Source organism: Callithrix jacchus, chromosome 7 (assembly GCF_049354715.1).
Source record: "Callithrix jacchus isolate 240 chromosome 7, calJac240_pri, whole genome shotgun sequence".
NCBI classification, from domain to species: Eukaryota; Metazoa; Chordata; class Mammalia; order Primates; family Cebidae; genus Callithrix; species Callithrix jacchus.
In genome coordinates this window covers 79,682,588-79,754,676 of record NC_133508.1, presented here as the reverse complement: position 1 = coordinate 79,754,676, position 72,089 = coordinate 79,682,588, and the positions used below count along the sequence as shown (strand labels likewise).

The 72,089-nt window shown below is 43.8% G+C and overlaps 2 protein-coding genes and 1 long non-coding RNA gene across 4 annotated transcripts in view; 1 reads left to right on the top strand and 2 right to left on the bottom strand.

Annotated features, from left to right (window-relative positions):
• The window catches only part of LOC100385355 (olfactory receptor 2A12-like), a 3,529-nt gene extending 3,103 nt beyond the window's left edge, over positions 1–426 (bottom strand). The window contains exon 1 of the mRNA XM_002750726.5: positions 1–426. This exon is cut by the window's left edge and continues 3,103 nt beyond it. The gene's annotated coding sequence lies outside the window, so the exon portion shown is untranslated.
• A 16,912-nt stretch (positions 427–17,338) lies between these two features.
• LOC118142916 (uncharacterized) lies at positions 17,339–58,796 on the bottom strand. Of its 2 annotated transcripts, XR_004726798.3 has the most exons (5): positions 58,690–58,796; positions 57,016–57,196; positions 41,155–41,327; positions 34,358–34,482; positions 17,339–18,005 (listed from the first exon to the last, which is right to left on the bottom strand). It is a non-coding gene; the product is annotated as an uncharacterized LOC118142916 (long non-coding RNA). The 2 variants fall into 2 exon arrangements; XR_013519968.1 differs by lacking the exons at positions 17,339–18,005; positions 34,358–34,482 and adding an exon at positions 39,394–39,516.
• On the top strand, positions 18,181–20,028 carry LOC100404899 (olfactory receptor 2A12-like). Its single transcript, XM_002750703.4, has one exon. It carries the CDS (start codon positions 18,706–18,708, stop codon positions 19,642–19,644), a length of 939 nt encoding a protein of 312 aa, XP_002750749.1. The 5' UTR covers positions 18,181–18,705; the 3' UTR covers positions 19,645–20,028.
• Positions 58,797–72,089: the final 13,293 nt, after the last annotated feature.

Below are 72,089 nucleotides of genomic sequence, written 5' to 3'. Positions count from 1 at the left end.
CACCAGAGACAGGGACCCTGGTTCCAGGCCTGCTATTCCCACTTTCCCTGAGGCCTGTCTGGGGCTTTGTGTCTTGTACTTAGATAGAAATGGGATTTTATGTTGAATCCTTACAACGGCCACCTTGTGACCACATTTTCAACTCAGCTGTTCCTGAGTGTCCACGGTTGTCACTCACCCAGCTGCTTGACCATGTGCAAGTCTCTTCACCTCCATCGGCCTCAGTTTCCCCATCTGTTACATAGAGAGGGAACATCTAGGCACAGGGTTATGGCAAGGAAACTATGAGAGATACTGTATGTCAAGACATTTTGCAAAATATAAATCACTAGGCAAATAAAAGGGCTTAGTGTAAGTGAATGAGCCTGTAAGTGAAATCAGAAGAACTCGGGGCTAGTCCTGCCTCTGCCTCTGATTTTCCTCGTGATCTTGGCTAACTCCACATCCCTCTCTGAGCTTGAGAGCCCCATTTTAAAAAGGAAGCTGTTGGATTCCAGAGCGTCCACCCAGCTCTGATGATCTTTGATACTGGGAACCCCAGGCTAGAGACCCATGGTCACATCAGTGCCTGAGCAGCAAGGGTGGGCTGAGCTGAGCAGGACTGTGTTGGCAGGAGATTCACTGTAGGAGCTAGAGATGTGTCCAGAGCATTGGAGAGCACCTAGAGCATAGTCTCAGCCATCAGCACTCTGGAGTCTAGTGGCCTCTTCTCCTATTTCCAAGTCGCACAGCCTCTCATTTAGCCTCCTCATCTACTCCCAAGTCACTTAGCCTCCCATGTTCTTCGTGTGTAAAATGGGGTAATACCTCCTCCACAGTGAAGACTGCATGAAATATACCAGGTTTGTAGAACATGCTTAACAAATGGAAGCAATTTAGATCCTAGGAAGCTGGGTGGAAGGAGGAGTGGAGAGAGGAGAGAGTAGGTACAGTAGTTTTCTCAAGCGTCTGAGCTTCCAGAGGACAGGGCTGAAAACATGGTCATTAGGGCTGAAAGCCACGAATGACAGTGGGGGTGAGGAAGCTGGAGAAACTGACTGAGGCTGAATGGGTGAAAGAAGACAGTGTCAGATGTGTGTTCTGTGCTTTAAGGAACACCAGTAATTGGATGAAAGAGAAAAACGTCCCAGATAAGGAATCTTTGTGAAGGTACGAGGAGACCTAGGGCAGCTCAGGGTCCTGGATACTAAGAGGGAAAACTTTTCAAGAGATAAGGACTGGTCAGCAATAAGGATGGCAAACACTGACACCAGGATGGTGAGCGCTGAGAATGAGGAGGGACCCACATCCTCCTCTCCCCAATCCACACCCCAGACCTGGACTCATGCAGAGGCCTCCTACGGGCCACCCTTCATCACCTCCACCAGCAGATACTGTGTCAGCTACCATGCCCTTCTCACATCTCCTTAGACTGGAACTCAAGTCCCTTTCCAGTCTGGTGCTAACAAGTTTTCAAGTCTGTGTGACTCTCCATGTATCTCTGTGAGGATCCAAAGGGATCCTCATCTGGGCAGCTGGGATCCCCCATCTCGGAGCCACAGATCCTCCATGCTAGCTGGCTTCCTCGTGCCTGCCATGTGTGCCACCACGTTTTGCTCTAGCTGTTCCACTGCTGGGAAAGCCTTTTTTAATCCTTTCTGCTTCCACAGCTCTCACCCTTCCAGGTCCAGCTTGGGTTTGCCTCATCCTTACCTGACCAGTCCAGCCTCGTTTATTTTATGTGCATATTCTCTTCCCCGCCTGGCTGAGGGCAGAGGCCACATGTCTTTTATATCTCTCCATGGTATTAGTTTTTAGCATCTGGCAGATCCAGGCGTCCTCTTTGTATCAGAATGGGGTTGGAGAGATTTCTAGCCCCTGAAAAGCCTGGGGATTCCCTGTCTATGTGATAAATGCAGCACAGAGCCCCTCAGCTGGATGCAATAAACAGCCAGAAAGTTTTGTGCTCCCAGGACATTTCCAGCTTGGAGCTGGTGAGCTGGGTTTCTTTCTGAAGTTTCCTCTGGGTACTGAAACTGTTTCCCACTGAGACTTAGAGGAGGGAGGGATCCTGTGGTTGAGTGGCCACATCCCCGTGTGACACGGTGATAGCACTATCATAATAAGATGTGCTTTGTTTCCTCCCAAACATTTTTCTGTGCCTTTTACACCCTCAGGCATCTTTCCCAAGGCCACACACCCAACAGAGACAAAACTAAGGCTTGGCTACAGATAGAGTAGTCCCCCCATCCATGGGGGATATGTTCCCAGACCCCCGGCAGACGTCTGAAACTGCAGATAGCAAAAAACTCTATATATACCAGGCTTTTTCCTACACACACATACCTATGATGAAGTTTACTTTCTAAATTAGGCATAGTAAGAGATTAACAGCACCGAATAATAATAGAATAATCATAACAATACACTGTAGTAAAAGTTCCATGAATGTGGTCTCCCTCTACATATCCTGCTGTACTGTACTCAGCTGCTTGTGATGATGTGAGATGATAAAGTGCCTGTGTGATGGGAGGAAATGAGGTGAGTGACGTAGACGTCACAGCATAGCTTTAGGTGCTACTGACCTTGAGTATAAGCACAGCGATAGCACCACAGTCGATCTGTAACCAAGATGGCTACTGAGTGACTAACAGCCAGGTAGTGTAGACAGTGCAGATACATTGGACAAAGGATGATTTGTGTCCTGGGTGGGACAGAGCAGGACAGCATGAGATTTCCTGCTGAAATGAAATCTCAGAATGGTGTGCGATTGAAAACTTATGAATTATTTACTTCTGAAATTTTCCATTTAATATTTTTGGCCCTGGTTGGCTGCAGGTTAGTGAAACCCCTTGTAAGTAGGACTATTGTTATATAAATGCTACTCATACTTACTCGTGTCCCTGTAACTACCATTTATTCTGGTTATTCACCCTTTGTAAGATGGACAGATTGCAAAAATTTTCCTTCATTCTGTAGGTTGCCTGTTGATGTGATGATAGATTCTTTTGCTACGCAGAAGCTCTTTAGTTTAGTTAGATCCCTTTGTCAATTTTGGCTTTTGTTGCCATTGCTTTTGGGGTTTTAGTCCTGCAGTCTTTGTCCATGCCTACATCCTGAATGGTATTACCTGGGTTTTCTTCTAAGGTTTTCATGATTTTAGGTCTTATGTTTAAGTCTTTAATCCATCTTGAGTTAATTTTTGTTTAAGGCGTAAGGAATGGGTCCAGTTTCAGTTTTCTGCATATGGCTAGCCAGTTTTCCCGACACCATTTATTAAATCGGGAATCCTTTTCCCATTGTTTGTTTTTGTCAGGTTTGTCAAAGATTGGATGGTTGTGTATGTGTGGTGTTATTTCTGAGGCCTCTGCTCTGTTCTATTGTCTGTGCATCTGTTTTGGTACCAGTACCATGCTTTTTTGGGTTATTCTAGTCTTGTGGTATAGTTTGAAATCAGGTAGCATGAGGCCCCCAGCTTTTTTTCTGCCTTTAGAGTTGTGTTGGCTATATGGATTCTTTTTTGGTTCCATATGAAATTTATAGTAGTTTTTCTAATTCAGTGAAGGAAGTCAGTGGTAGCTCGATGGGGATAGCATTGAATCTATAAATTACTTTGGACAGTGTGGCCATTTTCACAATACTGATTCTTCCTATCCAATTGTTTGTGTCCTCTCTTATTTCCTTGAGCAGTGATTTGTAGTTTTTTTGAAGAGGTCCTTCAATCCCTTGTAAGTTTTATTCCTAGGTATTTTATTCTCTTTGCAACAATTGTGAATGGGAGTTCATTCATGATTTTGCTCTGTTTGTCTATTATTGGTGTAGAGAAATGCTTGTGATTTTTGTACATTGATTTTGTATGCTGAGACTTTGCTGGAGTTGCTTATCAGATTAAAAAGATTTTGGGCTGGGCTGAGATTACGGGTTTTCTAAAATGATTATGTCATCTGCAAACAGACAAGTTAATTTCCTCTCCTCCTATTTGTTCTTTTTGCTTGGGCTTGTCTTGGCCATAAAGGCTCTTTTTTGGTTCCATATGAAATTTAAAGTAGTTTTTTTTTTTTTAATTCTGTGAAGAAAGTCAGTGGTAGTTTGATGGGGATAGCGTTGATTCTATAAATTACTTTGGGCAGTATGGCCATTTTCACAATATTGATTCTTCCTATCCATGAGCATCGAAGATTTTTCCATCTATTTGTGTCCTCTCTTATTTTCTTGAGCAGTGGTTTGTAGTTCTCCTTGAAGAGGTCCTTCACATCCCTTGTAAATTGTATTCCTAGGTATTTTATTCTCTTTGTAGCAATTGTGAATGGCAGTTCATTCTTGATTTGGCTCTCTTTAAATCTATTATTGGTATATAAGAATGCTTGTGATTTTTGGACATTGATTTTGTATCCTGAGACTTGGCTGAAGTTGCTTATCAGCTTAAGGAGTTTTGGGGCTGAGATGATGGGGTCTTCTAAATGCACAATCATGTCATCTGCAAACAAAGATAATTTGACTTCCTCTCTTCCTATTTGAATACCCTTTATTTCTTTCTCTTGCCTGATTGCCCTGGCCAGAACTTCCAATACTATTTTGAATAGGAGTGGGGAGAGAGGGCAACCTTGTCTGGAGGTTTGCTTCGAGCTTTTGCCCATTCAGTATGATATTGGCTGTGGGTTTGCCATAAATAGTTCTTATATTTTGAGATAGGATTCATCAATACCTAGTTTACTGAGTGGTTTTTTTTGGCATGAAAGGGTTTTGAATTTTATTGAAGGCCTTTTCTGCATTTATGGAGATAATCATGTGGTTTTTGTCATTGGTTCTGTTTATATGATGGATCACGTTTATTGATTTGTGTATATTGGGCCAGCCTTGCATCCCAAGGGTGAAGCCGACTTGATCACGGTGGATAAGTTTTTTGATGTGCTGCTGGATTCGGTTTGCTAGTATTTTATTGAGGATTTTTGCATTCATGTTCATCAGGGATATTGGCCTGAAATTTTCTTTTTTTGTGTTGCATCTGCCAGGTTTTTGTATCAGGATGATGCTGGTCTCATAAAATGAGTTAGGGAGGAGTCCCTCTTTTTCTATTGTTTGGAATAGTTTTAGAAGAAATGGTACCAGCTCCTTTTTGCACCTCTGGTAGAATTCAGCTGTCAATCTGTCTGGTCCTGGGCTGAGCTTTTTTTTGGTTGGCAGGCTGTTACTTCTTCAATTTCAGAACTTGATTGCTCTATTCTAGTTTATTTTTGTAAGGTGTTTATAGTATTCTCTGATGGTAGTTCGTATTTCCACAGGATCAGGGGTGATCTATATCATTTTTTATTGTGTCTATCTGATTCTTCTCTCTTTAGTCTTTATTATTCTGGCTAGTGGTCTATTTGTTTTGCTAATCTTTAAAAAAAAAAAAAGCCAGTTTCTGAATTCATTGATTTTTTTTAAGGGTTTTTTGTGTCTCTATCTCCTTCAATTCTGCTCTGATCTTAGTTATTTCTTGTCTTCTGCTAGCTTTTGAATTTGTTTGCTCTTGCTTCTCTAGTTCTTCTAATTGTGATGTTAGAGTGTCAATTTTAGATCTTTCCTGCTTTCCCTGTGGGCATTTAGGGTTGTAAATTTCCCTGTAAACACTGCTTTAGCTGTGTCCGAGATTCTGGTATGTGTGCCTTTGTTTTCCTTGGTTTCAAATAACTTATTTATTTCTGCCTTAATTTTGTTATTTACCCAGACAGGTTGTTCACTTTCCTTGTGGATGTGCAGTTTTGAGTAAGTTTCTTTTTTTTTTGAGACGGAGTTTCGCTCTTGTTACCCAGACTGGAGTGCAATGGCACGATCTTGGCTCACTGCAACCTCTGCCTTCTGGGTTCAAGCAATTCTCCTGCCTCAGCCTCCTGAGTAGCTGGGACTACAGGCGCACACCACCATGTCCCGCTAATTTTTGTATTTTTAGTAGAGCGGGGTTTCACCTCTTGACCAGGATGGTCTTGATCTCTTGACCTCGTGATCCACCCGCCTCGGCCTCCCAAAGTGCTGGGATTATAGGCTTGAGCCACCGCGCCCAGCCTTTGAGTGAGTTTCTTAATCCTTAGTTCTCATTTGATTGCACTGAGGTCTGAGAGACTGTTTGCTATGATTTCCATTCTTCTGCATTTGCTGAGGAGTGTTTTACTTCCAAATATGTGATCAATTTTAGAATAAGTGCAATGTAGTGCTGAGAAGAACATATTTTCTGTCTATTTGGGGTGGAAAGTTCTGTAGATATCTATTAGGTCTGCTTGGTCCAGAGCTGAGTTAAAGTCCTGAATATCCTTGTTAATTTTCTGTCTCATTGATCTAATATTGACAGTGGGGTGTTAAATTCTCCCACTATTACTGTGTGGGAGTCTAAGTCTCTTACTAGTCTCTAAGAAGTTGCTTTATGAATCTGGGTGCTCCTGTATTGGGTGCATATATATTTAGGATAGTTAGCTCTTCTCGTTGCATTGATTCCTTTACCATTATGTAATGCCCTTCTTTGTCTTAAGTTTGTTTTATCAGAGACTAGAATTTTTTTTTTTTTTTTGCTTTCCATTTTCTTGGTAAATCTTCCTCCATCCTTTCATTCATTTTGAGCCTATGTGTGTCTCTGCATGTGATATGAGTCTCCTGAATATACCACATCGATGTGTCTTGACTCTTTATCCAATTTGCCATTCTGTGTCTTTTAATTGGGGCATTTAGTCTGTTTACATTTAAGGTTAATATTGTTATATGTGAATTTGATTCTGTCATTATAATGCTAGCTGATTATTTTGCTCATTAGTTGATGCAGTTTCTTCATAGTGTCGATGGTCTTTACATTTCGGTATGTTTCTACAGTAGCTGGTACTTGTTTTCCTTTCCATATTTAGTGCGTCCTTCAGGAACTCTTGTAAGGCAGGCCTTGTGGTGACAAAATCTCTTAGCATTTGCTTGTCAGTAAAGTATTTTATTTCTCCTTCGTTTATGAAGCTCAGTTTGTCTGGATATGAAATTCTGGGTTGAAAATTCTTTTCTTTAAGAATGTTGAACATAGGTCCCCACTCTCTTCTGGCTCGTAGGGTTTCTGCAGATAGATTCACTGTTAGTCTAATGGCTTCCCTTTGTGGGTAAGCCAGCCTTTCTCTCTGGCTGCCCTTAACCTTTTTTCCTTCATTTCAACCATGGAGAAACTGACAATTATGTGTCCGGGGGCTGCTCTTCTCGAGGAATATCTTTGTGCTGTTCTCTGTATTTCCTGAATTTGAATGTTGTCCTGTCTTGCTAGGTTGGGGAAGTTCTCCTGGATAATATCCTGAAGAGTGTTTTCCAACTTGGTTCCATTCTCCGTGTCACTTTCAGGTACACTAATCAAATGGAGTTTGGTTTTTTCACAGAGTCCCATATTTTTTGAAGGCTTTCTTTGTTCCTTTTCATTCCTTTTTCTCTAATTTTGTCTTCATGCTTTATTTCATTTAGTTGATCTTCAATCTCTGATATCCTTTCTTCCACTTGACTGATTTGGCTATTGGTACTTGTATAAGCTTCATGAAGTTCTCATGCTGTGTTTTTCAGCTCCATCAGTTCATTTATGTTCTACTCTAAACTGGTTATTCTAGCTAGCAGCTCCTGTAACATTTTATTAAGGTTCTTAACTTTCTTGCATTGGGTTAGAACATGCTCCTTTAGCTCGGAGGAGTTTATTACCCACCTTCTGAAGCCTACTTCTGTTAAGTCATCAAACTCATTCTTCGTCCAGTTTGTTCCCTTGGTTGTGAGGAGTTGTGATCCTTTGGAGGAGAAGAGGCATTCTGGGGTTTGGAATTTTCAGGCTTTTTGTACAGGTTTTCTCTCATCTTTGTAGATTTATCTACCTTTGGTCTTTGATGTTCGTGACCTTCAGTTGAGGTTTTTGCGTGGTCATCCTTTTTGTTGATGTTGATGCTATTGCTTTCTGTTTGTTAGTTTTCCTTCTAACAATCAGGCTCCTCTTCTGCAGGTCTGCTGGAGTTTGCTGGATGTCCACTCCAGACCCTGTTTGCCTGGGTATCACCAGCGGAGGCTGCAGAACAGCAAAGATTGCTACCTGCTCCTCTTGTAGAAGGATTTTGACCACACATTCAATCTTTAAAATAGATATATGTCTATTCAAGCTATCTATTTCTTTTTACATAAGCTTTATTTATTAATGTCTTTCAATGAATTTGTACATTTTATCTGTTTCTAATTTATTGAAATAGTGTTGTTTACAACATTTCCTTCTTCTTTTAATAGCTATAGAATTTATAGTGATGCTACCCTTCTTATTTCTGATATTGGAAATTTGTGTCTTCTATCTTTTTTCATGGCCTATTGGGCTATAGTATTGTCAACATTATTTAGCTTCTAAAAAAACTCCAAAAATATTAGCCTTTGGTTTCATTAGTTTTCTGTATTGTTTTTCTGTGTTACACTTATCTCTACTCTTTCCTTTTTTCTTCTTACCTTGAGTTTAATTGGTTCTTCTTTACCTATTTCTTAAGGTGGAAGAAGAGGTGATTGCTATGAGATCTTTTTTCCTTTTTTAAATATAGACATTTTAGTGCTATAAATTTTTAAGTACTGCTTTAGCTACATCTCACAAATTTTGATATATTGTGTTTTTATTTTCGTTGGCTCCAAATACTAATCTTTTGCTTTCCTTTGCCTCACAGGTTTTTTGGGAGTGTGCTTTAGTTTCCAATATTTGGAGATTTTCTAGACATATTTCTGTCATTGTTTTTCAGCTTTCAATGTCTGAAAAATTCTTTCTTTCACCTTGATATTTGAAAGACATTTTCTCCAGGTAAAATCTTCTCATTGAACAGGTTTGTTTTCTTCCTTTCAGAACCTTAAAGACATTGTTCCATGGTCTTTGGGCTTCCCTTGTCGTTGATGAGAAATTGGCTGTTATTCTGATCTTTGATTCTCTGTATGTAATATCTTTTTCTGGCTTCTTTTAAGACTAGCACTGGTTTCAAGTAATTTTCTTATAATAGGTCTTGTTATAATTTTCTTCATATTTATTTTTCATTGAACTTTTCTTGGATCTATGAGCTTATAGTTTTAATCATATTTGGACAATTTTTAGCCATTATTTTTTCAAATATTTTTGTTTTTCCTATATTTTATTTTGAGAACTTTTACTAAACACATTAGGCCGTTTGAAATTGTCCCACATCTCACTTTTCAAAAGGCCTTTTTCTGTGTGTTTCTTTGTGTGTGTGTGTGTGTGTGTGTGTGTTTCGGCTGGTATTATATTATTATGCTTATTAATCTTTTCTTCAGCAATGTCTAATCTACTGATAATCTTACCCAGTGCCTTCTTCATCTAACACGTTATAGTTTTCATTTCTGTATAGTTTTATAACAATATGTAAACCTTAGATTTGTGTTTTTCATTGTCTTGTTAATGTGCTTGATCTTTCCTGTAGCTTCTTAAGCATATGGAATATAGATATAACTTTTTAACGTCCTTATCTACTTATTTTTATTGATCTGTGTATTTCTGAGTCAATTTAACCAAATGACCTTTCTCCTCATTATGGGTTGCATCATTCTGTTTTATATCATTCCTGGTAATTGTTTATTGGATGTCAGGCATTTGAATCTTTGTTGATCCAACTGTGTTGTTTTGTTAATCCAATACAAAAAAAGAAAATTTCAGGCCAACATCCCTAATGAACATCAACATAAAAATCCTCAGTAGAATACTGACAAACAGAATCCAGCAGCACATCAGATGTGCTTCTGGATCCACCATGATCAAGTCAGCTTCACCCCTGGGATGCAAGGCTGGCTCAACATGGGCAAATCAATAAACGTCATCCACCACATAAACAAAACCAATGACAAAAACCACGTGATTATCTCCATAGATGCAGAAAAGGCCTTCAATAAAATTCAAAACCCTTTCAGGACCCAAACACTCGATGCTCAAAAATACTCTTGAGCATTTTTCTGGAATGCAGTTAAATTACTTGTAAATATTTTTATCTTTTGAGTTTTGCTTTTAAGTTTTGTTACAGCTACTAGAGCAGCATTTAGTCTGGCTAGTGGAAAGAGAAAACATCTGTGGCCCTACATGAGCTCTGAGGTTTGTTCCTTCTAGTCCTTTTACTTGTCTTTTCTCCCTGTGCTCATTTGTTGCCAACCTTCCCCAGCCTCTGGCCATTTCCTCACACACATGTACTGATCAATACTTAGCTGAAGACTTGAGTGAGACCCCGTACGATCTCTGGAGCTCTTTCTCCGTACAGCTCTCATTTCCCCAGTGCCCTGCTCTGTGAACTCTTCAGCTGGCCTCCCTGAACTCCCAACTCTAACTCCTCAAACCCTGGAGACCACTGGCCTCCTCTGTGTCCTCAGTACCCATGGCACAGCCTGGTCGCTCTTTTTAAACAGTAACTTGGAGAAATGGTGGCCCTCAACTCACTGGTTTCTCATGTCTTCTAGATCACTGTCTCTTGCTGCCTGATGTCCAATGTCTCAAAGAACATTATTTCACATTGTTTTAAAGATTTTTAGTTATGACCAATGTGTGTTGGGGGTTAATTGCGATGCCTGTTACTTCATCCTGGTCGAGAACAAAGTCTGAAACTGTACCTCTATATTTTATTACTCTAACTCAATCCAACAATTTTTTAATACCAGGAAAGTTTGCTACATTGTAGTGCTATCCAATTTGGTACCATACTTAAAAGAAAAAAAAGTGGATCAAAACTACATGTCCAACAATAGATAACAATTCCTTGAAAATAATGGTTATAAAGGATATGTAAGTAGATGTTAAATTGCTTACTACATAATATTAAGTCTTAAAAAAGGCAGGTTAATCCATTAGAATTGGCCTGCAAAAAAAAAAAAAAAAAAAAAAAACAGAAAACAGAAAACCCAACTAATAGTGTTCATATATACAGGAATTTTTTTTTTCACATAACAAGAAGACTTGAGATAAATGACTAGTTGTGTTTGTTCACAGTTGAGTAATGTTAGTGAGAGACCAGTGTGAGTCATAGCCTTTTTCTCATGACGTCAAGAGGGCTTGCCCAACTGCAGACGTTACAATCTGTATTCACAGTGGGAGAAAGACGGCCTGAGGGATGGAATTGGATCACAGTCACTCTACCTCTTTAGTCAGGAAAACAAATTTTATTCACAAAAACTCCTTAGAGGAGTTCTCTTTAAGTCTCGCTGGATGGAATCAGGTTCAATATCTGTCTGCCCTTTCTGAAGGGGATCTGGGCAAGGGAGAAGCAGGGTTGCCATTTGGGCTTAGATGGTTCATGATAGATTGACTGTCCGAAACAAATGTCAGCAAGAACATGGTTCTATAGGCAAAGAAGGGACCAACCAACTAGAATCTGTCATGGTAAAGTTGAATCCAAAGTGTGATATCAACCAGGCAAGAGAAAAACAAACACTATCATTTTGGAGTAGAAAAAAATTAGAAACATCGAGAAGTCAAAATGAAAATGTTGTTTAGTGTATGGAACTAAAATGTGATTTTTTTTCTTTTTTCTACTTTTCAATGTTTGTTAATTTTCTTGATGAATATGGATTATTTTTGTAATTCAGTAGCAGAGAGGAATCTAGCAGGGATTATCCTGGGTATAAATGAACCCACAGTGGAACAACCCCTGGACTGAGAATCGGGATTCTCTATTTCCTTCTCAGCCTCCATCACCTTGCAGCTCAGGTATGGACCTCAGGAATGACTTAGGATTCCTGGAGAGGCTGGCGTTCAATTTGGGGGAGTCATTCCGCAGGTGACCCAATCATCAGAAGAGCTGAGGGCAGGCCCTCTCTTCAGGCTAGAGGCTCAGGTGGTTCCAGCTTGTTATCCTCCCCACCTCACAAGCAGAGAGCAGTCAAGGTACTTTACAATAGGTCAGACCTAGATGAGATCTCAGCTACCTCGAACAGCTCTTTGACTTGGGGTAAGCCATTTCACTTCTCTGATCTTCAATGTCCTCGCCTATTAAGTGGAAATAATGTGCTTCTCTCACAGAGCACAGTTGTTGGAGAACTGAGTGAAGTGGTGCATGTGAAGTGCCTGGCCCACTAAAAGTGTCCAATAAATAGTCCCATTTCTCTTTTCCTTCCAGATTCCCAGGAGAGTATGTATTTAGCAAAAGCCCTGGAAGAACCTCCTGCCCTCGGATTTCTGCTCTCAGGTTTGGAGTTTGTGTAGTCAACCACCTTGGCAGTAAATGTGGTTTACTGTGACTCTGTCCTTCCCACCCAGGAGCCCCGGTGCTCCTGTCTCTGGGCTGGCTTGTAGTGGATCATGACACTGGATTAGGTATTGATTAAGGGCACGGCCTGTGTGGTCAGACAAGACAGTGTGCGTAATCACACAGCTCCAGACAGACTACCTGAGGCTCCAAGTTTCCAGCTCTGTATCTGTAAAATGGGGAAAGCAATGCTAAAAGGATGTAGTACATATTCAATGTCTGTCCTGTAATGACAACTTTAAAAACAAAACAAAAACAAAAATGAATTGCAGGCATGATTATGACAAGGAACACGGGTCCATTTTATAGAGGAAACAGAGGCTCTTGGAAGCTACGTGACTTGCCCAGGCCACCGTGACCAAATCTGACTATAAATCCCCTGGTCTTATGCCACACCAATCACTTCCCAAGAGGTTGATTTTCAGAGTCCTTAGTTGTTGAGCAGAGGGCGTGGGGACCCCTGTGGCTGTCAGTGGGAGGTGTCTGCTGGGGCTGCTGCCTGACACTAGAGTTGTTAGGTGGAGGCAAGGATCCAGCCTGGGAATTATGGGTGGGATCAGGACAAGAAGGGCTTATTAAGAGGAGAGAAGGTGACCCAGGAACCCCACATCCCTCATAAGGGAAGGCAGAAGTATGTAGGGGTCACTGCATCCTAACACAGACCGAAGATTCTGGAGGAGACAGGAGAGTGTGGTTGCAGGTGAGAGGGTAGAGCAGAGTATGCTGCCCCCACATGCAGCCCACTAGGAAGAAGGAGATCATGGTATGATGGGCTGGGGGACAGAGGTGGACACACAGGTTCAGATAGGACCAGCATATGGGCATGGGGTGCTTTAGAAAACTTACCACTGAAGTCAGAAAGGACCAGTACTTGCTTTTAGCTCAGTACATAAAGAATTTTCTGAAAGGCAGAGTCATGGCCACCTAAATGGCCTTTAAAGAGGGAACCTCCTGTCGTTGGAAGGATGTGAATAGCAACTGGAGCATCCTTACCAGGGAGGCTGCATAGAAGTCAGGTGCTTGAGCATGGGCTGGATTTTTCAAGACTGCCTCCAGCCCCAAGGTTTGGTGAATTCCTGATGTTATACAGAGCAGATCTGTGGCTGTTGCTAAGGTGTCAGGGAGGGGCTTACAACCCAGGGCAGATGCAAGCAAGATTCACAGCCTGCTGGCTCAGGACCCCTGCCCGGATCTGGCCACTCTGGATGCAGAGCCCTTCCAGATGCCAAGGCTCTGGGAGGACTGTGGCTGCCCTCCTGACCTGCCCTCCTGAGGTGAAGACCAGGGTTGGGGAACCGTGGGCTGGGGCAGCATCTTACTTTGAAGGCAACATTTGCTTGTGATGTTCAGGGAGGCTGCAGGTTTCAGGCAGCTTTGCAAGGTATGCTTCTGCAGGAGGGGTGTGAGAATGTGGCAGTGGGCCCAGCCCAGTCGACAGGGTACCCTGGGGCCAACACTCGTATCCTGGGGCCAGGCTCCAGGCTCCTCTCCGACCCTCAGATTTTATCTGTTTCCAATTCTTTCCTGTCTACTGAGGCTCTTGCCTGCCTCTGTGTCTCCTGTCTACCCAACTATGTATGTTGATTTTTTCCAGCTCTGCCTCCATGTCTCTATTCTGCCCAGCCTGGGTCTCTGGCTTGTACCCTGGTCCATTCTTGCTGCCCTTAGGTGGGAGCTGCCGCCTTAGCCCTCTTCCCCATTGCTCTATCTTATGTCTCCCAGGATGGTATTGGGCTCCTATAATTCACCCCTATCACCTGGTACAGCAGACCCCAGTCCCACTTGCCCTTATGCCCCTGAACCAGCCCTCTATCCTTTTCCCAAACAGCTCCGATGATTCCCGGGGCTTCCTGGACATGGCAGGAGGAGGACATGTGGGAAGAACCAGCTCTAGTACCACCTGCCTGGCCTCTGACCCCCCCATCGGGATGCCCATTGCCCCCACATGCAGCCCACTAGGAAGAAGGAAATCATGGTATGAAGGGCTGGGGGACAGGTGAACACACAGGTTCGGGTAGGACCAGCATATGGCCATTTCCCTGCGTGCAGCAGCAGCACCAACAATAAGCCTGGTTTTGTCTCCTCCCTGCATCTGCTTGGCTTGATCAACTGCCTGCCCCAACTTCACATGTCCTGCTTTTGGATTACGTTTTCTGTTCCTTCTGACTCCTGTCATTCAGCTCCTACCTGGGAGGAGGCAGGGAATAAGCAAGCAAGTGAGTGAGTAAATGATGTGGGGGAAGAGGACCTGTTTTTTAGCAGGTCAGCCCAACCATTCTTGCTGTAGATGCTCAGGGAGGTGGTGCTGCCTGTGGTCATGAGTACAAGCTCTGCATAGCTGTGGCCCTCAGCAAGTGTGTCACCTCTTTCCCTATCTGTAAAATGGATATAGTAATGCCACTCACTGTACAGGGTGGCATGCATGGGCGTCCTGTGTAGCTCACAGGAAGGCTGCTACAGCTTTCCCTGCTCCTGTGACAGGGATCTGCTCTGATTGGATAGTGCCTGTACTCATTGGTGAATCTTTCACCTACCACCCAGTTATGGGGATAAAATAAAATAATGAATATAAAGCACATGTTACAGTGCCGGGCACATAATAAACTGCTATCGCTATAATTATTATTATTAGCTGGGACAGGAACACAGTAGAAAAATTCACAGCATTCAGCACCAGTTCTCCCAACCCCCAATACCCCACCCACCAGCCAATTGACTGGTGCCCTGGTTTCTCCTGAGGGGCTTATAACCTCCAGACACAGGTGATGCTTTCCTGACCTCCAGGGAAAGGAGAGAATGGTGTAGGGAGAAAGAGAAGGTAATCATTCCTTTCTGTTTTGTTCTGGCTTCCCAGGTCTCCCAGTACACAGATCATTCAGCAAATATTTATTGAGTCTTATGATACACCAGGCTCTGTATTAAGTAAGAAAGCTACAGAGGGCAGTGATAAAGGCATGCGCGAAGTGCAGCTGTGCTGCCTGGTGGGGATGTGTCTGACCTGACGACTTTCCTTTCTCCTTTTCTTTCCTTTCTTTTGACAGTCTCACTCTGTTGCCCAGGCTGGAGTGCAGTGGCACAATCATACCTCATTGCAGCCTACACCTCCAGGGCTCAAATGATCCTGTTGCTTTGTCCTCCCAAGTGGTTGGAACTACAGGCATGCGCCAACTTGCCCAGCTATTTTGTTTTTATTTTTTATGGAGATGAAGTTTCATTATGTTGCCCAGGCTGGTCTCAAACTCCTGGGCTCAAGTGATCCTCCCACGTTGGCCTCCCAAAGTGTTAGGATTATAGGTGTGAACCACCATGCCCAGCTATGACCTGCAAGATTTCTAAGTTAGCTTGGGCTTGCCTTGCACTAAGACTGAGCCTGAGAAGCTGGCTAGGAGTTCTGGATCCTAATCTCAACTCTAACACAAACTCCTGTTGCTACCTGGAAGACCTATCCTTCCTACGGTAAATCTGTCTCTGTATCTCCTCTCTGGAGGTGACCTCCAGGGCTGCTGGGACACTTTCTATGTCAGCTCTAGAGCAGGCGATGATCTCTTTTAAAGTGTCCAGCCCCTCAACCTCCCTTGGAGCCTGGAGACCAAAACTAAGTCTGGCTTTAAGGAGTGAAGCTGGGGAATTGGCCTAAATTTCTTAGACATTTCCCTGCAGACAAGGGAGCCATGAAGAAGTGGCCCAATCAGATTTTTGTTTTAGGAAGAGCACTCTGAAGGCCAGAGCAGAGAATGGGTTGGGCGAGGATCCAGCGGGTGGACTGAGATGAGACCAGGTGAGAGACAGATGCTGAGTGTCTGAGCTGATCATTGCAGTGGGATTGGAGAGAGACAAGATGTGGGGGAGAGGCATTTTGAAGGTGGCAGCGATGAAACCATGGAACAGATAGGATGTAGGGTGATGAGAAAAATCCCTCAGCTCCTGCTGAGGGATTTTTCCTAGTTTCTGACCAGTCTGACTGGATTGATCTGACAAGTGACATTGATTACTGTGTGTGCATGCATGTGTGTGAATGTGTGTGCATGCATGCTTACATAGACATGTGAGTATATATATACATATATACATGTAATCAAACCAAAGCCAACACAAGATTCTTTTCCCTTATGATTTGCCTTTTCATCCTGAGAATCAAGGACAGAAAGTTTCAGTAAGTTGATGACTCAGATTAATTGAGCTTTGGCTAGCTCTGGTTTTGCTGCACATGGGAAACCCTATGGCTGCTGAAGAATGAAAGAGATTCAGTTTTTTCCATATGTTCCCTCTCTGAACCTCAGTTTCTCCACCTGTGAGGTGGCAATAATACTCCCTCCTCTGTACTTCTCACAGAGTCATCAGGAGGCTCAAGGCAAGAATTAACATCAAAGCATTTTGCAATGCACAGCACAAAAGCCAGATTCTATATTTTTGGCCCAAATGGAGGCACAGAGACTGGGCTCATCATGGTAGATGATGTTGCTCCTGAGTCTCCCTCACATGGGCTTTCTGGTTACAACGTCTGAGAGTCAGGCAGTTTTTTGCCAAGTACTTTGTTGAGGCTGTTGTGTACCTTCAGGAGAGTCAGGGAGGAGTGATGGGGGCTCTGGGGTTCAGGAAACAAGGTCCTGGTTGTAGAATGGCATCTGCAGGCATACTTCACTGGTTTATAGACAGCTTGTCCCAGCTGACCACAGCCCGCCTTCATGGTTTGAGCAGGTTAAACACTCTTTAACACCAAAGCCTCAAGAAAAATCTTATTCATTGACTTCATGTAAAAAATGAATTGTGAGAAATGGCAGCACGTTTTCCCACACAAGGCCCAAGGTGGTGGAATAGTCCAACATCTTTGGGCTGCTTCTCCACAGGAAAAATGTGGCTTTCAAAGTAGGTATTTTGAATACTATTTTATAGCTGAGGAAACGGGGAAAGGCCTAGAAGAGTGAACTAACAGCCCAGGTCACAAAGGAAGTCAAGTCAGAGCCAGGATCCAAGCAGGACCAGCTATCTCTAAACCCCATGTCCGTTCCACCCTGTCACGTGGGGTTTCTCTCCCTTCCGGACCATCTGGCTCAAGCACCATTATCTTTTGTTCAGATGAAGAAACTGAGGCCAAACTAGGGAAACAACATGACCTGCAAAAGCTCTTTAGTGAAAGGTAGATTTTAATAAAAATACTTTTCTGCCAGCTACATGGCACCTATCAGATTAACATAGTGACGGTCCTGGAAAGGTGCCCAGCACAGAGGAGAGTCAAACTGTGTGCAGTCCTTTTGGCCAAAATCCATAAACCGTCTAATGGATTGAGTGTAGATACAGGTTCTTGTGAAGACTCATCTATGGTGCTCCAAAGGAGAGCAAGCAAACTGGGGAACACATAGGTTGAGGTCAGACAAATTGGTGCCAGGAAGAGTAACACTGAGAGCATCAAGATAGCTCCATTTCCTAAGTGCTGATAATGCATATGACATCTCTTCAAAGAGGTTGCCCTTTCCCTGTTCCCATGGAGAAACTGAAGCTCAGGGAGACAGAGCTAGGGATCAGCAAGAAGCCAAAAATGTTAACAGAATGTTGGTTTTTGTGGGGAGAAGGAACAGAGGGTAGACATATGGGGCAGTGAAAATTGATGCTGGGCATCAAGGATGATGGAGTGACTTCTCAGGGTGTCTGCTTGCACGGCTTGGACCTGAATACCAGTCTTGTGTATGGAGAGTCATGCAGAAATTCAGCTAAGATGTATTGAACACATAGCACATTAGGCCTTCTCGTGTGATAATTTCCATGCCAAAATATCATTCAATCTTCACAGCAAACCTGTAACAGAGAGACAATTATTCTCATTTTGCACTTGTGAAAGCAGTCTCAAAGAGGCAAGGGGAAGGGTAAATGACTTATTCAAGGTCATTCACTCAGCAAATTATACAGGCTGGATTTAGAAGTCAGTGTTCTATCTAATACACTGGGGCCTGAAATGGGATGGGTGGGTAGTCAGAGAGCTGTCCTGGCCTGTAGACAGACTGAAGGTAAAGTGGTTTAAAAAAAAAAGAAGGTATCTTCAAAGGATAATATGGGAATTCTCATTGTCACAGGCCTCTGAAATTTTTCAACTTGCATAGAGTCAACATACCAATATTTATCTGGAAATTCCTAGTGGCATGAAGGAAACCCAAGTGCCTCACTAAGGAGAGGAGGATGCTAAGGGGAATTAGAGACCAGTTGGCCCAATGTTTTCATTTCACAGGTGAAGAATCTGAGGCTGAGACAGGTACTTGTTGGAGGTTTGGAGGTACAGCCAGTGCTAGATGTGACTCCTCTTCATAAAATCTCCTGGGAGTGGTGACGGTGACAAGAGCAAGTAAAATGGGCTGTGTTGTTGGGGATTATCACAGTGCTTCATCTGAACTGGGCATTGACCACTACCCAACCCCACCAGGGACCCCAGCTCGAGTGCAAACCTGAGCTAGTTCCCTGTCTGGATCGGTGCCTTTCTTTTTTCATTGAGAGGTGGAGCATAATGCAAGAGCCCAACCAGTCCTTTGTTACTGAATTCATCCTTCTGGGATTCTCCATTGGCCCCAGGACCACTCCTCTGCTCTTCTCGGCCTTTCTGATGATCTACCTGTTGATTATTCTGGGCAATGGCTTGATTGCCATCCTTATCTGCCTGGATTCGCACCTTCACACTCCCATGTATTTCTTTATTGGCATCTTGTCCATGTTGGACCTTGGCTACACTACCACAACTGTGCCCCAGATGTTGGCACATCTGGCCAGTGAGAAGAAGACAATCCCTTTCACTAGCTGTGTGGCCCAAATGTACATTTTCTTGGTGCTAGGCATCACGGAGTCCTGGCTCTTTGCCATCATGTCTGTAGACAGGTATGTGGCCATCTGCCACCCACTCAGGTACAAGGTCATCATGAGCTCATGGTTCTGTGGGGTGATGGTCATTTTTTGTGGACTCTGGGGTGTCACCTCTGCCCTTGTCTACACCATGTTTGCCATGCATCTGCCCTACTGTGGCCCCAACAGAATCAACCACTTCTTCTGTGAAGTCCCTGCAGTCTTAAAGCTAGCTTGTGCGGACACCTCAGTCAATGACCGAGTAGATTTCATTCTTGGTTTCAGTGTCATCCTGATCCCACTGTCCCTCATTCTTATAATTTATGTCAACATTTTCATTGCCATCTTAAAGATCCATTCAGCACAGGGACGGCTAAAGGCGTTCTCCACCTGTGCCTCCCATATCGCTGTGGTCACCATGTTCTCTGTGCCAGCCATGGTCATGTACATGAAGCCTGGCTCTAAGGCCTCCCCGGAAGAGGACAAGAAGCTGGCTCTGTTCTACAATGTCATCTCTGCCTTCCTCAACCCCATCATCTACAGCCTCCGAAACAAGGACGTGAAGAGGGCTTTCCTCAAGGTGACATGCTGGGGCAGGGCCCCAGAATGAGTCCCTGGAATGATAGCTGGGGGTCAGAGAAATAAGATTCATGGTGCACAGTCACTGTCCCAAACACTCACCACATGACCATCAGCACCAGTGGAAACTCTTGCTCAGCTCCTAATCTCAACTCCACACAGGTCCATGGGAGACAGCTCACTCTCTGGCAGACCAGACTCTGTAATGTCTTCCAGGTACACCAGGCACAGTGCTAAGGCACTTTACATGTACTAGTTTGATTCATCATCACAACAATCCTTTGGAATAAGTACTATTATTATCACTGGTTTCTAGAAGAGGATGTAGGCACACAAAACTTAGATAACATGCCTTTCGGGTACATAGTACGTGTATATTTAAATAATAAAATAGAAGATAACTTGCCCAATGTCACTCTGCTAGTCTGATTCCAGTGCCTGTGCTCTTAACCATTATCCTGTCCTTGATGTAAAGTAATGGGTCCATGGTAAGTGCTCAATGAAAATGCATTCTATTCCTGCCCCATTACCCACTGTAATGCCATTTCAAGTGATGCAGACTGACTGGAAGAGAAGCACATTTGAGAAAGATAATTTAAGAACTCTTCATGTGTTCTTTATTTAATTTCTCCTGCTTTCTATTTAATTTTGTTAATTTCAGTTAACAAACTGCCAAAGAGAGGATTATGGCTGTGGTGGAGTGGACAGCCTGGGTAGAAGTCCTCAAGGAATAAGACCTTAAGAGTAGTTCTGAGAGAGAAAGTGAAAGAGAAACCACTGGCCTGAAAATTCATCCTTGCAATAAACTCACTCTCATATGATTGGCATAATGTCACAGAGTCATTAATTCAGTATTTATTAACCCCTGCCTTTAGGAGGGAGATCCCATAAGCACCAAGGCAGGAGCAAAAAGCCTCAGCCTATTTCCATACAAATAATGAAGAAGAAACTAACTAGAAATATAATGTATAACTAACTAGAAATATAACTATAGTAGTTATATTTCTAACTTTGGATCATAGATGTTAGAATATATATATAAAACTTTGGATCATAGATGATCCAAAGAATTAAGATCATCTATGAATGACTAAGATCACATATTATTTATATTATATTATTTATATGTGATCTTAGTCATTCATAGATGATCTTAATTCTTTTACTAATGCCTCTCAGGTCGGAAATGTGAACCTGGGGTGACACTGTGAAATGAATGACACTAAGGCAAGATGCTTTAAGCCCTCTGTCATGCCCGCATAAGGGCTGCTGGAGGGTGCCGCTGGCTGTGTGGCAGCGCCAGAGCTGGGAAAGCGCCCACTGTTTAGCCAGCTAGGGAAGGAGATGTGCCAAATAGCTGAGACGTCTCCTTCCCTGGAGGAGTTAGGAGAAAACTCCGCTTCTCCAAGCTCTTGTGGTAAGGCTTGACGGCTGCCAGGTGGGCCCACAGACATCTGGGGGCTTAACTGTCTCTATGTGATGCTGTGCTTCAGTGGTCACGTTCCATGTCTACTCTTACGTTCTGCTTCTGCACCTGGTCCCTTTTTTCTTAGAAAAGATCATCAGTAATAGTAATATAAATCTTAATGTTTTAATTTTTTCTTGATAAGTATGGCAAAGGTGCTGATGCTTTATGCTCCTTACCTCATTTCTGGTGCCAGAAATTCCTGAGCCCCTACCTGAATGACATGTGATGTACTTGACCCTATCACTGCCATGTCCTATCTACCCTGCCCCCCCAGTCTCCTATCAGTAAGACCACGCCCTACCTACCCTGCCCCCAGATTTGCAACTCAATAAAAGTGAGAGCATCCCAGCATTCAGGGCCACTGCTGGACTCCGCGATTTGGATAGCAGTGAACCCCTGGGCCCAAGCTCTCTTTTCTTGATCTTCGCGTCTTGCGTCTTTTATTTCTACAAGTTCTCATCTCTGCACCAGCTAGGAGGGGCTCACAGAACCCTGTAGGGCTGGACCCTATACCTACCCATACCCTGTGCTGAGAATTGAAAGAAGGTAAGACATTGTTTTCCATCTTTAAGGAATTCCACAAACAAGAGTGTGTACCACTGTAGGTATGAGAAATCATAGAGGCACCTTCAAGGAAGACTTATGATTAGAATTTTATCAAGAGGAGAAAGCAGGGTAGATAATTATAATCGGAGGAGTAATTTAAAAATAGTACTAAAAATAAATAATGTTTATTATTATAGTATTACATACACCTAAAATCTCATTTAATCTTCATGAAAGACTTCAAGATTAGTGTTATTTTTCCAGTTTTACAGATGATAAATTGGAGGTTTGTTAAGTTAACAACTCTCTAGTTTTTGCTGTTGGTTAGTGGCAGGGCTGAACTTGAATTTTCTTTGACCACAGAGCCTGTACTCCCTCCTTGATACAGTCTGCCTCATAGACCACACCTTTGTGAAAGTATCTGGAGGGCTTGGAGTATGAGAATGAAATGGTTTGTCTTGAGCTGCAGTCAGTAACCTTTCTTGTAAAGGACCAGATAGTAAACATCTTTGGCTTTGGGGGATACATATAGTCTCTATCACAACTTCTCAACTCTTGTTGGAGAGCAAAAGCAGACAAATACATAATGAATAATATTTTCAACCATATCAAAATTCAAAACCATTCCTAGCTAGAAACCCATATAAAAACATGAACATTGAGCAGGTCTTGCTGAGGAGGCAGAATAGTAACCCTTTCTAGGTACCAAGCACAGCCCCCAAGGGAGCACCATGTTTGCAAAAATAAGACAGTAGAAATTTTAAATTTTCATTACAGTTGACCAATATGTTATTTTAGTCTTACTTGGTTCCCATCACTGCCATTTTACTTTGTTTTGATTCTGCTGTGAGGTTGGGTACCTACTGAGAAGTCACCCCTAAAATTATAAATTCTCTGAATCCTCATGTCATTGAGTTTTAGAAATGAAGGATGTTTGTCGTAAATGGGACTTATAAGTCATCCAGCCTAACTTTACATCCAAAATAATGATAGTATTTCTGAATCATATGGACCTGTAGCTTATTCTTGGACCCTTCTAAAGGTGGAACGCTCACTATCTCACTCTCCTCTGAACAGCAAAATGTTCCATTATTAGACAGTGTGAATCACCAGGGGTATTTTTTTTTTTTTTTTTGTAAATTGAGTTTAAGGCTTGCCTCCCTGCAACTTTTACAAATCATTTGTAATTTTTCTCTCTGGAAACAAAAAATACACATCTCCCTTTTGGCATGACAAAGTTTGAAATATGTGATGGGATCTCTAAAGTTCTTCATAAGTCTCCATGCTCAAATTTCTCAGTCTCTTTTCTCTTCTTTGAATAACATAGTTTCATGAGTCCCTTACTGATAAGCTCTCTTCTCTGGATAGACAAACTCTAGTTTGTCATTTTTCCTTTCAAATTGTAGGTACAAGAATCAAAAACAGTACTCTGAGCACCATTGGAATCCTTGCCTAACTTTAATTAAATCACACTTTCATTAGTTGTAAGATGCAGTTAGGAGTGGATATTGCCTTTTTTGGATTATGGGATGACTATGGAAAATGCATGTAAATGGCATGGGCCAGTCCCTGCTTAGAAATCTAGTAAAAGCTGTATAAATCCAAGGAAAGGCCTCAAAATGAGGTCCTCACAATGGTAAGCTACATATGAAGTAAGGTTCAGCACCAAGGATAGCTCCGCCACAAGAAATGCCAGTGCTTATTTATACAACGTGTATTTATCCAGTGTGCACTGTCCTAGCATCTGGTAACACAATGAATCAAAAAGACAGAATCCCTCTATTCTTGTGAGGGAAACTGATAATTTAGAACCTATATAGTACATTGGAAATGCTAAGTGCTATCTTTATGAAATATTAAATGGGAGGTATAGGAAGTATGAGATCTTTCCACATACAGAATGGTCTGGAAAGACATCTTTCCTAAGACGACATTTTAGCAAACACTTGAGGGAGGTGAGAGTATGAAACTTAAAGATATTTTGGAAAAGGGAATTTCCAGCAGTGGTAACAGTAAGTGCAAACGCTCTGAAATAAGAGCAAACCTTGTGTGAGGAGCAACCAAAGACTGCATGGAGAACAGGTAGTGAGGCAGGAGTATCGGGTCTGGAGGCAGGGAACCTAAAGCCGATTCTTGCTGGCTTCCTAGAACTAAATCAAAAGGAGGGTGTTGCAAAAGGAGTAGCTGCTGATCCTTCTGTTACTTCCCCACCTCTCCGTGCAGAAGTAACAGAAGGATCAGCAGCTACTCCTTTTGCAGCGCCCTCCCACTTTCCACTTCCTGGCAGAGGAAAACTGTAAAGTACCTCTGATCGGTCCCCTCCCACAACCGATCAGACTGGTTGCAGGTCTAGTCTTCATTTGTATAGGGGTGTAACTCTGTAACTTCACTTCAACCTCTGATTGGTCACTCCCACAACCAATCAGATCAGTTGGGGGGGCAGTACTTCATTTACATAGGGCATAACCAAGTAACCAGTGAGAAACCTCTAGAGGTATTTAAACCCTAGAAAGTTCTGTAACCAGGACTCTTGAGCCATATGCTGTAGCCCACTCCTGCTCTGTGAAGTGTATTAAATACTTTCGGTTCAACAAATCTGTGCTTTTTTTGCTTCATTCTTTGTTGCTTTGTTTGTGAGTTTTGTCCAATACTTTGTTCAAAACGCCAAGAACTTGGACGACTCATAGTCAAGACCCTCTATGGGTAACAATAGGGTGAGAAGTGAGAGGTAGGAGGTGAGGGCAGGGAGATGACTTATCAGGACTTTGGCTTTTCTTGATGATACAAAAAGCCACTGGAGAGTTTTGATAAGAGAATTTACATTTTCTGGCCTATATTTAACAGGATCACTCTAGTAACTGTGCTAAGAATAGACTGTGAGGAAAAAGAGTTGACGCTGTGGGACTGTTAGGAGGATATTGCAATATTTCTGACAAGATGACAATTTGGACTGGTGGCAGTAATGGAGATGGAGAGGTAATTTTTTCCTGGGACATATCTTTGAGAAGAAACAAATAATATTTGCTGATGTATTGCATGGGAATGGTGGGTATAGAAGCGAGAGAAAAGTTCGAAAGACTCTGAGGTGTCTTTTTTCATTTTAGCCACTTCCAGTGATAAAACTGCCATTAATTGAGCTGAGGAAGACTGTAAGAGGAGCGGTTTTATAGGGGAAGACCAAAAATTTGATTTTAGAAAATGTTGTTTAACTCTCCTGTTAGATATTCCAGTGGAGATAGAATATCAAGTAGATAGTTGAATAGATGAGTTCAAAGAAAATATCTAGGATGGAGATATAGTTCATATTTATCAGCACATAGTTAGCATTCAATGCCTAGGTTGTATCCAAATTAGAGGGAGAATTCAAATTCTGATCCTGCCAATTCCTATGCTATTGCATACTGCCTGTAACATGAGCATGAAATAATTTTCCTCATCCATCTGAGCTGGAGCCCTGTCCCTGACTTTATGAGTTGTTATTTTAATCCAAATTGATAGCTATCAGGCTTTCACTTTATGTATAATATTTCAGATATTGAAATTCTGATCGAAGATTTGGGGGTTTTCTATGAAAAAAAACCCGACACTCCACAATGCTGTGCAATATGTACTTTCTGTCCTCTAAAATTGTGACTACATGTCACTTCTCTCAAACAATGTCACCTATAGTGGGCCTATATCGTGTTTTGTCCTGCTAAACCCTACATGAAATTTGATGGTGTGAGAGACACACTTCAGCTTAATGTGGTGGTAAGAACATGGGACTTGGAGCTTGAGTCCTAGGTCTATCACATACTATAATATTTATCTGACCTTGGATAGCTGAATTTGAAATTTTCTTTTAGAAAAATGAAAATAGTGGTACTGACCTCTATGGGTTGTGGTAATAATCTAAAGGGATCACATTTATTAAAACATTTTATACAGCACCATTTTATACATGACCATTCCTTCTCTGGGATCTGGAAAATGTGACATATGCAGATGACAGAACTCTGTTATAGCCATTTAAGGACCAGGAGAAGGATAAAGAAAAAAGGACTGGTCAGTGACATGTCCTGTTGTCTGGGCTGCCAACCGAGGATCAAGGACTGAGTCCAGATCGGACTGAAGATTCATTCTCACCCACCATTCAGCTCTATCCTGTGAACAACATGGCTAGGGAAGATTCCTTACTAAATTTTACAAAAAGCTTCCAGACATGCAGTGATATGGTTTGGCTGTGTCCCCACCCAGATCTTACCTTGAATTCCCACATGTCATGGGAGAGACCCAGTGGGAGGTAACTGAATAGTGAATAAGTCTCATGAGATCTGATGGTTTTAAAAAGAGGAGTTCCCCACTTTTGCACTGTTGGTGGGAGTGTAAATTCGTTCAACCATTGCGGAAGACAGTGTAGCAATTCCTCAAGGATCTAGAACTAGAAATATCATTTGACCCAGCAATCCCATTACTGGGTATATATCCAAGGTTTATAAATCATTCTATTATAAAGACACATACACACATGTGTTTATTGCAGCACTTTTTACAGAAGCAAAGACTTGGAACCAACCCAAAGGCCCATCAATGATAGACTGGATAAAGAAAATGTGGCACAGATGCACCATGGAATACTATGCAGCCATGAAAAAGGATGAGTTTGTGTCCTTTTCAGGGACATGGATGAAGCTGGAAACCATCATTCTCAGCAAACAGACACAAGAACAGAAAATCAAATACCACATGTTCTCACTCATAAGTGGGAGTTGAACAATGAGAACACATGGACACAGGGAGGGTACATCACATACTGGGGCCTGTCAGGGGGTGAGGGGATGGGGAAGGGATAGCAGGGGGTGGAGGGATTGAGGAGAGATAACATTAGGAGAAATACCTGATGTAGATAACGGGGGAATGGATGCAGCAAACTACTGTGGCATGTGTACACCTATGTAACAAACCTGCATGTTCTGTACATGTACCCCAAAACTTAAAGTATAATTTAAAAAAAAAGAGGAGTTCCCCAGCACAAGCTCTCTCTTTGACTGCTACCATCCCTGTAAGACGTGACTTGCTCTTCCTTGCCTTTCACTATGATTGTGGGGCTTCCCCAGCCACATGTGAGTCCAATTAAACCTCTTTCTTTTGTAAATTGCCCAGTCTTGGGTATGTCTTTATTAGCAGCATGAAAACAGACTAATACATATAGGTATCTCATTTCCAGGAAAATACGTTTCACCATTTTGAGCAATACCAAGGGGACAGAAATTTTATCTATGTTTAAATTCTTGAGTCTCTGAGGCCACCTTTCCACATCAATTTGTTCTTTACACTTGTAATCACTGCAGTTAGGACTGGGAAGGTGTGGTTAAGGGGATAAAGGTTCTAGGAAAAGGTTTCTTTCTCTTCCCAAAAAAAATTTATTTAGTTTCCCTTTTTTTCCTGAAAATTTATAGTGTGTGAGAAAGGTACATCATCAGAAAGAGAGAAAACAAAGAGAAGAAACTGGACTTTTTTATTTGCTTTTTTTATTATTTACTGTCATTTGCAGCACTTATAGTCTTGATACCTGAAAGAATGACTTTAGGAACTACAGACAGGTCTAGAACATTTTGGCTTGCTATAAAACATTTTGTATTTTCCTAGCCTCCTCACTTTGACTGATGTATGCTGTGTGTGTGTGTGTGTGTGTGTGTGTGTGTGTGTTCATCAAAGTAAGACTTCTCTGTACAACCGTCACAACAGAGCCCCTGGAATTTTATTGGGGCTAGTCAATTAGACAAACCAGAAAGTATTAATAGAATTCCTGCTAAGATGCCTAGAGCTATGCTAGGCCAATTTGGATAGAGCATTCTCTGAGCATGGAAGTAGGCAGTCTTTGCAGTAAATGTGCCCCAATGAGATCAACCACTATATATACATACATGTGTGTGTGTGTGTATATATATATACATACACATATATAATATATATGTAATATAATATATACATATATGTGTATATATTATATTACATATTACATATACATATCTATGTATATATATAAAATTGTACTTTAGATTCTGGGGTACATGTGCAGATCACACAGAATTGTTGCATAGGTACATACATGGTAATGTGGTTTGCTGTCTCCATCCACCTGTCACCTATATCTGGCATTTCTCCCCATGTTATCCTTCCCCAACCTCCCTGTCCCAATGTCCCTCCCCTAGTCCTCCCCAACAGACTCCAGTGTGTGATGCTCCCTCCCTCTGTCCATGTGTTCTCATTGTTCAACACCCGCCTATGAGTGAGAACATGTGGTGTTAGATTTTTCTGTTCTTGTGTCAGTTTGCTGACAATGATGGTTTCTAGCTTCATGAATGTCCCCACAAAGGACATGAACTGGTCCTTTTTCATGACTGCATAGTATTCCACTGGGTATATGTGCCACATTTTCTTTATCCAGTATATCATTAATGGGTATTTGGGTTGGTTCCAAGTCTTTGCTGTTGTGAACGGTGCAGCAATAAAAATACATGTGCATGTGTCTTTATAGTAGAATAATTTTTTTTTTGAGATGGAGTTTCGCCATTGTTATCCAGGCTGGAGTGCAATGGCGTGATCTGGGCTCACCACAACCTCCACCTCCTGGGTTCAGGCAATTCTCCTGCCTCAGCCTCCTGAGTAGCTGGGATTACAGGCATGCACCACCATGCCCAGCTAATTTTTTGTATTTTTAGTAGAGACGGGGTTTCACCATGTTGACCAGGATAATTTCGATCTCTTGCCCTCGTGATCCACCCGCCTCAGCCTCCCAAAGTGCTGGGATTACAAGCATGAGCCACTGCGCCTGGCTATAGTCGAATAATTTATAATCCTTTGGGTATATATCCAGTAATGTAGTGGCTGGGTCAAATGGTATTTCTGATTCTAAATCTTTGAGAGATTACCACATTGCCTTCCACAATGGCTGAACTAATTTACACTCCCACCAACAGTGTAAAAGTGTTCCAATTTCTCCACATCCTCTCCAACATCTGTGCTTTCCTGACTTTTTGACGATCACCATTCTAACTGGTGTGAGATGGTAGGTATCTCATTGTGGTTTTGATTTGCATTTCTCTGATGACCAGTGATGATGAATTTCTTTTCATATGTTTTCTGGCCACATAAATGTCTTCTTTTGAGAAGCCTCTGTTCGTATCCTTTCACTCACTTTTTGATGGAGTTGTTTGTGTTTTTCTTGTGAAGTTGTTTAAGTTATTTGTAGATTCTGGATATTAGCCCTTTGTCAGATGGATAGATTGTAACACTTTTCTCCTATTCTGTAGGTTCCCTGTTCATGCTGATGATAGTTTCTTTTGCTGTTCAGCTCTTTAGTTTAATTAGATCCCATTTGTCAATTTTGGTTTTTGTTGCCATTGCTTTTGGTGTTTTAGTCATGAAGTCTTTGCCCCTGCCTATGTCCTGAACGATTTTGCCTAGGTTTTCTTCTAGGGTTTTTATGGTTTTAGGTTTTAGGTTTAAGTCTTTAATCCATCTTGAGTTAATTTTTGTATAAGGTGTAAGGAAGGGATCCAGTTTTGGTTTTCTGCATATGGCTAGCCAGTTTTCCCAACACCATTTGTTAAATAGGGACTCCATTCTCCCTTGCTTGTTTTTGTCAGGTTTGTCAAAGATCAGATGGTTGTAGATGTGTGACATTATTTCTGAGACCTCGGTTCTGTTCCATTAGTCTATATATGTGTTTTGGTCTCAGTACCATGCTGTTTTGGTTACTGTAGCCTTGTAGTGTGTTTGAAGTCAGGTAGCATGATGCCTCCAGCTTTGCTCTTTTTGCTTAGGATTTTCTTGGCTATACGAGCTCTTTTTGGTTCCGTATGAAGTGTAAAGTAGTTTTTTTCCAATTCTGTGAAGAGAGTCAATGGTAGCTTGATGGGGATAGCATTGAATCTATAAATTACTTTGGGCAGTATGGTCATTTTCATTATATTGATTCTTTCTATCCATGAGCATGCAATGTTTTTCCATGTGTTTGTGTCCTCTCTTATTTCTTATCAGTGAATCCAGGAGCTGGTTTATTGAAAAGATAAACAAAATAGATATACTGCTAGCCAGACTAATAAAGAATTCAAGAGAGAAGAATCAAATAAACACAATAAAAAATGATAAAGGGGAGATATCATTGATTCCCACTGATCCCACAGATTTACAAACTACCATTAGAGAATACTATAAACACCTCTATACAAATAAACTAGAAAATCTAGAATAAATGGATAAATTCCTGGACACATACACCTTCCCGAGTCTAAACCAGGGGGAAGTCAAATTCCTGAATAGACCAATAACAACTTCTGAAATTGAGGCAATAATTAATAGCCTACCAACGAAAAGAAGTTCAGGACCAGACAGATTCACGCCGAGTTCTATCAGTAGGTACCATTCCTACTGAAACCATTCCAAAAGATAGAAAAGTAGAGACTCCTCCCTAACTTATTTCATGAGGCCAGCATCATCCTGATATCAAAACCTGGCAGAGAGATAACAAAAAAAGAAAATTTCAGATCAATATCCCTGATGAACATCAATGCAAAAACTCAATAATATAGTGGCAAACCAAATCCAGCAACCCATCAAAAAGCTTATCCACAATGATCAAGTTGGCTTTATCCTTGGGATGCAAGGCTGGTTCAACATATGCAAATCAATAACCTAATCCATCACATAAACAGAACCAATGACAAAAACCACATGATTTTTATTAACGCCTTCAGTAAAATTCAACATCCCTTCATGCTAAAAACAACAACAATAAAAAAGCAAACAAATAAAAAACCTCTCAATAAACTAGGAATGATGGCACATATCTCATAATAGTAAGAGCCATTTATGACAAATTCACAGTCAATATCATGCTGAATGGACAAAAGCTGAAAGCATTCCTTTTGAAAACAGGCACAAGACAAGGATGCCCTCTCTCCCCACTTCTATTCAACACAGTATTGGAAGTTCTGGTCAGGGCAATTAGGCAAGAGAAAAAAATAAATGATATTCAAATAGGAAGAGAGGAAGTCAAATTGTCTTTGTTGGCAGATGACGTGACTGTATATTTGAGGACTCCATTGTCTCAGACCCAATACTCCTTAAGCTGATAAGCAACTTCAGCCAAGTCTCAGGATACAAAATCAATGTGCAAAAATCACAGGCATTCCTATACACCAATAACAGACAAACAGAAAGTCAAATCATAAGTGAACTCTCATTTACAATTCCTACACAGAGAATAAAATACCTAGAAATACAACTTACAAGGGATGTGAAGGACCTCTTCAAGGAGAACTACAAACCACTGATTAAGGAAATAAGAGAGGACACAAACAAATGGAAAAACATTCCATGCTCATAGATAGGAAGAATCAATATTGTGAAAATGGCCATACTGCCCAAAGTAATTTATAGATTCAATGCTATCCCCATCAAGCTACCATTGACTTTCTTCAGAGAATTAGAAAAAACTTTAAACTTCACATGTAATGAAAAAATAACTTGTATAGCCAAGACAATCCTAAGCAAAAAGAACAAAGCTGGAAGCATCAAGCTACCTGACTTCAAACATACTACAAGGCTACAGTAACCAAAACAGGATGATATTGATACCAAAACACATACGTAGACCAATGGAACAGAACAGAGGCCTCAGAAATAATGCCACATATCTACAACCATCTGATCTTTGACAAACCTGACAAAAACAAGCAAGGGAGAAAGGAGTCCCTATTTAACAAGTATGAGACTGAAAGTTTTTCCTCTAAATTAGAAGTAAGAATGTCTATTTTCATCACTCTTTTCAACATGGTACTAGAAGTCTCAGCCAGATAAATTAGTCAAGGAAAAGAAACAAAAGGCATCCAAACTGGAAAGGAAGAAGTAAAATTATCTCTGTTAACAACTTGGTCTTATATGTAGAAATCCCTAAAAATGCCACCAAAAAAAAGTGTTGAAACTAATAAACCAATTTAGCAAAGTTACAAGACATAAAATCAGCATGCAAATATCAGTTGCTTTTCTATGCACTAACAATGAACAATCCAGGAAGGAAATTAAGAACAAAATTTTATTTACAACAGCATCAAAAGAATGAAATAGCAATAACCTTGGAGGCAAAAGTCTTGTTCACTGCAAACTACAAAATATTGCTGAAAGAAATAAAGGAAGACACCCTTAAGTGGAATATCCTTTCCAATCCATGTTCATAGATTGGAAGACGTAATATTGTTAAGAAGTCGATATTACCAAAAGGGATCTAAAGATCTGATATAATGTTTACCAAAATCCCAATGATTTCTTTTTAGAAATTAAAACATTTCCTGGGCAATGATTCTATGAAAAAAAAATTCACCTCAAACTAAGATAAAATCTCAAGCGACAAAACAATCTGGAAGAACATAGTCAGAGGTCTCACACTTCCTGATTTCAAAACTTATTATAAAGTTACAGTAATCAAAACAATGAGGTACTGGCATAAAGATAAATATGTAGACCAATGGAATAGACTAGAGAGCCCAAAAATAAACCTCCGCATATGTGCTCAAACGATGTTTGACAAGGGTGTCAATACCATTCAACAGGGAAAGAAAAGTCTTTTCCGCAAATGGTGGTGTGAAAATTGGATATCCACATGTAAAAGAATGAGGTTGGACCTTACACCACATACAAAAATTAACCCAAAATGGATCACAGACCTAAATATAAGACCTAAAACTATAAAACCTGTAGAAGAAAACATAAGGGGAAGCTTCATGACATTGGATTTGGCAATGATTTCTTGAATGCAACACCAAAAGGACAGGCAACAAAATAAAATACAGATCACTTAGACTACATCAAAATTTAAAATTTCTGTGCCTCAAAGGATATAAGAAACTGAATGAAAGGGTAACCAATAGAGTGGGAGAATATATTTGCAAATCATATATCTAAAAAGGGGTTGATATCCAGAATGTATAAAGAATGTCTACAACAGCAAAAATTCCAATTTAAAAATGAAGAAAGGAGGGCTGGGCACAGTGGCTCATGCCTGTAATCCCAGCACTTTGGGAGGTCGAGGTAGGCAGATCACCTGATGTCAGGAGGAGTAAGAAACCAGCCTGGCCAACATGGTGAAACCTCATATCTACTAAAAATACAAAAATTAGCTGGGCATGGTGGCAGGCCCCTGTAATCTCAACTCCTTGGGAGTCTGAGGCAGGAGAATGGCTTGAACCCAGGAGATGGAGGTTGCAGGGAGCTGAAGTCATGCCACTGCACTCCAGCCTAGGTGATAAGAGCAAAACTCCAACTCAAAAAAATAGGCGGGGGGGAGGTAAAGGATATGACTAGACATTTTCCTAAGGAAGATACACAAATGGCTAATAAACACATGAAAAGATTCTTGACATCCCTAACCACTAGAGGAATTCAAATAGCCAATAAACGTAAAAAGTTGAGCATCATTAATCATTGAGAGAATGAAAATTAAAACCACAATGAGATACCATTACACACCCATCAGAATGGTTCATAGTGTGTGAAATTGACAATACCAAAAGTTGGTAAGGACATAGAGTAACTGAAACTCTCACGTCCATCTGGTAAGAGTAAAACTTGACAAAATCACTTTAGAAAACTGTTCATCAATAAATAGTAAAGCTGAACATATGTATACCTTACAATTCAGTAATTAAGTCCTAAATATATACGCAACAGCAATTAATTAATGCATATGTACACCAGAAGATATATTAAAACGCTTACAGCAGTATTTTTAATAGCCAAAATCCAAAACTAAGTTAAATATACATCAATAGTAAAATTGATACACAAATTATAATATAGTCACATAATAAAATACTACACAGATTATCTTCAAAGAAGCAATAATAATATTGCCAATTGACCTTCTCAGAAGAAATATTGTAAGCCAGAAAATAAAGAAATGATTATTGTGAAAGTACTAAGATAAAATAATTGCCATCTTAAAATTCTATACCCAGTGAAACTCTCCATCAAGAATAAAGTTGGCCAGGCACAGTGGCTCATATCTGTAATCCCAGCACTTTGGGATGCTGAAGCAGGTGGATCACCTGAGGTTGGGAGTTCGAGACCAGCCTGACCAACATGGAGAAACCCTGTCTCTACTAAAAATACAAAATTAGCCAGGCGTGGTGGCACATGCTTGTAATCCCAGCCACCTGGCAGACTGAGGCAAGAGAATTACTTGAACCTGGGAGGTGGAGGTTGCAGTGAGCTGAGATCATGCTATTGCACTCTAGCCTGGGCAACAAAAGCAAAACTCTGCCTCAAAAAAAAAAAAAAAAGAATAACGTTAAAGATATTTTCAAACAAAAACTGAAAGATTTTGTTTCTAGTAGACCCACACTAAAGGAAATTTCTGCCTGAAGGATTTTCTTCAGGCAGAAAAAAATGGTCCCAGATGAATGGCCAGAGAGAGAAGAAAGAATAAAGGAAAATTTAAATGGTAAACATGTAGGTAAATGAAAATGATTATTGGCTGTGTAAAAACAGAAATAATAATGGCATCTGGAGTGCAAAATGTATATAGAAATAAAACAATGCCAATATAAGTCAGGAAGAAAATAAATAAAGGTAAAATGTTGACATTAAAACCACTAATTAATGTCTGCACACTGAGACCTAATTGGCCAGGTGTAGTGGCTCATGCCTGTAATCCCAGCACTTTGGGAGGCTGAGGCAGGTGGATTACCTGAGGTCAGGAGTTCGAGACCAGTCTGACAAAAATGGTGAAACCTAAAATGCATCATCAAACAACACTTCTCAAAAACTTCCCCTTTTGCATTGTTGTCTTCCTTCTCCCTTCTGATCTGAAACCTAAGAGAATGAAGAGAGAATGTAGTTATTTCATGTCATTATAATCAGGATTAGGATTAAAATATACCAAGAGTTTAGTTTTGGTTGTTTGTTTGTTTGAGATGGAGTCTTGCTTTGTCACCCAGGCTGGAGTGCAGTGGCGCGATCTAGGCTCACTGAAACCTCCTCCTCCTGGGTTCAAGCAATTGTCTTGCCTCAGCCTCTGGAGTAGGTGGGATTACAGGCATGAGTCACCATGCCTGGCTAATTTTTGTATTTTTAGTAGAGATGGGGTTTCATCATGTTGGCCAGGCTGGTCTCCAACTCTTGGCCTCATGATCCACCCACCTTGACCTCCCAAAGTACTGGGATTACAGGAGTGAGCCACCACACCCTGCCTAGTTTTGTTTTTAAGGATTATTTACCCTAGTGTCTGCACATGTGAGACCCGAAAACTTAGGTTTTTCTTTTTTTCAAAAATGAAATAGTGAGGTTTTTTTCCTGTTAATAATGTAAAAAATGCAGAAGACAGTATCTATATAGCTTCATTCTGTATATGCTGTTTAATCATCTGCTTTTGCTCACAAAACATAATGGATATCTCTCTATATAAAATTTAGGTCTATATTATTATTTTTATTTGCTGCCTGGTGTTCTAGTACATGGATTAAATGAAGTAGCTCTGAGCATCTCCTTTGGTATCAGACAGTCATGGTCAAATCCTGACTCCACATGTACTAGCAGCAGGACCTTGAGCAAATTATTTCACCTCTGTCAGCCCTACTTAGTTCCATTAACTGGGAAAGGGAGATTATAACATCTACCATAAATGCTGCAAAAATTAGATAATGTATAAAAAGAATTTTCAGAATGGCTGACATGATAACAGATGAATAAGTGACAGATACTATCTTTGAAAAGACATCTTATTTTCAATAGTCGCCTATCAATGGGCACATAGATTGCTTGTAATTTTTCCTTTAAAAACAATGATGGAACACATCTCCTTTTATACAGAAAAATCTTCTTGTTTGTGTGATTTTCTTTTTTAATCTATAAGTGAAGTTCTGAGTCAAAGGATATGGACAACATAGTGTTTCTAATTTCTAGCAAAGATTTGTAACACTAAAACTGAGGGAACTTTAACATATAGGCAGTGCAGAGAATCGAGCTGAAGCAGAGCGGTCATGAAATGAAGAAAACGGGAAAAAGTGTAGGCTGTCTTGTGGGACCTTCATTGTACAGGAAGGTAGAGGGAAGACACTACAGGGCAGAAGTTAAGAATACACCCAAGCTCTAAAGTGAGATAGCCTGCATTCATACCCTTGTCTATCCATATTAGCTGTGTAACCTTGGACTGGACAAATAAACTTAAAAAAAATTTATAATATGATTTGGCTCGTGTCCCCTCCCCAAATCTCACCTTGAATTAAAATAATCCCCACTCGTCAAGGGTGGGGCCAGGTGGAGGTAATTGGATCATAGGGGCAGTCCCCCCATGCTGTTCTCATGATAATGAGTGAGTTTCATGATATCTGATGATTTTATAAGCATCTGGCATTTCCCCTGCTTGCACTCATTCTCCCTCCTGCCACACTGTGAAGGTTCCACCATGGTTGTTAGTTTCCTGAGGCCTTCCCGGCCATGTGGAACTGTGAGTCAATTAAACCTCTTTTCTTTATGAATTACCGATTCTTGGGCAGTTCCTTATAGCAGCATGACAATGAACTAACATATCTTATACATAAGAAATATATATGTTTTTCGATTGTGAAGAACACGTTGAAACAAACTGAAGAGGGTTTTACATAGTGCCTGACTCAAGTGAGTGCTCAGTAAATGGTTGCTATTATCAAATATAATAGCAGCTGATTTTAAAAATGAAATGGGAAATAGCAGAGCACAGGAAAAGGAAGAACATTTCCAAACTAATGCTTTGAGAAAACCATAATTTTTGCATTAAAACTAGATGGCAGCACACCAAAACAGAAAATCGTAGACTAATTTCAATTATAAATATAGTTGTAAAATCTCCGAAAAAAATTAGAGCAGGAAAATTAAAATCAGCAGGGTTCTAAATGAATAATAATTTTATGCCCAAAAAGTGGCTAAGTAACTTAGAGACAAGTTTTTACATTTTTCAGTACCTCATTTTCCTCACTCACAAAACAACATGGTAATAATAGAGTAGTAGCTATCTCGTAGGGTGGATGGAATGGTTCTCCGGACGGCCTGCCTTTGCCATCACTTAGGGTGCAGCAGGGAGGCACCACTGGGCTGCATGCTCCATGGAGCCTGAGGAAACAGCGGTGGGGGCAGGGGGACAATGGAAGCCTCTCCGCTTCCTAGTTGGGGCGGGAGCTTACCAGGTGCCGCTGCAGCCCCCCAAACACGGGCTGCAGACCCAGGCCTCCTGCTCCATGGAGCAGGCAGGATCTCTGTTCTACTGGACACAGCTGTATCCACTCAAAGCATGCTGCAGACCTGGGCTTCCCACTCCATGGAGGACGCAGGAGCCCTGCCTTCCTGGGCTGGGCGGCAGCCACCCAAGTTGTGGGTGCAGATCCCAGCCTCCCTGCACTCTCTGGTGCAGCTGCAGCCATCCAAACCATAGCCACAGACCCAGGTCTCCAGCTCCATGGAACAAGCAGGAGCCCTGCCCTCCCACCTCTGCTCAGCTGCAGCCACATAAACTGCAGCTGCAGACTCGGGCATCCCTGCACTTTTGGGTGCCCAGGAAGGCATCCCTGCCTTTGCAGGCTTGGAAGCGCCTGCTCCTGCTGCCTGGCTTCACCCTGCTGTAAGCCCCAGCTCTTATCTCCAAGCAAATCTGGGGTGAGCCCAGGAGCTATGAATGGCACAGGAGGCAGACAGAAGATGGTGAAATGGGTGGGTCCCTGCTGAGGCCCCACCTTCAGGCCAGAAAAGGCATGAAGGCTGGGGACTGGGCTGCCAGTCCCACAGACTGGAGTGGGAACTTGTGGTGCCTTTTCCTGGCCACTCATGGCCACCCATGTACCAATTGGCAGGCACTTCACTTCCTGCCCTCTGAGCCCCATAAAATCTCTGGGCTCAGCCACAGCTGAGCAGGGGATGAGCAGACCAGCTGCAGAAAGGAGCTACCCCAGAAAGGAGCTCTAAGAGGGTCTGCCTACAGAGAGGAGCAACCCACTCTAGGGCCTTCTCTCTGCTGAGAGCTGCAGAGATGACGGGATAACCTGCTTGCAGAGAGGAGCCTCCCACTCCAGGGTCTCCTCTGCTAGGAGCTGAACACTCATTGGGACGCCCCAGCTGCAGAAAGGAGCTACCCCCATAAACCTTTTCTTCAACTTGCTCACCCTCCACTTGTCTGCCTACCTCATTCTTCTTGGTTGTAGGACAAGAACTCAGGACTGATCAAATGGCAGAGCTAAAAAAGCTGTAACACAAACAGGGCTGAAATATGCCCCTTGCTTGCCACATTGTGGGCAAAGAGAAGGAGAGAAGAGCTGCAGCCCCTTGGCGAGCCCAGACCTGGGAGCTCTCTGAGCCAGAGCTGTGACTCCCTCTTTGTGGTCCTGTGGTACCTAGCATCTCCAAGCTTTGAGGCACTACTGCATTCCACAGTGCCAGCTGGGGAAGCTGCTGGCCATGTGCCTGGTCCTGCCACAGCCTCACAGAGAGCTGACTCCCATGCTGGCACTTGGAGCTGCCTGCCCCATGGCAGCAGCTGGCATGTCTGTGCACAGTGGCCAGACCCCACGCTCACACACCCCTCACCACTCCAGGCCTGGTTTGCCTTTGGCAGGCATGGGATCCAGGCTGGTCACAGGAGCCAAGTGCAGCCTGCCAGACCAGGTGGGCAGAATGAGCCCAGCAGCCGAAGCAAAGGTTGGGCAAAGGTACCACAGGTCACAGAGGTGTCCGGCCAAAACAGCAACCCACAAAGATTCCATGAAAGGGTTATGATGGTAAGTTGAGCATAAAGAATTAAGATTACCGAATGGCATAATAACACTTAATAAATGTCAGATAGCAATGCTGTGATTACCACTATCAACACTGAAATATTAGGATGGTTTAACCCTAGGAAAAGAGAAAAACCATGACCAACTTAATTGTTGCTGAAAAGACATTCCATAAAATTCAACACTGACTTCTTTTAAAAACGTTTAGTCACCTAGAAATATAAGTAAGCCTTATATGTACCCAGAACTAAAAACGACAGCAAATATCATTCTATCACTGATGTATTTCAGTATTTTTGGATGTCCTACCCAATGCAATAAATCAACAGCAAGCAGCAAGAGGCACAAATTTAAAAAAATAAGAGACAAATTGTCTCTTATTTATAGATTGTTTGAAGGTAATTTGAATAGTCAGAAATTCTGAGGCAGGGTAATCAATTGAGAAAACTATTAAAATTAACATTCAAAATTCAAGACAAGCATTGAAACTGAGTGTTTAGTGAGATGGCCTGATATAATAATAACATATAAAGCCTGTCGTGGTGGTTCACAGCTATAATCCTGGCACTTTGGGAGGCCGAGGCAGGAAGATTGCTTGAGTCCACGAGGTCAAGACTTCAGTGAGCCATGGTTGCACCACTGTACTCCAGTCTGGGTGACAGAGTGAGACCCTGTCTCAAAAAAGTAAAATAAAATAACATATAGTAGTCAATAGTTTTGCTATATATGCCAGCAATAATTGTATCAGGGCTCTTGATACAAAAGAGCTCTTTTTTTAATCAATAAGGGAAGTAATTGGGGTTAGCAGAAATAATAAAATGCTGGAGAATGAGGATTGGAAAATAAGGAAGAATTGATGATTAATTAATAGTGAAGAATAATTAATGATTAATAGTGAAGAATAATAGAATTAATGAACATTACAAGGTGAAACCCCATCTCGACTAAAAAAATACAAAAATTAGCTGGGCATGGTGATGCGTGCCTGTAGTCTCAGCTACTCGGGCGGCCGAGGCAGGAGAATTGCTTGAACCCAGGAGGTGGAGGTTGCGGTGAGCTGAGATTGTGCCATTGCACTCCAGTCTGGGTAACAACAGCGAAACTCCGTCTCAAAAAGAAAAAAAGAATTAATTGAAGATTAATTAATAGGTAGCAGGAATCATAATAAATAATCACATCGCAAGAACAGGCTACAAATAAATAAGTGCACACATATAAGAAGAAAAAAGAAAGAAAATTAACCTATGCAACAATATTCTTTGCTGCAATGAACTCACCTCTAATCACCTCTGAATCCTCAATCAGTATCAGAGTTCCTAAGAACACCTCATTTGCAAATGCTAACCCAAATGCCAGCCCCTTGGTGAGCCACATTCAGGAACATTCCTCATGAAGCTTATGATCTGTGGTTTCAAATTGTAAATATTTGCTAAACACAACCTACTACCCATGCAGCTAGCTACTGTATATACAAGCAAACTTCCCGATGAGAAAAAGCAGAAATGTTTCCCCAAAACAGTTTTGTCATGGATGTAACTGATGGGAAGTTTCCCCTGTATTCGTGCATTTTATACTTATCTCCATAAATCAGCACTTATATTCCTTCTTTACATCCTCTTCATCAAGCTACCTTCATCTTTTAAGCTAAAGTCCTAAATTCCCAGTTATTTCGCATTATGAGTTTAACTTTTTTCAAAGCATATGAGTTTTTTTCATTAGGATCATTTTTGCATTTGTTGTTGCTGTGATTACAAAGCCTCAGTGGTTTTAAAAGGTCTTCCCCAACACTATTTTTCCCATACTTGACTAACACACAAAAAAATGGAAGTTCTCTTCCCCGCCTCCAGAAACACAACTAAAATGATGCAACAACGGCTCACGACAACCTTCACCTCCCAGGTTCAAGTGATTCTCCTGCCTCAGCCTCCTGAGTAGCTGGGATTACAGGCATGCACCACCACGCCTAGCTAATTTTTGTACTTTTAGTAGAGACAGGGTTTCACCATGTTGGTCAGGCTGTACTTGAACTCCTGACCTCATGATCTGCCCGCCTCTGCCTCCCACAGTGCTGGAATTATAGGCGTGAGCCACCACACCTGGCCACACAAGGATATTTATCTAGCAACAAGTGTCTTTACCAATGAATTGATGCCAGCTCCTGCAACAAGCCCCTGTAACCTATGGTTGCAAAAGACCTTATGTGGACTTCTTGTTTTGTCTTTAAAAGTTTCCTGGGCTGGGCACAGTGGCTCACACCTGTAATCCCAGCACTTTGGGAGGCCGAGGTGGGCAAATCACAAGGTCAGGAGTTTGGGACCAGCCTGACCAACATGGTGAAACCCCGCCTCTACTAAAACTACAAAAATTAGCCAGGCATGGTGGCGTGCACCTGTAATCCAGCTATTCAGGAGGCTGAGGGAGGAGAATCGCGTGAATCTGGGAGGCAGAGGTTGCAGTGAGCTGAGATTACCCCATTGCACTCCAGCCTGGGCAACAGAGTGAGACTTGGTCTCAAAAAAAAAAAAAAAGAAAGTTTCCTTTGCCCCAGCCTCCGCAGATATGCATATGTTTGCCATAGCATGTGCATTCCGGATTGCAATCCTTTTGCTATTCCCAATAAACTCTTTGCTTTGGAGAGCTGGTCTCTTTGTTACTCATTATAGGTTGACAACTGGTGTCAGAGGTGCAAGTGAAGCGAGCTCACCTTGGAAAGACTGGTGGCCCCAGGAATAGAGTGCGTACCCACCTGGGCTCCCTGTGCTCTTCACTTTCATGAGCCACCGTTTTGTTTCTGTCCATCTCCTCATAGATTTTGGACTCACTCCTTTTGGTTGAGCTCTGACTTTATTCAGGATTCGGTTTTATAAAGGCCTCAGGGACATCATCCAACTGGTGAGTACTCTTTAGGTTTCTGCCCACCTAATTTAAAATTTTGGTTAGCTAGATTTCTCTTGTTTCTGAACATCTTCCAAGAGCAAAATAGCATGCTAACAGGCATGAGTCACCGCTCTTTTGACTTTCTGTCTATTGGAGGCACACAGGTTATTGGAGCTGCATGTGCAGGCACCAAACGAAAAGGTTAGAAGCACCCCAACAAATAACCAGACAGAAATGTTGTTTGTGCCCCGTTTGCAGCTGATATATGGTAATACAGAAATGTAGGTTGCACCCTGTTTGCAGCTAGTATATTTGTAGGGTTTTTCTTTTTGCTCTTCAGAGATTAATAAGAAACAAAATGGGATCCCCAATTCTAAGGTATGCAAAAATAGTGCTCCTTCAGAGATTCCAGCCGGCCACATGTTCAAACATGATGGTCCATTATGTTGCATATTTTTTAACTGATGGGCAAATTATATCAAAGAAAATTTAAAATTACAATGACCATTATGTGGAACATTCCATACGAACAACACTGCACTTTAAGAAGGGCATTTAAAAATGAAGGCTCCCAGCCAGGTGCGGTGGCTCATGCCTGAAATCCCAACACTTTAGGAGGCCGAGGCAGGCAAATCATGAGGTCAAGAGATCGAGACCATCCTGGCCAACATGGTGAAACCCCATCTCTACTAAAAACACAAAAATTAGCTGGGTGTGGTGGCGTGCACCTGTAATCTGAGCTACTCTGGAGGCTAAGGCAGGAGAATTGCTTGAACCTGGGAGGCAGAGGTTGCAGTGAGCCAAGACCGCCCCACTGCTCTCCAGCCTGGCGCCTTGAGGCTGAGCGAGACATTGTCTCAAAACAAAACAAACAAACAAAAAGGCTCCCAAATCAGGCCCACCAGGGATACTTACTGAGGTACAGAAGCTCCTAAAAGGATTTCAAACGTTTTCATTGCCTCTTTTAAAAGACTTCACATAAGACAAAGACCTTGAGTGACTTACTTATTTTAAGACACCAAAGAGCATAACAGCTAGCATTAGAGACTCCCTTATCGAGATCAAAAATCTAAAATCACAACAAAGTTCAAATCCTTTAAGCCCACCATAAATTCTTTTTACAGTTCATTCATTTAGCTTAGGAAAGAAACACTTGCAAAAGTTAGTTTGGATTGTTTGTATGTTTGCAGCATGATAGGCATGTCTGGTCTGTTTGGCCTTCTCTCCTAAGCTGAAATATACTCATGGGGTGGAGGGGAGAGGAATTTAATATTGCCAGGAATATTTGCTGTTTGTCCCAGCTGAAACCTGATTGTAAGATATTTTAAAAGGATTTCTTAAGAGCTCTATCATCATAAGTCAGCTTACAGGAAGCTTGTAATTTTGGTGGGTATGGGGGGTGGGGGGAGGTTTCTGTTCTCTCTGTTGGATCCTGCTTCTCCCATGAAAACTTCTCAGTCAAGTAAACCCCTCTTCTTGGCCCCTGCTAACTATATGCTCTGCCCCGTCTGTCTACTTTCTTTCTTGTGGGCGTGATTTTTGGCTATTTAAAAATTGAGCAAATGAAGTATTTTAAAAGTCTTTTCTACTAATACTGGTAAAAGGCATTATGTGATTTGATTTAGAGATAAATGATCATACCTAAAACTGCTAGAAATATAGGAACTAACCCAAAATGCTTGTCAAGTTTACCTGATGTGAATAAATCTTTGGCAAATAAGACTAGTTTAATATTATTCATTTAATAAAAACAGCTGTGTCTTCTGGATTATCAATGAAATATCCATGTGCTTTACTTTAGGGTTCCTGCTTTAGCAATGACTGCCTGCTATGCGCTTGATGTGTAAATGGTTAATGGGAAACTAACCTGGGATGACGGCTAGCTTTGTCTAATGTTCCATTTAACTTCCACGACTATTCTAGGCATAATTATTAAAAACAAGTGATCTGAATAGCTATCACTTGGATAAAGTTTATAAATGAACTTTTTAACAATTATGTTTTATAGTATGTCTGCTTAAAAAATGTTCCCTAAATCTCTTTATTAGCTGCACCCTTAGAGTTTTGCTAGCTTAAATTAAATGATAGATATTCACTGAATAACTAGGTTATTTCCAATTAACATAAAATACTAAAACATAAATTACTGGACATAAATTTAATTTTATTTTTGGCTTTTAAATTTTTATAAAAAGACTAAATATATTTGAATCTGTTAGCAAATATGAAAAAACTGTCCTATGAGGAAGTACGTTTCTAGAAATTATAAAATAAGACAGTTTGCAATGCTTGCTAGTTTTTATTGAAAATTAAGATTTCTAAGAATTTGTAAAAATTCTAACCAATATATGGGAACTAACATTAAAAAGGAAGGCCAGGCGTGGTGGTTCACACCTGTAGTCCCAGCACTTTGGAAGGCCAAGGCAGGTGTATCACCTGAGGTGAGGAGTTCAAGAGCAGCCTGGCCATCGTGGTGAAACCCCATCTTAAAAAAAAAATGAAAAATAAATTTTAAAAATATTAAAAAGGAAAAGGAAAATAACTCCATATGTGAAGAAAGTAAGACATGTTTCTGGTAAGTAGAGCTATGAAGTGTGAAAAATGAGTTTTTTGGTAAGGAAAGTCTAAAGGTGTTTGAATATTTTGTTTTGTTTAGGAGGATCCATAGGAGTTTGCCTTAATGTAGGACAAATATCATCATGCATTTGCAGGCTTCGTGTTTACAGTCACAAAATTCACGTTTCTCCAGGGCTATGGTAATTCTTCTCTTCATCATAATAGAATAAAAGGGTCTTGAACTGTTTGACCGCCCCACAGAACACCACTTTGATGATGTCATGTTAACTGGACCTAGTCAGCAGGAAGTGGCAAGAACTCTGAAGGCCTTGGTAAGACACATGTGCTTCAGAGGGCAAGGGATGATTCCTACAAAGTTCAACATCTTTCAATGAAAAAATATTTCGCAAAGTTAGAAATAGAAGGGATTTGTCTTAATTTGATAAAAAGCTATAAGAAAGAAATCCTATAGCACATTATACAGACTTAGCATAGAATTTTAGATGCATTAGAGTAAGAGCAAGAACAAGGAACAACATGCCTGGTATCCCAGTGGGATACCACGATGCTAGGGGTCCTGGCCAATACAACAAGAAAAATTATAAGTGTAAAAACGGGAAGGAAAAAACCTATTATTAATATTTACAGATGATATGAGCATACACAGAAAATCCAAAATAACCAAGAGACTAAAACCCATACAAGAGTTAAGGAAAGTGTCCATATATAAGATCAATTGGCTAAAAATATCTGTGATATTTCTTCCAAAAGTGCATAACCTGAATCTAATCATTAGGAAACATCAGATAAGCCAAAATTAAACAACATTCTAAAAATAAAGTGGCTTGTGGTGGTGGGCAGAAGATATCCGTGTCCTGATCCTCGGAACCCATGAATATATTAGATTATATGGCAAACGGGAACAGGGATTGCAAATGGAATGCAAGTTGCCAGCTGGCTGATTGTGAGATGGGAGCATATCCTGGATTATCCTGAGGGAGTACCTAATGTAATCACAAGAGTCCAAATAAGTGGAAGACAAAGATAAGAGAGAGAGAGAACCAGATAGATGGCAGCATAAAGTTGCTGGCTTTGAACATGGAAGACTTGAGTCAAGGAAAGGAGGTGGCCTCTAGAAATCGGGAATGGATTCTCCTCTAGAGCCTTCAGAAGGAGTATAGCCCTGCCAGCACCTGATTTGAGCCCAGTGAGACTCACTTCAGACTTTACACCTCCAGAACTGTAAGATAATTAGTGTCATTTTAAGCAACTAACTTTGTAGTAATTTGTTACAGCAGCAATAGAAGTTAAGGTACTAGCGCCTTCAAACACATCAAATGTTTTATGAAAAAAAAAAAAAAAAAAAAAAAAAAAGATCAGTCCAGGTGCAGTGGCTCACACCTGTAATCCCAGCACTTTGGGAGGCTGAGGCGGGTGGATCATGAGGTTGGGAGTTTAAGACCAGCCTGGCCAACAAGGTGAAACACTGTCTCTACTAAAAATACAAAAATCAGCCAGGTATAGTGGCTCCAGCCTGTAATCCCAGCTACTCAAGAGGCTGAGGCAGGAGAATTGCTTGAACCCGGGAAGCAGAGGTTGCAGTGAGCAGAGATTGTGCCACTGTACTCCAGCCTGGGCAACAAAGCAAGACTCCATCTCAAAAAAAAGGAAAAAAAAGGCTAAAGAGACATGGCAACTGGAATCAATACTTGAATAAAAATCTTCTTTTGCTATAAAGAACTCTGTTAGAACAACTGGAGATACCTGAACAAGGTCTGTAGATTACAAATAGTAGGTATTGATGTTAATTTCCTGGGTTTGATCATTATATTGAAGTTATTAAGATAATGTTCTTATTTGGGGTCTATATATACCCTGAAATATTTAGGAGTAAAGGAGCAGCATTTCTGCAACTTACTCTTGAAAATTCAGAAAAAGTACATACACACACACACGCACCCAACAGAGACACACACACACACACACACACACACACACACACACACACACAGAGATGTGTAAAGTGCTCATTGGGTTTTTGTATTATTATAGCTTTGTTGCAACTTTTCTGTAAGTCTAACATTATGAAAAAATTAAGGTAAAAGATAATGCTTTCAGTCCAAGTTGTAGCAAAACAATGACTACTTAGATTTGCAGACATCTGGATTTATTTCTAATAACTGCAGGAATGTCTACTTTCAGTAGGAGAATTCCAAAGTTTTATTGCATACATAAGCCTTCTATATTAAATATTGACACTGGTAATCTAAGATAAGTTAACGTGTAGGGGTCAAGCTGTTCATAACAACATTTCCAGATATCAGTGCTATATTTCACTTTCATATAGAGACAATTTGCTTCTATTTCGGGTTTTGTCCAGTTACATTCATTCTTGTATCTGGCTATAAATATTTTATTCCAATTTTTATCTAATAGTAAAATCACAGTGTAGCAAGATAATCTCCAAGAATACAGTCTGTTAATCGGTTTTGCCTATTATGCCTCTTCTGTTTCAAGGATCCTTCACACTTAATACTAAAGATTCTCAGACATATCTTCATCATTCATTGGATTTCAACTGTGTGCTTTGTAGGATTCACTGCTCACCACTGTCTCTGGTACTATTCAGCTTCTCTATCCTGGGAGTCTCAATTCCCGTAATTCGTGATATGAGATATACAGATGGTCCATCTTCACAAGTAAAGAACTGCAGACTGATATGGTTTGGACATGTGGCCCCGCCCAACTCTCTTGATGAATTGTACTCCCTAGTGTTGTAGGTGGGGCCTGGTGGGAGGTGACTGGAGCATGGGGGTGGTTTCTCATTAATGGTTTAGCACCATCTTCCTAGTGCTGTTCTCCTGATAGAGTTCTCATGAGATCTGGTTGTTTAAAAGTGTGTGGCACCTGGGCCCTCTCTCTCTTCCTCCTGCTCCGGTCATGTAAGACATATCTGCTTCTCCTTGGCCTTCTGCCATGATTGTGTAATAAGTTCCCTGAGGTCTCCCCAGAAGCAGAAGCCACCATGCTTCCTATACAGCCTGCAGAATTATGCGCCAATTAAACTTATTTATTTATTTATTTTCTGAGACAGAGTTTCACTCGCATTGCTCAGGCTGGAGTGTGATAGTGCGATCTCAGCTCACTGCAACCTCCGCCTCTCGGGTTCTAGCAATTCTCCTGCCTCAGCCTCCCAAGTAGCTGGGATTACAGGCACCCACCACCACGCTCAGCTAATTTTGTATTTTTAGAAGAAACAGGGTTTCACCATGTTGGTCAGGCTTGTCTTGAACTCCTGAGCTCAGGTAATCCACCCACCTTAGCCTCCCAAAGTGCTGGGATTACAGGTGTGAGGCACTGTGGTGGGCCTAAATCTCATTTCTTTTTTTTTTTTTTGAGATGGAGTTTTGCTCTTGTTACCCAGGCTGGAGTGCAATGGCGAGATCTCGGCTCACCGCAACCTCCGCCTCCTGGGTTCAGGCAATTCTCCTGCCTCAGCCTCCTGAGTAGCTGGGATTACAGGCATGCGCCACCATGCCCAGCTAATTTTTTGCATTTTTAGTAGAGACGGGGTTTCACCAAATTGACCAGGATGGTCTCCATCTCTTGACCTCGTGATCCACCCGCCTCGGCCTCCCAAAGTGCTGGGATTACAGGCTTGAGCCACCGCACCTGGCCCCATTTCTTTATAAATTACCTAGTCTTAGGCATTTCTCTTTTTTTTTTTGTCAGGGGGCACCAACAACATGGATCAGGCATTTCTTTTCTTTTTTTTTTTTTTTTGAGATGGAGTTTTGCTCTGTCATGCAGGCTAGAGTGTACTGGCATGATCTCCACTCACTGCAACCTCCACTTCCTGGGTTCAAACAATTCTCCTGCCTCAGCCTCCCAAGTAGCTGGGATTACAGGCACATCCCACCACAACTAGCTTTTTGTATTTTTGTTAGAGATGGAGTTTCACCATGTAGGCCAGGTTGGTCTCAAACTCCTGACCTCAAGTGATCCGCCCACCTCAGCCTCCCAAAGTGCTGGAATCACAGGCGTGAGCCAGCAGGCCCAGCCAGAATTTCTTTATAGCAGTGCGAGAATGGAGCAGGTTGAACACACAGACCTAAACAATAAGATGTTATTTTCCATTCATTAATCAGGCTCTTCGTGTTTTCTTTAAGATAATAGCAAAGTTGGCAAAGATGAAGAGAGAAGGCTATTTTTGTGGCTAGTGGTAGGAGTGTAGATGGATCTATTTTGGAAAAGCAATTTGGGTTTATGTTTTAAAAGCCTTCAAAGTATATACCCCTATATGCTGGGTGTTGTTTTTGCCTGTCTTGCAACCATTGTTTCTTAATCTCACAATAGCATCTTAATTCCCTTTGAGAAAATACAGACTTGCTGGGATTGCTTATCAAACTGCCTCCTCCCTTACCCAAGAGGAGGGCAATAACTCAAGAGAAGTTAGTCATATTCTGTTTCCTGAGAATTTGAATCCTGGGATTAGAGTGAGAAGTTAATAGATGTTAGTAGCAGCAGCAGTACTATCACTATGACTAATGTCTACTGGCTTCTCACTCTGTCCTAGGCACTATCTTGAGTATTTTATATCCTTACACACAGCTGTATAAGTAAGGCCATATTATTATCCTTATTGGTAGATGAGGGTAATAATGGTCACACAGCCAGGCACAGTGGCTCAGGCCTGTAATCCCAGCACTTTGGGAGGCCGAGGTGGGTGGATCACCTGAGGTCTGGAGTTCGAGACCAGCCTGGATACGTGGTGAAACCCCCATCTCTACTAAAAACATAAAAATTAGCTGGACATGGTGGTGGGTGCCTAATCCCAGCTACTTGGGAAGCTGAGGCAGGAGAATCACTTGAATCTGGGAGGCAGAGGTTGTGGTGAGCCGAGATTGTGCCACTGCACTCCAGCCTATGCGACAGAGCAAGACTCCTTCTCAAAAAATAATAATAATAATAATGGTGGCACAAAGATCAATCACCATTGAGGATACTTTAATGATACTGTGTTAGTTATTCACTGCTGCAAACAGGTTACCCTAAAACTCAGTGGCTGAAAATAACACATATTTATTACCTCACAGTTTCTGTAGGTCATGAATTCTGGAGTTCTTAGCTGATAGTTCTGGCCCAGGGTCTCTTATGAGATTGAACTAAAGCTGTCGGCCAAGCCACAGTCATCTGCAGTCCCAGCTTGACGGAGACAAGAGGATTGACTCAGATGGTCCACTCATGTGGCTGGTGGCGGGACTCGGTTCCTCAGCACCTAGGCCTCCCCTGGGGCTGCTTTACTGTCTTCATGACGTGGCAGTAACAGGTGATCAAAGGCAGAGGAAGGTGGAAGCCACATGTTTTCTACGGCCTCGCCTCCGAGTCTCACACTCTCACTTCCAGCACATTTTATTCAGTAGGCATCAGTCACTAGGTATAGTTCGCACTCACCTATAGGGGAACTAGATTCCACCTCTTGAAGGCAGGAATGTAGAAAGATTTGTGGACATCTTTTAAAACTACAGGTTGAATATTCTTGCTTGAGACCAGAAGTATTTCGGTTTTTGGATTTGGATTTTTTTTTGCAGATTTTGGAAGATTTCTCTATGCATAATGGGATATCTTTTGAAGAGGACCCAAGTCTAAGCATGAAATTTGTTTATGTTTCATATATATCTTATACACATAGCCTGAATGTAATTTTATACAATATTTTAAATAATATACGCAACCCATCACATGAAGTCAGGTGTGAAATTTCTACTTGTGGGAGCTCAAAAAGTTTCAGGCTTTGGAGCATTTTAGATTTTGGATTTTCAGAGTAGGGGAGTTCAACCAGTACCACTAACACCATCCATTGGCTCTGTTACATAGATGAGTAGATTTTCTCTGGTTCTCATCTTATCTATAGATTTGTTCAGTCTTTTCTTTGATGTTTTGAATTACATTCCCCTAAAAAAAAAAAAACTCTCCTTTTTATCTTAAGCTATTTCTGTTGCTTTCAACAACAACAAACAAAAACAAAACTGAACAAAACAAAAAGTAGCCACTTCCGGGCCAGTCACTGCTCTTCCAGAGTTCTGTCTTAGCCCAGGTCCCTTATAAAAGGGAACCTGAGGCAAAGTTTACATGCTAAATCTTCTTGGGAAGTACGATCCCAGAGCAACAAGAGTGAGGGGGAAAGAGAAGTGAAGCAGGGAGAAAAGAAAGCAAATACAAGGTGATGCAACACTGTGTTTCACAAGAAGGCCCAGGCAGCTGCGCGGTCGTGGAGAACAGCTTACCAACGGTTTGTGGAGAACAGCTTACCAACGGTTTGTGCCGAAGGCTACACCCTGAAGCACACCCTGGTGGTGTCAGAAGATGAAGCATGAAGAGTGGAGGAGAGTGGGGGGCAGGGATCTCCACTGAATAAAAGGAGCTAAACTGGGTTTGACACAACCCGCCCCTGGCATCACTCAGATCTGTTCATGTCCTCTTATGATATGTGGCTGTCATATCCATATTGGAAAAGGGACACTGCTAGTCCATGACATGCAACATTAATGCCGTTACTTAAATTATTGCCTATAACTGGTTATAATCAAGGGCCTATCAATGACAAGGCTAGTAATAAGTAGCTTAATCCAAAATCTTCTAAAGTCTAGAATTTTTTGAGCTCTGACATGATGCCACAAGAGGAAAAATTTCACACCTGACCTCACATGATGGGTTGCTTATATTATTTAAAATACTGTGTAAAGTTACCTTAATAAACTACTTATTACTAAATAGCTATGGCAATAGAACATTATCATAGAAATTTCAGCGCTGTTTCTTGGTTGGCAAAAAAGGAGGGATAAAAAAATAGATTTAAAGTCTGGGTGTGGTGGCTCACGTCTGTAATCCCAGCACTTTGGGAGGCCAGGCGTGTGGATCACAAGGTCAGGAGTTCAAGACCAGCCTGGCCAAAATGGTGAAACTCTGTCTCTACTAAAAAAATACAAAAATTAGCCAGGCATGGTGGCACACACCTGTAATCTCAACTATTCAGGAAGCTGAGGTAGAGAATGACTTGAATCCTACAGGCAGAGGTTGCAGTGAGCTGAGATCGTGCCACTACTCTCCAGCCTGGGTGACAGAGCAAGACTATCTTTAAAAAAGAAAAGATTTTAAAAAGAACATTACGATAGAAATAAGGAATACGAAGACTGTGGGAAGGGCTGGCTTCCTCTGAGCATGTTGGAAAAATAAATGGCAAGGTCAGAGCTTTAAATTCTCAGCTGGCTACATAGGTAGGAAGCCAGAAAACATGACCAGCTTGAAGGAATCCCTTATTTTTTGTAGTGCAAAGCCTAGATTTCTGAATACCAGGATCTGTTCCTGTGGTTGACCAAAGTACATATAAATTAAATTGACAGCCTTGCTTTTTAAATATGAAGTTATATTGTTGATAGAAAAAGACAGACTCAGAACTGTAATAGAGGCATTTGGGTAGATTTAAACTCCCTTGAACCCCCAAATTATTCTAGTCCTCTTTGCCTTAAAAAACAGCCCTTCCTCTCATCTGAAGATGTTAGCTGCCCCTTTCCTGAGGATTCTATAGTTATCTTGCTAGAGGTAGTCACCTTGAAGAAGCATCCTGATGGTTTTCAAAACCCATACACATGATCCATCATTGCTTCCAGACACATAATAATACTCAAATTGCAATAGATCCAAAGAAAAAGAGAAGGACTACAGAACTACAAAGTGTGTCTCAGAATAGGAACAAAATGGATGATTTAATAAAGAAAATGTGGCATATATACACAATGGAATACTGTGCAGCCATAAAGAAGAATGAAATCATGTTTATTGCAGTAAAATGGATAGAACTAGAAGCTATTATCCTAAGTGAAACAACTCTGAAACAATTGAATACCACATGTTCTCACTTATAAGTGGAAGCTAAATAATGTGTGCACATGGGCATAGAGTGTGGAATGATAGACATTGGATGGAAGGGTGGGAGGAGGGTGGGGGATGAGAAATTACTTAATGGGCACAATATGCACTATTCGGGTGATGGATACACTAAAAGCCCAGATGTTATCACTAGTCGAAATATCCATGTAATAAAACTACACTTAATGCAACCTTAAATTTACACAAATTAAGAAAGAACAAGGGACCAGGTGCATTGGCTCACATCTGTATTCCCAGCACTTTGGGAGGCCAAGGCAGGCAGATCACATGAGGTCAGGAGTTTGAGACCAGCCTGGCCACCATGGCAAAACTCCATCTCTACTAAAAATACAAAAATTAGCCGGGTGTTTTGTATTTGTATGGCGGGCACCTGTAATCCTAGCTACTTGGGAGGTTGAGGCAGGAGAACTGCTTGAACCCAGGAGATGGAGGTTATAGTGAGCCAAGATCATGCCACTGCACTCCAGCCTGAGTGACAGAGCAAGACTCTGTCTCAAAAAAAAAAAAAAAAGATATCAAAAACACCCAAAGTATTGCAAGTTTTTGCCAGTATACATTTTGCAAGGCTGGGAAATATTTATGGAAGTGGATTCCAAGAGTGTTATACCTGAGAAAGAAAACTGTAATTTTTGATGGCACTGAATTCATTGACACAGATATGTTATAGCAAGAAACTGAGAGTGGCTATAACAGCTTACTGGGCTGGTTAACTGAAACTTGGACTTAAAGGTGGCCTACATTACATTTAGGAGAAAGGTCACAACTTCCTTGGTGTACTATAAAACAACATATCCAAAGACAGAGAGCTAGGAATGCCAGTCCGCGGGGACCTCTAAAAGCAGAATGCTTTTACCTCGTGGAGTTATCAATACACCTTCACTTTTTTCACTCAAAGCTATATCAACTCTCCAGCCCTCTATCAAAATCTAGCCTGCCGGGACCTAATCATTTCACCGTTTCATGGGAGATCATGCTAGCCTACTACACTGATAAAGTCATATTGATTGGATGGGGTGAGACTACTTGATACCCTTGACACGCTGGTAAGACAGATACTTAACAGATGCTATGAAACAAATTCCAAACCAAAACCGAGGAACCTACTGCCTTAGAGAAATGTGTTGCTTCCAGTGGTCTCTAGCACATCAAAGTATCCTTTATAAGGTGAACACGAAAATATCTCTTTCAAGATTAAGGATAGTTGGTGCATCTGGCATCTCCCATCACAAAGAAAGAAGCCCAACATATTAGATTTTGGAGGCAACATCAATCTCATCTGGGCATGCCACTATGGCCTATTTACTGAGTAAGCCATGAAGACTGCCACAAGGGGGCAGTGTGGGGTCTTGGAAAGTTCCCTGACTTCAACCAGTTGGGTAGAGGGGGTGGGGGGAATCTTGAGCCTATTTTCTCATGTGTAAAATGAAAATAAATACCTTCCTCGGAAGGCTATGGTACTGTAAAATGAGGTAACAGGTGAAAATCTCCTTTCAAGTACACAACTTCAGGTGCCGGCTGTGCCACTCTGCCACTGGATGCTATGCCAATGACAAATTTTTTCAGCCAAGAGTAAAAATTATTCCCTAAGCATTGCCAAAAATCCTATGTTTTTCTATTAAGTTGTATCACAGTTACAGAAGTGTATATGAAACACTGATGTAGAGTTTAAAAAATAATTATGATGTAACACCCTTCTAACTAGCACTTGAGTCAGAAATACAGTATTGTCAGTGGCCCCTAACCCTGTGCGAGGTCACCCTAGTGAGGATAAGGAGCAAGTGGGGCCTGAAATATACCAAGTTTCTACTCAGAACTGTTAGGTGAAATACGTACCGATCACCCCTCCCCCACCCCCGCCCCTACTCTGAAAGGACAAGCTGGGGTTATTCTGAGCTCATCTCACCCCACTTCTCTAGTGGGGCAGGCAGATGCTGGCTCTCCTCCCTTCCAGGACATCATACACAGAACACCAGGGGGCGGCAACTCCCCACAGATATTGGTACGTGGGCCAACAACACCTAAACCAAGGATGAAGCAGCTTGGCATTCTACTTTTTTTTCTTTTCCTCTTTTCCATGTCCCTCTCCTCTGCAGGCCTGCAGAATACATCATAGTGGCATAGCGTGAAGATTCATGGCTGTAGTAACAAAGATGCCTAGGCTTCAACCCCAACCTACCACTGACTACTTTTGACCTTGAACAAGTGACCCCACTTCTCCTAGCTATGGTTCCCTTATCCAGAAAAATAGAGTACAAAACACTACCTACCCCACAGGATTGTTGGAATGATTAAGTGAGATAATGTGGGTAAACAGCAAAACATTATCCAAATATTAGTTGTCTGTAGGCGTCATAATAATTAACCTAAGGCAGGCATGGTAGCTCACACCGGTAATCCTAGCACTTTGGGGGGCCAAGACAGGTGGATCACCTGAGGTCGGGAGTTCACCTGTAATCCCAGCTACTCGGCAGGATGAAGCAGGAGAATCGCTGGAACCCCAGAGACAGAGGCTGCAGTGAGCTGAGATAGTGCCAGTGCACTCCAGCCTAGGTGACAGAGTGAGACTCTGTCTAAAAAATAAATAAATAAATAAATGATAACCTAATTATCACCCATCCTGGCAGGCAGGGTAGGTAAATATGCTTCCCAAGTTTCTGATGAACAAATTGACCCACAGAATCATGATGATAATATGGTTTCATTTACTTTTTGTTGTTGTTGTTGAGTTTTTTTTTGAGACAGAGTTTCCTTCTGTTGCCCAGGCTGGAGTGCTGTGGTGTGATCTTGACTCATTGCAACCTCCGCCTCCTGGGTTCAAGTGATTCTCTTGCCTCAGCCTCCCAAGTAGCCGAGACTACAGGCATGGTCAACCATGCCCAGCTAATTTTTGTATTTTAGAGATGGGGTTTCACTGGGTTGGCCAGGCTGGTCTTGAACTCCTGACCTCAGGCGATTCACTTGCCTCAGCCTCCCAAAGTGCTGAGATTATGGGCATAAGCCACCGTGCCTGGCATGGTTTCATTTTCTGAGACTCTCCTTCAACCCTTTTGCCATGGTGACAGCTGGCCTTCAGAGACTCACTGACAACCCTTTGGAGATATTTGGGGTTCTAAGGCCCAAATATGTTATGAGTGCTAAAAGCCACGTAACTAATCAGTGGCCACATCTGGAGCCAAAGGACCAGCCCACTGTGCTCCCAGTCCAGGGATCCAGGCACTTTCCCGCCACCTCATTAACTGTGCTCAACTGCTTACTACAGGATCCCATCTGTGAGTCTTATCTTCCTGCCTAGACTGTGAGCTAAAAGAGAAAAAAATAATTCTCAAGGGATATTTATTCTTATGGAAAAGCATTTATGCTATGTTGCTAAATGAAACAAGGGATTTGTAAAACAGTTTGTACAACATGATCCCAGTGTGTATTTATGTGTACTGGCAGAGGAGAAAAGTAGAAAGTCATGACCCACAATGGTAAAAATGCTTATCTCTGTGTGGCAGAATTACAGGTGATTTATGTGTTTTTCCCTTACACTATAGCATCTGTTTCTAGATTTCTCCCATGAACATGTTTGACTTCTATGATTAGAACTAATATCCGTGTGTGTGTGTATTATACTATCTCAATTGTCCATTTAGGAAATTACTACATTAAGAGTCAGAGAGCATGGGCTGCCCTCCCTCAATAATTTATCATGACTTTGCACAAACTTCTTAACCCCTGAGCCTCAGTTTCTCCACCGGAAATATGAGAATATCACCCATCACCCTGTCCCCAGAAGGCTCCAAACCTCCCTTGTCTGGCTGCCATGAGTCATTCCCCTTCTCTTCAGCCAAGCTTCTGAGCAGTCACAGAACACCTGCCTCTGCCTCCACTTCCCCATCCCATTAATTAACCACTCACCTAGCTGCAGCTTGGGTTCTGTTCCCTCTTCTGCAAATCGGATTCTACACAGGTGGCCTCTTCAGTGCCAAAGCCGACCAGCTCCGTGCTGCCTTTTCCTCCACCTCGCCCTCCTTGTCTCGCTGTCTCCCCTGACAGGGCTCTCTTGAATGCTCCCGCCTTGAAGTACACTCTTCCCTCACCTTCTGTGACCGCAGCTTGCCTCAGTTTCCTCAGCCCCTGTGGCTGCTGCTTCTCCCAAGGCTCTGGCTCAGAAGGGGTTCCCTGGGTTGCGGGGGCCCCTTTCCTCTCTTCGCTTCGTGCATGACCTCTCCCAAACCAGCAACCTCTGGCACCACAAGCAACGAGTGACCTGCACTTCCCAAATCTCTCTCCTGGACCCCACCCCGCTACCCTCCTGCTGTCAGAAGCTGAGAACCTTCTCTCCCCAGTTCCCTCCCCATTCCACCAATCCTCCTCTGAAAATGGTTTTTCAGGTGCTGTTCACCCAGGGACAAACTCGAGACCGCTCAGTAAGGAGTTCTGCCCACCTTCCTGCAGCCCTGCTGAGGACTCCAGCCAGTTAACCCAGGGGGCGGCGTCATGGACCTCATCATGGCGTCTCATCAACATGATTCTTCTGGACTCCTCCCAGTATCCCTGCCTTCTCTCTGTCCCTCTGGACAAGCCTTAAATACAGGCCTCACCGCCGGGAGCATCACAGCTATTACAGAGCACTGGCCAGGATTGGGCATTGAAGGCTCTGCCTATAATCTCATTTCTTTCTCATGACAACCATGGGAGTGAAATACTATCATTTTTTCCATTTCTTTCTTTCTTTTTTTTTTTTTCTTAATAAAGACAGGGTCTCACTATTTTGTCCAGGCTTGTCTCAAACTCCTGAACTCATGCTATTGTCCTGTCTTGGCCTCCCAAAGTGCTGGGATAATAGATGCAAGCCACCGGGCATGGCCTGCTACCTCCATTGCAATGATGAGAAAAGTGAGTCACGGAGAGTTTAAGTAACCTGCTCAGGGTTGGGGAGTTATGTAGTTACCAAAGTCTTAGAGCTGGGATTGGAATACTAGGTAATCTGATTCAACTGCGGATCATGTGCCCTAAACCACTTGGCTACATGGCAATTTTACCTCGTACCAGAATCACCTATAGGATAAAGTCCACACCTGCCTGCAAGGACCTCACGTGTAGCTCAGACACACCATTTCAGTCCTAGAACCCAGTGTGTTCAGTTGGCACCCTCTCACACTCCGTCCTGACTGCACTCCTCTGCCCCACTTTCACACCTTCACCCATGTCTTCTTGCCACCCAGAGCCTCAACCCCACCTCCATGTGTTGAAATGCTCCCATCCTCCAAGGCCTTCTCAAAAGCCTCTTCCTCTGTGCAGGGTAGGTCACACAGTATGATGGGGGACAAGCCCGTGGCGATGGGGAGACAGCAGGCCTGATGACATGGTTCTTGCCCTTCCAGAAGGTGACTGGGGGATCCAGACCCCTCACTGTGGGCCTGTAAGATAGAGGGGGTGAGACTAGATTACCTTTAGGAGCCCTTCTTGCTCTAACAGTGTGAGATGCTACTGCTTTCACAATCCCCCCACATGGAGGTAAAGTTGCCTTTTTAAATCCCTTTAACAGTCACAGAATGGAGAGAATGTCAGGGCTGGGAAGGACTTCGGAGGAAACGAATCTCACCCCCTCACTCCCCTCCCCCACCAAGCCTGGCAAACCATCTGGGGAGTGGTGGGAGGGAGGCAGTGCTCTCTGATCCACCAAGAACCCATCTCAGCAGGTCCCCAGCCCCGCAGAGAAAGGGTAGGAGGAGCCTGGAAGGGCAAAAGCTGCAGAGCCTGGCTCTGGGCCTGGCCTGGGCTGCCCAGCTCCAGGAGGCCTCAGTAGTTTTCCATAACCAGCAGGCCAGCAGCCCAGGACATGTGCTCCCCTAGCCCATGGGCCCCCACATTCCTCTGCACATTCAGGCAGCAAAATGGCATTCAGGGCTCCGTTGGGGGCGGAAACAGACACACACAAAGACTCACAGATACAAGTTCAGCCACAGACACACAGACCCAGAGAGATAACGCAGATCCTGGCAGGGTCAAAGTGCTCAGACCCGAACAGCACCCACAGATACAATACACCCACCCCACCGGAGCCACCACGACCATTCTCAGGGGCACATGTGTGTAAGAGCATCAAAAAGATATTCATCCTGTGTGGACACACAGGCACACGCATAGCGGGCAGTCACATGCCCACTCAGCAGTCGCCCCCATGCCCTTGCCGCCTCCCTCCTCCTCTGAGCCCCCGCACTCCTTGTCTAGGTCAAATCTTGGGCAAGGAATGGAAAAAAGTCCTAAGCTGCCCCAGCTGTGGGAGTCAGGACAGAAGCCAGACAGTCTGGGGAACCAGCTGAGCTTTTTCCCTGCTGAGAAGGCCCCATTTTTTAATTCCACAGAATTCCCAGGACCCATCCTGTTCCCGGAGACCAGGGTAAGGCTGGATGCTGGATGCTGGGTGGTTCCCCAGCCTACCTCATGGCTCTATCTGTAGCCTCTGGGGTTCCAGCTCCATCCCCAGCTGCACGGGGAGGGCAGAGGGGCTTCTTGAAAGTCATCTCCCAGACGCATTGCCCTCCAGTCCTCTGTCCAGCCACCTGGCACCTCCACCCTCACCCCATCTCCCTCCTTCAGCCCCACTTCTGTCCTTCAGGAGATTAATGGAACTCATTCCCCAGGGCCACCACACTGAACCAACCAGACACAAGGCCTTGAGCAGGGGGACCCTGTGACTTAGGCCCATGCCAAGCCTCTGGCTGGATGTCCAGTGAGTACCTGGAGTCAGAGGTCTGCTGGGACGGCCTGGCCCCCATATGTGGAGTGGGCAGTCCTGGGCTCCAGTCTCAGCCTCACTCAGTTCTTGTCTTAGGACGTTGGGCAGGCGGCTTCAATTCTGAGCCTCAGAGTCCCTCATTTATAAATTGATACTAAAAATGCCACCTACCTCTCAACAACAAATACAGAGTTAATTCAGAACTCTGGCTTTAACCAAAAAACAGGTTGCGCGACTTGGGCTAGATTCGACCTCTCTTGGCCTCAGCTCCCCTGTCCGCAACGGTAGCCCTTGCCACCCAGGATGTACAGAGCAGGTGGCCTCCTGGGGGCCTCCCGCCAATGGGCTCCCCTCCTCCGCGCCCACCTTGCCCCCAGCCCCGCCCCCCGTTCCCACGCCTGGTCCCAACCGGCAGGGCTGTCAGCCGGAAGAGATTTGCAGCCGGAGAGGAATCAGCTGGGTCGGCACAGAGGCCGCCTTGTCCCGGTGGGGACCCCAGCCCGCGCAGTCACGTTGCTCTGCAGGCGGCCGGGGTGCCAGCGCCCAGCCCGCCCCCGCCCGGCCCGGGTGCGCTTCAAGGGCCGGCGCCGGATATCCTGGCCCCGCGCCCAGCGCCCCGCGGGCTGTTTAGGGGCCCGCAGTACCGGGAGCGCAGGGCCTCCGAGAGCGCACAGCTTCCGCCCCAGCTCCCACGCCGAGTGGAAGGAGTAGGGGCGCACACCTCGCCTGCGTCTCCCACCCCAGCCCTGCAAACTGGATCCTCCCTCCCCTTTCCCCCAAAGGGAACAGGCCTGGCCTCGTGCCCCCTTCCCCCGTCGCAGTCATCCCGATAGATGATCAAACATTTCTGAAGAAAGAGTCTTGGAACTTGGAAGATCTCTCTGGATAAGCCTCACTGAGGCTGAGTGGGAAGGAGGAAGGCCTCCTGAGTCCATTTCTGGTGTGGGCCCCACATCTGAGTCCATTGTAGGCATCGAATCAGGACGTTCTGGGTCTGGATTGGAAGCCGATCCAAATGGACCTGGTTGGGGTGTTGGGATCTCCTCTTCGTGTTCAGGGTGGGTGCTGGGACCCTCTCTGGGTGCTCGCATTTGGATGCTGGGCTCTTCGCAGAGTTTCTGGATGGTGGTGTAGGGATCCAGTACTGAGTGTGCACTGGAAACTCAGCCTGTGTAGACGCGTCTGGGCCAGATGCTGGGACCTTTTCTCTGTGTTCAGAGACCAGCTGTGAGTTCTCTCAGGGTCCGTGGTTGCGGCTGTCGCTAGTGTGGGTGTTGGATCCCAGCAGGTGTGGGGTTCAGTGCTGGGTTCTTCTCTGAGTGTCCAGAGTCTGGGCTTGGGACATGCCCTTGTGGATCTGGGACATGCCCTTGTGGATCAGGCCCAAGTGTAAGCAGCCACTCCAGCTTTGTTTGAGACCCCTGAACAGGGATACGGTGTCCAGCCCCAGACCCTCGCATTGGCCTGAAGGCAGACATCACCGCTAAGCCCCTGCTCTGCTTCACCAAGATCACTATGGGACCAGCAAAAAGAAGGGAAGGAGGGACTCAGCAGCTCAGCTTGACACCCTCTCTTTAGAACACAGGAATTGGAGGCAGATCTTAGACCTGAGATGGAGTCAGTCAGGACCTCACTCTGACCAGAGACACATCCCTTCCTTCTCTAGCCTCAGCTTCCTCACCAATAAAATGAAAAGTTGGATTTTATGTTCTCCAAGGCCCCTAGGGCACCCTCTCCCTAGTACACATAGAAGCGCACACACAGGCACATTAGTTACTCAGGCCAGCCTTCCCACTTTGCCCATGCTGATCTTCCTACCTAGAATGCCCTGTCTCTTTCTTCTCTCCCCAGTCTCTACCAGTCCCTCAAGCCTCTGCCCCTCCTTTTTCTGGGCCCAGAGTTGGAGCCCTCCTGGCCCGAGACCACAGGCAGCCACAGAGCTAGCCTGACTCTTCTGGCTCTCTCCATCAGGCTGGGAGCTCTCTGAGCTCGAGGCCCTGTCTGCTCCTGGCTCCCACCTTGAGACGTCGTTCTAGAGGGGTCTGGGGTCCCAAGATCAGCTCAGCCACCATCCCAGACTTGCAGTTGACCCTTTAAGAAGAAGAATCTCTTTAGTCTCTAACACCCCGGATGGCGGGTGGGCACTAATCGGATTTGGGAGCCTGTCTCCTGCCCACCCCAATCCTCCTTTCCAGGCCACTGCACCCATGTGACAGCCAGTCTGGAGCAGCAGGGAGGCCTCAGGACCATGTGGGTCCAGACAGGTAGCTGGGAGACTGTCTTCCCAAGGCTCTCTCTCCTGGGTGACTGTGTTCCCAGCACAGACAGAAGTCAGAAACCCCAGAAGGCATGAGTGATCTAGGCACTTACCCTGTACTCTGGACCAACCGGCACAGTGGAGCATGTGTGCGTGAGTACCCACATGTGTGCATGTGCACACACACATATGCACACACACACACATGCACACACATCTCAGAGAGGGAGCTGAGCCAGATTCTGGGCTAGGCGCTTCCCAAACAATATTTCTTAGATTTCAAAGCAGCCTAATAGGAATCATTAGCCCTATCGGCAGAGGGGAGGCCCAGGGAGGGGAAGGGGTTAATCTGAGACCACATAGCTGATAAATGTGGAATCCGAATTCCAAGCCATGTGCTTTGCACAGCACCACCCTGCTGCTCTCTCACACACACGCACAGGTACATGCACAGCCTTCACACACTTGGACACAACCCCCAAACCAGTTGTTGTGTATCAAAGCTGGAAGGAGATTTAAAAGATGGTCTTGTCCTGACCATTATATTTTACGAAAAAAGAAAGGGAAGGGATTTAAGTTTTCAAGAGTTATGAAATGGCAGAACCAAGACTGACATCCACATCTTTGTTGTCACACTGAGTCACATGTACACACATCCACAAACCACAGAGTTTAATCATAGACTCACACACAAACCTGCAAGCATACCCATTAACGTACACACAAACCCATGAGCATACCCACAGACATTCACCCTTCACACACACACACACACGTACATGGACAGAGTCACACATCATGCACACGCATACACTCATTCCCACACAATCCTCATACTCACAGATCTCCTCACACACACGCCGTAACACACAGCCATGTTCCCTGACTCCCGCACTCACATGTACCCACCCTCTTGATGCAAAAGAGATAAGCTGACCCTGATAGGGGCCCTGCACAGATAAGGCTGGACCGTGGAGTGGGGGTGCACGTGGAGCCTTTAAGAGGGGGTGCCTTGGAACCAGTGAGGCATTGTGTGGGTGTTCCCTGGCATTGCCATCTGCAGCCCTGGAGAGTGCATTCTGCCAGCAGCTCCCCACAGGCCCGGGCAACCCGCCCCACATCACCTTGGCCAAGCCCAGCAGGTAGCCCCAGAAAATGTCAAGTCATGGGCCAAGGGTGTCTGGGCCAGGCTGGCAACAGGGCTGGTCCCAGCATGTTCACTAATATTATCTTCTGCCTGGAGCCCTTTTAGGGACTCTCCTCCCTCCATAGGCCAGAACCTGAGTCATGAGGCCTCTTCCTACACCCAAGTGAAGATGAGGATTGGGGCGCCAGGATTTGGGGACAGAGACCCAGAGCTGCTAATGGGGTTTACCAAGGCTGGTGAGCTAGCTAACTCAGGCTTCTGCATGACACTTTGACATGGGTCAGTTAAGCCAACTAAGTCTTTCTCAGTGACTGAAACACTATGTATATATCAAATACAGCCAATCTCAAAACCTAGTCCATGAAGAAGGGAGCTGTCAAAGTCTTCTAATAGAGGAGCACTGGGAGGGAAGCAGACAAGTGGACCAGAGGGGAGGCCACTTAAGCTGGGTCTTGAGGGGTGAGTAGGAATTCACAAAAAAGCTTTGAGGCAGAGAGAAAAATGTTTCAGAGAACAGTTGAAATGTGGACTGAAGTAGAGGGTAGGGAGAAGGAATAGATGAGGCCAGTTAGAGTCAAGCACTCAGCAAACATTTATCAAGTATCTGCTGCATGCTGGCTGATGGCATGTGAAATACAAGGACCTGGGTCTCTCAAGGAGCTCAGACTCAAATGTCCCAAATTTAAGTGCTTTCAGGTGCCAGGGAGGTGATCTAGATGAGTAAAAATGGAGGGCATTTTGGGTTACCAGGGACTAGTGATGTTTGTTTCTAACAGGAAAGCCCATGTCCTGTCTAAAGCTTTTACATTCAAGAGTTATTTGTCACTTATAATCCCAGTACTGTGGGAGGCCAAGGAGGGAGGATCACTTGAGCCCAGGAGTTCAAGACCAGCCTGGGCAACATAGCAAGACCTCCTCTCTACTAAAAATATAAAATAAAAATTAGCCAGGTGTGGTGGCACACACCTGTGGTCTCAGGTACTCAGAAGGCTAAGTTGAGAGGATTCCTTGAGTCCAGGACTTTGAGCCCACAGTGAGCTGTGATCTGATCACGCCACTGAACTCCAGCCTTGCCAACAGAGTGAATTCGGCCTCAAAAAACAAACAAACAAACAAAAAACGCTGGGCGTGGTGGCTCATGCCTGTAATGCCAGCACTTTGGGAGACCAAGGAGGGCAGATCAGGAGGTCAGGAGTTCGAGACCAGCCTGGCCAATATAGGGAAACCCTGTCTCTACTAAAAATACAAAAGTTAGCTTGGCATGGTGGCATGCACCTGTAGTCCCAGCTACTGGGGAGGTTGAGGCAGAAGAATTGCTTGAACCGAGAGGTGGAGGTTTCAGTGAGCCAAGACCGTGCCACTGCACCAATCCAGCCTGGGCAACGGAGTGAGACTCCCTATCAAAAAAAAAAAAAAATCTGTCCATCCTGTGGCAACCAGAAAAAAAAAAAAAGCCTGCATTGTGGACTAGGTTTAGCAGTAGACCTTGAATTTGCAGCCTCAGGTTCTGGACTCTAGAGCCTAGACCCTAGAATCTGGAGAAGGCTTGCAGGTGGAGCTAAGGAGTCCAATCCTGATGCTCTAGGTAGCCTAAGACCTGTGGAAGGTTCTTGCTATGAATGGACATGTGTCATAGGAACCTCCCAGAAAACAAATCTTTCACACTGTGACTGCTGGACGTGACAGGACAGTGTGTGTACTGCCCAAGATCCCAAGGACAAGGACAAGGTTTTCCTGTACCCATCACAACTGTGTCCTGGCCAGGGCCACTTTCTTCATGCGACACATCATCTTCACCCCTTCTCCTACTCCAGACCCAATTCCTCCTCTCTCTACCCATGTCTCAGATAGAAAAACTGACTAAATTGGGTCCCCCCACATTTCTCTTTCTGACCTAAGGCCACCACAGAAGGGCAACCCCCTACACACATACACACACACACACACACACACACACTCACACTCACACTCACTCCCGTCCAGGGGAAAATGAGGAGATGCTCTGTCAGCCCTGTCCCTAGCCTTCACACACACACACACACACACACACACACACACACACTCACACTCACTCCCGTTCGGGGGAGAATGGGAAGATGCTCTGTCATCCCTGTCCCTGGCTTTCCTCACAAAGCCCCTCCGGCTGTGGGCACTGGGCAAGTGGCCTCCATTCTGCAGAGGTGAGTGGCCTGGGAGGAGGAAGTGTCCAGGCCATAGAGGTGGAGGCCATCAAATAAACAACCTTGCATTTTGCTAATGTTTATGTATGTTGGTCTTAGTATAAAAGTGTGAAAAGGTTGTTGGACATCAATGGAGAATTTCTTGATTCTAAGCCTGGGCCAAACTCAGTTTTGCTAGGTGACCTCAGGGAATTCCCTGCCCCTTTCTGAGTCTCAGTTTCCCCTCTGTAAAGTGAGGGGTTGGACTAGTTGGTCTAGAAGTGATTTTGTCTTTGTTCCATCTCATGGAAATATCAGAACAGCTTTAGAGATGAAAATGCTGGACTTGGTGTCCTGGGTCCCCTGAAGCCTCATGGGACACCTGGGGACTAGGTTGGTGTCCAGGCAGGGGTGGGGCATATCTAGGTCAGATGCAATTCTGCCATTGCAAGGGACAGGAGTGGGTCATGGCCAGGCACCCAGCACAGCCATCTTCCTTCCCCAACACACACACACAGACCCCGAATGCTGGGCTCTGGAGCCCAGAAGCTTTACTGGGCAGAAACAGGCCCCCTTCCCACTCCCCACCAGCTGCAGCCTCCCTTCTGGATCCTCATTAAATTATTCTGCCCCACCGGTCCCAGGCTCAGGCTGTGTTTGATGTGTGCCCATCTAGCATCTGAGGCCAAGACCAGGCCTCTCACACCAGGCCAGGCTGATGGGCTCTGACAGCTTCCATGGAGCCCTGTGGTGGCAGGAAGACCAAGGCCCACACTCACACCCACAGGGACACATGCTCAGACCCGTGCACAACCACAGATATTTTCCTACACATTTATAAGCTGTGTGACTGTGAGCACGTTACTAACTTCTCTGGGCCTCTGTTTTCTTTCCTGCAGAATGGGAATAATAGTACATTCTGTCAATTGAGGAAAATAGTGAGATAAGTCTCAATCATTTTAGGAGGTTGATTTGCCAAAGTTAGGGACACGCCCAGGAGACAGGTTTATGCCTTTCTTTGAAGGTGATTTTCAGGCCTCCCAATTTAAAGGGGAAAGGGTGGGATATTGAGAAGTACACCGTTTTCCTGTAAGTGAATCCGAATTTTTTACGTAAGATGGCATAAACAAAGGGGCAGAGGAAAAATGGGAGGAATCTGCATTTTCCATAAAATAACACAGACACAATGGGGTAGGGGAACAATCAGATATGCATTTACGTCTGGTGGGCTGGGGTGACTGCCCTGTAAAGATAAGCTATCAATATGCATTGCCATTGTGAAGTTTTAACAGCTCACTAGGAATTTCCTTGCGGGCAAAATATGGGGGAGGCAGGTAGCTTTTCATCTTGTAGCCATCTTTTTTTTTTTTTTTTGAGATTAAGTCTTGCTCTGTCACCCAGGCTGGAGTGCAGTGGCACGATCTCGGCTCACTGCAACCTCCGCCTCCCAGGTTCAAGCGATTCTTCTGCCTCAGCCTCCCAAGTAGGTGGGATTACAGGTGCCTGCCACCACACCTGGCTAATTTTTGTATTTTTAGGAGAGACAGCATTTTACCATGTTGGCCGGGCTGGTCTTGAACTCCTGACCTAGGTGATCTGCCACCTCGGCCTCCCAAAATGCTGGGATTACAGGCATGAGCCACCGCGCCCCACCAGCCATCTTATTTAGGAACTAAGAAGGGGAGGCAGGTTTGTGTGATTCAGTTCCCAGCTTGACTTTTCCTTTCAACTAAATGCATTTGGGGTCCCAAAATTTAATTTCCTTTCACAACTCCTAGGGTTGTTGTGTGGCTTAAAAGAAATTCAGTACTTAATCCCTTAGAACAGCATCTGGCACATCATAATTCAACAAATGCCGGCTGTTGTCCCTTGCCCTTCCTTTTCATACCATTTGCCTCAGCCACAACAAAATCATTTGGTTTCCTAGACATGCTAAGCCGCTACATGCTTCCAATCCTTTTCATATAGTGCTCCCTCTACTTGGAGCACTTCCTCCTCCCTGCTATACATCTAGTGAGCTCTCAGTCACCTTTTAAAGCTCTGCTCAGGTGGCTCTGCCTTTGGAAAGCCCTCCCCGCCCTGCAACAGCAGAACTGATCACTGACTCCTTTGTGTTCCAACCCTATCCTGAATTGTTCATTTCCCTAGCCTGTGAGCAACTTAAGGACAAGGAGCCTTGTAAAATTCATGTGTTGAATCCGGTACTCAGCACTGGAAATGGATCATCATGAGCATCAGTGGTATGTGGAGGAGTTCATTGTGCTTCATCACCTCAAAGTATAAACAAGAAGTACTTGTGCAACTGATTGTTAACCAAATGCATATTTTATAATGACAAACACATTTTAAGGACACATTTTTAAACATATTGGAGTGGATTCTTAGAGTGAGTAAAGGAGTGAGAAATGAGCATGACACTCTGGGAAGAAGGAGAAAAATTACATTCGCACGGAGGAGGGAGTATGAGGTGCTCAACTATATGCATCTGAAGTCCAAACCAACAGAAACAAAAAACCAAATCCATGCAAGTGTACCATTTTAATCTCTTTCACAATAGAGGCAATCAACTAGTTATACAGTCATTCTTTTGTTTAGATCTTGATTTTATGGTCCCTACACAGCATCATTGTTGATAGTTTTCCTTAATGCAAAGAAAGTTGAATTTTCATTGGATGTGCCATCCCCACCCCTCTGTTGCATGTACAGAATCACATAATGAAGCCTGGATTGGAGGCTGAGCCATGTTCTCCCTAAGAATGAGAACTTAAAGGCTTCTCCAGGGCAGATCCCATGACTTCCATGTCATATAGATGAATGAATGAATGAATGAATGAATGGGTAGTGAACAAGGAAGGGAAAGAAGACAGAGAAAGAAAGGGACAGCCTGTTGCAATAGCTCACACCTGTAATCCCAGCACTTTGGGAGGCTGAGGCATGTAGATCGCCTGAGGTCAAGAGTTCAAGACTTGCCTGGCCAATATGGTGAAACCCCGTCTCTACTAAAAATACAAAAATTAGCTAGGTGTGGTAGCACACACCTGTAATCCCAGCTACTTGGGAGGCTGAGGAAGGAGAATTGCTTGAACGTGGGAGACGGAGTTTACAGTGAGCCGAGATCGCACCACTGCACTCCAGCCTGCATGAGACAGGAGCAAGACTCCATCACCAAAAAAAAAAGCAGCTAAGGATGAAGAAATGGAAAAAAAGATTCTACGGAAATCTCAGATAGGAGGATGCTCCCAGAACCTTCTTTTTCTTTTGACCCCTATCCAGGGCATGAGTCCTGAGCAGGGCAGGGGGTAGTGGGCAAGGGGCTACAAACTGGACAGCTGATCTGCTCAAATCTTCCCACTCACAAGGAGTTACTTCTCTTGCAGAGAGACAGCAATCACAAGATAGCACTCTTAAGGATGCAAAGCCTGATAGGACACTCAAACCCTCCACTTCGCTCCAGGAAGGATGCTGAGGCTGGTCCCTGAGTTAATGACAAGGATAGTAACAACTGCTGTGCTGCTTTGTACAGGATTAAATGGCTTTCATCCATGTAATCCCTTTTAATTACCATATCAAGTATGTATGTTAAGAAATTATCATCATTTTTGTTTTTTGAGATGGAGTTTCGCTCTTGTTACCCAGGCTGGAGTGCAATGGCGTGGTCTTGGCTCACAGCAACCTCCGCCTCCTGGGTTCAGGCAATTCTCCTGCCTCCGCCTCCTGAGTAGCTGGGACTACAGGCACACGCCATCATGCCCAGCTAATTTTTTGTATTTTTAGTAGAGATGGGGTTTCACCATGTTGACCAGGATGGTCTCGATCTCTTGACCTCGTGATCCACCCGCCTCGGCCACCCAAAGTGCTGGGATTACAGGCTTGAGCCACCGCGCCCGGCCATTATCATCATTTTACTGGCGAGACTATTGAATCTTGCTTAAAGTATAACTTATTTGACACTCAGTAGCAAGAATCATAGCAAACACTTTTTGATTTCTCACTCCATGCCAGACCTTGTTCAAGCTCTTTGTAGGCTTGACTCATCTGCCCCCACAACAGCCTCTGAGCAGCAGTCATTGTCCCCAACTCACAAATGATAAACCAAGATGCAGACAGTCACACAGCTAACACGTGGGAGACCTGGCGAAGGAGGTGAGGCAGCCCGACTCTAGTTTACTCTCTTCACCCCCAGGCTATGCTACCTTTTGGGAAGCAGAAATGGGGAGGGTAGACCCACCCACGTGGATTGGGTTTGGTGGAGATAGGGCAGCTAGATCCCTTGATATTTGGGGAGCTGGGTCCCTGCCAGCAAAATGACATCCCATTGAGAATGAGTTCAAGGACATAGAGTCGGTTACTGGTCCTGTTGGGGCCCCTTGGTCTGCCTGCCCTCTCCTCCAAAGGGCACCTAAGCCTGGGGAGAAGGGAGAGGCTGCCTCCCTCCCTCTTTCCCAGCCAGAGCTGTATGAGCTAATCTGGGGAGAAGACACATTAGTTGAAAAGAATCAGTTCCTGCCTGCTCTGCTGAGTCAGCAGGAAGTACAGCTCTGGCTCTGCCAGCTACGTGAGCCCCTGCACGCCCGCCACCACTGCCTCCCTGCCGCCCCAGCCCCAGAGTGGCCCCTGCTATCCATCAGCATACCCTCACGTGCCTCATTCCTGCTGACCTGCCTCTAAAGCACTCTCTAGCTCAGCAATCCTGAGCCTCCCTCTCTGTCCACTTTCCCAGCAACAGACCTGTTTTTCAGCACCATCCCCACAGACCCCCAGAAAACAGCCATCTCTGCCTGCACAGAGAATTAATTCTCACCAGGATTGCAGCAGGTGGAAAGAAGGGCTTTAGGGGAATGTGGTAAGCCACTTTCCCCACATCCAACACACTGTCAGCTCCAGAGAAGAGAGCTTGTAGTCGGCTCATGGTATCTAAGGGTTCCTGCCAGAACTGGTACCACTCTGTGTAATCCCCACCATTCTGGTCATCATCTCTGCCTCCTCCACTGCTACCATCACCAACTTCCCACCACCCTCCCTACTACTGTCACTATCACTGGTGCCACTACCATCAGCCATGACAGCAAGACTACCATCAAGTTCACCACTCACACTAGCACTCATGCCACTAGCACCTCCATCGATGTCCCCTACTGAGACAGACAGATGTCATCAATAGCATTAAAGATGTTATTGTAACTAGTACGAACACCAATACCACCATTATCACCAACAAAAAGCATCATTAAAATCATTTTGACCAACAACACCTACACCATCCTTATACCAAACCCATCCTCAACACCATCAAACATAATTGTCATTTTACTATCAAAACTATAACCATCACTTGCAACACCAACACCATCACCCTGCTTTTACCACTGTCACCATGTCAACATCATTATGCCCTCACCATCACCATCATTTTCACATTACCCACCACCACCATCCTTACCATAACTGCAGTCAACATCACCATTAAACATCACCATCAGTGTCACTACCACCATAGTTACAACCAATCCCAAGGCCGCCATAACCACAACCAACACCCCCATCACCATAACCACCACATAGTTGTCAGCAATACCTCCAACACCATGAACATACTATTACCTCCAACACGGTCACTTCTAATGGAGAACACACTTCTCCATTAGAATGAGAAACAGGTGCTGTTTATCTGTACCCGTTTTTTTTTTTCCGAGACAGAGTCTCGCTCTGTTACCCAGGCTGGAGTGCAGTAGTGTGATCTCCACTCACTGCAACCTCCGCCTCCCCAGTTCAAGCAATTCTCCCGCCTCAGCCTCCTGAGTAGCTGGGACTACAGGCACACTCCACCACACCCAGCTAATTTTTGTATTTTTAGTACAGACGGAGTTTCACCATGTTGGCCAGGATGGTCTTGATCTCTTGACCTCGTGATATGCCTGCCTTGGCCTCCCACAGTGCTGGGATTGCAGGTGTGAGCCACTGCTCCTGGCCATCTGTACCCATTTCTACACCAGGCAGAATGTCACAACAATAGTGAGAGAAAAAAAGCAAAGCTCTAACTTACTGTTCTGATCATACAATGATATGCCCACTTGCTTTCCCTTCATGTCCCCCTTTGAATAGACACGATAGTTTCACTAAATTAGTTCATTTAATGATTCATGGAGGAACAGGCACACATGCCTGAAAAACACGGCAGTGGTCACGGGACTCACCCCCTACTGCCTGTGACATCAATCAGCCCAGCTCCCAACACACCCTTCTCCCTCCCACCTCCCCCCAGACATTCCAGGCCACTGCAGATTTGTCTGCCCCTCCAATGTAAATTGTCTTCCCTTTGCTCCCTTAATCTTAAACTTCCTCTAGGGCAGAACAGCACGTGGAAAGAACCCATGCTTCTTCTGAGATGTGTTGCATGCTGCTTTATGACAGGGAATTGAACTGTTTCCCAGAGAACTCTGCAAACAAGTGTTTAGAACACGCTTTCGAAGGATGTTTCTTATCATCGTGTCTATGACTTATTGTGAGGGGATTACCTATATACATGTTTAAGAGCTGAGAGTCAGAGCCATGGATTCCAGACTTGGTCCCACAACTAACTCTATGTGTGATCTTGAGGAACTCACTTTTTTTTCCTCCACCCCAGTTTTTCCACCTAGAAAAGTATGACCTTCTGACTCTGATGCTTTAAAGGTTGTTTTGAGCTGACTCCTAGGATAGGTCTTAGTCCTTTTTCCAGAAGGTCCTTTTGAATGGAAAAACAGCATGTTAAGTCTGAGTGGTTCCCCATCCCATCAGCCTTAGCTCCCCTGGCCAGCATGTCTTGGGATCTCCAAGGACATCTCCATGAGCCCTGAGATGCTGCTGCCTGGGCAGGGTGGGGCCCAAAGGGTTAAGCCAGTCAGAGCTGTGCGTGAGCAAGTGTCTCAGATGAAAGGTTGGTCCCAGAGAGAACGCCATGTGGCTGTTGTGGTTGGCAGGTCTGGGGCAGTGGGACCAGGCTAGGTCCCGAAGGAAACCACCTCCTGGTCTCACCAGAACAAAGTGGTGTTTTGCAAAAACGCCATTGTTCTTGGGCAAGTCTTTCCCATCTCAACATAAACCAGGAAGCTGTGCTTCCTTTCCTTGGGCGAGACCCCAAGGTCCCCCCACCGGTGGGAGTGGGGGGAGAAGAACAGACTTTTTCCTGACTTGAACGATCTGCTGCAAAGCTCAGCGGAAGAGCAGCAGCCTCTACCAGGCTATATCCAAGGGTGTGTGTGTGTGTGTGTGTGTGTGTCCTCCCTACACCGGGAGAAAGAAACCAAGGTGGGTCACCTAGTCCTGTTTCTCGCTTCCAAACAGGACTCTGTACGTAAGCCAGACTGTGAGTGAGATGTCACTGCCTATTCATCTCCCCTCACCACTGTGCCACTCAGCCTTTCTCGGTTCCCCAAGCATGGCAGTCATGTTCCTGTCTACAGCCTTTGTATGGCTGCTCCCTCTGCCTGGAACTCCCTTGTGCCCTTCACATATGGGCTCCTTCTCATCATCATGGTCTCTCTCCTAACCTCAGTGAAGCACTATTTAATTCCCTGTCCAGTGTCTGTCCTACTGACATTCTGTGAGCTCCTTAGAGCAAGGGCTAGGACCTGCGTCAGTGCTGCCCACTGCTGCATCTCCAGCACCTAGAACAGAATGGCCTCCCGTGTGTCACTGTGCCTGCAAGTGCTTCCCACCCCACTCCCCAGAAAGAAAACAGATCCAGGCTGGGCTCGGTGGCTCCTGTAATCACTTTGGGAGGCCAAGGTGGGTAGATCACAAGGTCAGGAGCTCAAGACCAGCCTGGCCAACATGGTGAAACCTCGTCTCTACTAAAAAAAAAAAAAAATTAGTCAGGCATGGTGGCACACATCTGTAATCCCAGCTACTTGGGAGGCTGAGGCAGGAAAATCACTTGAACCAGGGATGCAGAGGTGCTGTGAGCCAAGATCACACCACTGCACTCCAGGCTGGGCAACAGAGTGGGACTCTGTCTCAAAAAAAAAAA

What these genes read in the sequence shown, in the direction of transcription:
- LOC100404899 (XM_002750703.4), top strand. Translation starts at nt 18,706, where the DNA reads ATGCAAGAGCCCAACCAGTCCTTTGTTACTGAATTCATCCTTCTGGGA.